The 72,089-nt window shown below is 36.0% G+C and overlaps 1 protein-coding gene across 2 annotated transcripts; it reads left to right on the top strand.

Annotated features, from left to right (window-relative positions):
* Positions 1–13,281: 13,281 nt before the first annotated feature.
* Positions 13,282–67,314, top strand: tbc1d22b (TBC1 domain family, member 22B). 2 transcript variants are annotated; one of them, XM_026269100.1, is made up of 13 exons: positions 13,491–13,546; positions 23,797–23,853; positions 24,136–24,491; positions 25,765–25,932; positions 28,515–28,585; positions 32,266–32,394; positions 34,625–34,690; positions 36,019–36,133; positions 43,081–43,187; positions 45,873–45,948; positions 48,918–49,045; positions 61,552–61,647; positions 63,421–67,314. In XM_026269100.1, the coding sequence occupies exons 1-13, from the start codon at positions 13,491–13,493 to the stop codon at positions 63,547–63,549; spliced, it is 1,554 nt and encodes a 517-aa protein (XP_026124885.1). In that variant the 3' UTR covers positions 63,550–67,314. The 2 variants fall into 2 exon arrangements, with proteins under 2 accessions (XP_026124886.1, XP_026124885.1); XM_026269101.1 differs by lacking the exon at positions 23,797–23,853 and having other exon boundaries at positions 13,282–13,546; positions 63,421–63,549.
* The last annotated feature ends 4,775 nt before the right edge of the window (positions 67,315–72,089 follow it).

Genomic DNA, 72,089 nt, shown 5'->3' with positions numbered 1-72,089 from the left:
CTGTTCCTAACAAAAAGGGCATGGATTTTGAGTGCTATAGTACATATTTTTGTAGGCCAACCCAGAAGTTCGCATCACCCTGGTTCCATTGAACCAATAGGATTTTTCAATTGGTTTTTTGATTATTACAGAAAATAATCTGTGACCAACAAAAGATTGATTTTGAAATGTTTTAAATGCTTGGTTTATCATGATAAACTTCACAAATTGTCAATTTTGAAGCCCATATACAATCACCAGAAGAAAAAATCACGATAGACTCGAACATCACCGTCAGAGTCGGGGTTAATGCATTAAAAGTAGCGCGAGTTACCTAATCAGATTACTTTTTAAAAGTTACTTTTTCAAATAAGTAATGAAAGTTACTTTTGGTTTGAAAGGGGATTCACTGTTAGCAAAAATATAACTTTTTAAAAAAAAATTGTAAATAAATAAGGAAGCCCTGCTTAGGTGACAAAACGTAATGTAATACATTTCTTTCCATAAAAAAAGAACACAATTACTTTTTTTATGGAGTAATGCAATATTGTAATGCATTACTTTTAATAGTATTTTCCCCAACACTGCTCACCACCATAAAGCTTCTGACAACTTATTTTCCCTTAATCTTTGACTTAGAATATAAATATATTTGACTTAGAACTATAAATATAAGAAGGATGCGAAAGCAGACTTGTGTGTAGATGAGTTCACCTGATTGCATGATGTTTAATGTCCACGACAGTCTCTGTAGTCCAAATTTAGATACTTGTTAGCAGCTGCCTTTTTGAAGACCAAAAAATCACTCACAGGAGCTTGAGCTTGTTTTCACCACAGACCTTATTAGTCATGCAAACCACTTTTATAGTATATTTTTATCTTTCATGTTTTTTGCTGCCATTCCCTTTAGTATATAAAATATTAGAGTTGCTTGAAGATTCATCAGAAGTTCTCCTTTGGCTTCCTTAGAACCATTAACTCAGATTTAAAATTATGTGATGTAAGTAAATGAGTAAATAATTAGGCCTACTAAATGTACATTTTGGGGCAAACTATCCTTTAAGTGGCCTTTGTGGCCCAGCTGATAAGGAAATTCATTTCAGAAGTTGGTACGCTTCAAAGTTCTCAGGCTTTGTTGAAAGATTTTTGGAATAATTTCATGTTGGCTCCAAAAAAGGTCTTCTATGCTATGGCATCAGGCTGTAAAACCCTTTTTGGTGCTAATAGGAACCTATTGTGAGAGTGAAACTCCCAGTGTGACTGTGGGAAGGCTTAGTTCCCCAGTTTGTAAGTTCGCTGAATGGAAGTCAACGGATGGCGAGAGCCTAGCATGCAAACTGGTTTTAAAATGAGAGTCAAATAGCTGCATGATATTTGCATGGTTGGAATCTATGAGCGAACATTTGACTGCTGAATCATCCCTTCTGCTGTTGCATAATCACCACAAAACAGTACAAACACGCACAAGTTTCTGAGCAAATGTTCTGTACAATATCTGAATATTTACAAATCTGGGCCAAAAATCTCCTTTCTTGACAAATCCTCAAATAAGCATACTGTATTGTATCACCGCCAGTGTTTTATGTTTGGCCTGTGATGTATTATTTATAGCATTTCTATGCAAAATCTGTCCTATTTTTGTCATTTTCCACACCCAGAGGTATATTTTATTGTTCAGAGATATAGGCCTGCATGTATGAACTTTGTTTCAGAAGTTTCTCTTTGGATTTCTTAGGAGAAGCAGATATAGCCAGAAATGATGTACAGTAAGAGTATATTGGGGTTGTGGAAATGTGGAAATCAGCTCAGACGTCTTTGTCTGGGAAGAATGTTTTTGTTCATACTGAAATCCCTGACTAGTAGACACAGTTTGAAACAATGCTTCTCAACATGCTTCTGAGAAGCTCAATTGCGGGTTTTTTGTTTTCGTGTAATTGCGAGTTTATATCTCGCAATTCTGACTTTTTTCTCACAAAAAAAACTTCTATAACTCGCAAATGCAATTCTAACTAAAGTATATTCTGAATTAAGTCAGGATTGCGAGTGAACTATGAACTTGCTATTCTGAGAAAAAAAGTATAAATTTAAATAAAAAGTTGCAATTACCTAGTTTTATTTTTCGTGGCAGAAACAGGCTTCCATAGGTACAGGACATCGTTGAGATCTTTTCTGAAACTAAAAAGGAGACAAATGTGCTATCTAAGAGCAGATTGTTTTATTTTAATTGAATTTTATTTTTGTTATTCTTTATTTTATTTTATTTTAAATCTAGCATTTGTGTACATTTCTTCTTTTACTCATTCCTTAGCCATGGGAGTCTATGGCAGTCCAAGCTCAACTTTTTTTTTGTGCAATTGCGAGTTTATATCTCGCAAATCACAAAAAACTATTTCGACTATAACTCGCAATCGCAATTTTGACTAAAGGATATTCTGAATAAAGTCAGAATTTCGATTGAACTATGAACTTGCAATTCTGAGGGAAAAAAATAAGTATGAATTTAAACAAATGTTTTTTTTTTTTATTTAGTGGCAGACACAGGCTTCCATAGATACAGGACATCGTTGAGATCTCTTCTGAAACTAAATAGGAGACAAATGTGATATCTAATTGCAGATGATCAAATCTGGCAAAATTATAAAAGTTGTTTTAAATAACAATCTGACCAAATCTGGGGTCTCTAGAACCTACTCCAGAGCACCACCACTTAACATTGAAATTACTCATGTAAAAATGTGTCAGGTAACCTAAAACATAAAAGCAAACTGGTTCTATCAGTCAAACGTTTAATATTATGGAGCACCGCATATGGCATGCAGGAAAAAATATTAGGCTGAATCGTGTTCACGATTTACTAATTCGTTCACTCAATGTGCTAAAACGTGCACACGATTACTATTGCATTCCCTCAATTTACTCTTTCATTCACTCGATTTATAAATTGTGTGCACAATTTACTAATTTGTTCCCTCGATTTGCTCAATTGTGCGCATGATTTAGCAAATCGAGGGAACGCAATAGTAAATCAAGGGAATGCAATAGTAATCGTGTGCACGTTTTACTACATTGAGGGAACGAATTAGTAAATTGTGTGCACAATTTATTTATTTTTTCTTGCATGTCAGGTTCGGGGCTCCGTATAAAATAACTCAGCTGACCTGAATAAATTGAGTTGCACCAACCAAAGTCATATACAGAGGTCAGATCAACATTATTTAAAGATTGTGGGAAATGCAAAATGTGTTTAAATATAATTTTAAAGAATTTCTTCCAACAAAATATCAGTTTGCATTTTCCAGCCTTTTGAATCTGGACGATTGGAAAAATGCATTATCGTCATAATCAAACACATGATCTCAACTGTCCCTGAACTTTCCTTCGCTCGGGTTAAGAGTTCTAGTTGTTATTCCGTTCACTCCCTCTCTTTCTCATCGCGCTCTTTCACACTGCTGGGAAATGGACAGAGAAACCCAGCTGGCTCAAAGCACACTCTCCTCCCTCTAAAAGAACCGGATCTGTTGAGTAATCTTCCCACACACACACAGTCTGAACAACACTGAAACGCTCGGCCGAAAGGAAATTGAGAGTGAGAATATTAATAAGACCATGCTGTTGTGTTCAGAAACGGCCCAGATGGTTTCAGATCTCTCCCGCACCTGCAGGTGTGTCTGTGTTTTGCTCACACTCCGTACACCTGGATAATTAGTCCCATTGAGTCAGAGTTTCTGCCACACACGGGCTCAATGATTCGGGCAAGGTCATTGTGCCCTCTGTCTGATTTAACCCTGTTTGTGATAGGCTGTTTGCTCATGTGCCCAGCTGGATCCATAATCTCATATTCAACTGAACAATAATCATGCATAATTGTATGCACAAAAGCTGCGATACTAAAGCAACATGACATTCTCTGTATCATAAGTGGCTCTTGTTAAGACAGGCATTATTGCAATTACACAAGGGATTTACACAAAATACTTAACCCTAAAGTATTAAGAAGAAAAAAAAAAAAGGATACATAGAGGGATGTAAGCCATATCTAGATATCACAATATCATAATGACTTGGGGTGGATTCTTGTACTTAGAAACTCCCCAGGAACTGCACAGCAATGTTAAACTTTAGTACTGTTAAAATTTGCATGGACAGCTCATGTTTGGCCCAAGAGATATTCTCTTTATTTGACTCAACTCTTTCTGACCTGGACCAGCAAGACACCACCAAGCAACTGAGCTTACTACAGTTTTGAATAAAAACAAATGTCTTGCCAAAACTATGACTAAAACATTATTTTATTTGATGTAGATTTAAATTAGTACAGTTTATTTCTTTCTGATAGATTCGTTTTTATAACTGTTTATGTTTATCTGTTTAATCATTTATATTTAAACAAGTACAATACATAAATAAATAAAATCAGCAATTTATATATATATATATATAGCATTTTAAGTCATCTTAATGAGGTTTGCATTATTTGTATCATTATTTTTTCCTTTTTGTCTTATTTTATTTTAATAATAGTTAGATTTCATTTTCCTGTCATATTAGATTATGTAATGTAATATATATATATATATATATATATATATATATATATATATATATATATATATATATATATATATATATATATATATATATATATATATATATATATATATATTCTTATCATTTAAAGTACCTGTAGGTAGTTTAGTGCGTTTTTGCATCTCTGGAGCCCTCTAAATTGAAGTGACTGTAATTTACTGCAATAAATATAGGCCTGCAACTGTCACAAATGCAGTGGATGGCTGTTCACATGCATTTGTTGCTGCCGTAAAGAAATCTGCTCTTTTCACAGAGTATTGCATCCATATTGTATAATTTACACACTCCCAGATCAAACGTTTAGAGAAGAGCATGGGAAAGAAACAGAAGCCGTTCACTGAATTAGAAGTCATACCCTCAGAATGATTTTGAAACTGATATTTCAATGTAAAAACATAAATAATACAGTAACACTAACTGTTTAAAACCAACTACCCGCTAGCAACCCCTCAGAACACCTTAGCATTGTTGAGACACCCGTTAAACTTTTTTTATTCTATATTACTGTAAAAAACAACAACAACAACATTATAGTCTGTTATAAAATGCTGTTGTATTTTTAATTGTGGTGATAAATGTCATTCAGCACATTAGCATGCACAGTGAGCCTCTAAAGAAGAGTGTGTGTGTATTTTAAAGAACTGTGGGAGCGCGATCAGTGTTTGCTTCCAGGCCGCTCTTCCTGTGTTTCCAGGACTCTCCGGAGCTACTCGGATAGGAATGTGCCTCTGAGAATGACCCAGACTCTTTTTCTCATCAGAATCGGTTTCTACCTGTTAAAGTTCTTTCTCCCAAGCTTTTGCGAGTGGGATCCTTTGACTATCCAGCATTCCTTTCTCTGTGACTCACTCGACTCTCAGCAATGAAGTGCAGTGCTAAAGGTCATCATCCGAGAACAAACCTCAGTAACATTCCTGTCCATCTACACTAAGAGAACACAAGAATCGATATTCTGACCTGCAACTGCAAACACGCTGATATTGACAAACCTCTTGTGATTCATCCTTTGGTAAATAGCTGTGTGGCAGCAGTCAAGTTTGGACAAATTTGAGGGCCGGGACGAGCTTATGCAGTTATGAGGAAGGTTCTGTGTGTGTCCTCCTCCCCAACAGAAGTTACTCACTGGAGTCTGAGTGACTTGAGAACTCCACTGGAGTCAGTTCTCATGGTGGAGAATGACTTGTGGTGGGTGGAATCCATGCAAGCTGGAGATATGCATTGGAATGAACGGGAATTTGAGAACTGGGAGTATTGGTGACCGTGTATTTTAAGTTCTTGTCTATTTCTCACTCAGAATGATAGATTTAAACAAACCATTATGCATTTTGCAAATTAGTTTTTCTGACATGAGGGATACCTCATAGACCAAACTTATGATTTATTTATTTCTTTTGCATGCCAGATGACAAAATATTCTAGTTTTGAATTCAGTGTATTTCCTTTTTCTCCCATGAAAGCTAATTTTATTTATTTTATCAACATCTTGATACTACTACCAGTCATAAAGGGCAATTTTTATTATTTATTTCATTATTTTATTTTATTTCACAATCAAAGAAAACATTGAAATGTTTTTGAAATTGACAAAAAATGACATTTTGAATAACAAAATCAAATAAAAAAAAACACCAATGATGTTTAAATTAACCATATGAAAAATATATAGATATTTTTTTTAAAATATATATATATATATTTAATTATGTTTGCTTTAAGAAATTAGCTAATAACTGTATTATATCAAATACTATTACATATTTTAATTATATTTAAATTCATGTTGAAATTATTAATTTAATTTAAAAAATATTTAAATTTAATTTTTTTAATGGTGTTTTTTTTTTTTTTTACAAAGTCCTCTTCATGACCTCACTCAGAAATGACAAAAACAGCATCAAAAACAACAATAATAATAGTCTTTATTATATTTATTTATATATTTATTTTATTTAGTATCTATTATACTAATGATTTTGTTTCATTTAATTATGCATGACATGAAATTATCCAACAATGGTACTAATATTGCAAAAAGTTTCAGAATTTCAAACATGTCAGCATTGTTCTAGAGGTTTCATAACAGAGTACATGATGCAACAGAAAAAAGAAAAGAAAAGAAAAACCTCAATCAGAATACACAAATACAAACAGTTTCCTTTTGCACATCTGTTGAAAGACCTCCTACACACCATGCCTTCCCATCAGCCCCCTCCTAGCAGGTTTCCCGTAAACCCTCGTATCGCTTCCTCATTCCCTAGCTTGTGATCAGTCAGATATGGACAAGTGAACACTTGCACCTTCTTCCTCTTTTCTCAGTCTGCGTCTCATGTCTCCCTCCCACATCATAGGTGGCTTCATTATACAAATTATACACTAAGTACTTTTAATGCGAAAAGCCTCACGCTACACGCCACATTTTACATTTTCACAAAATAAGGGATTAATAGCAGCTTTGTGATGCATCCGCAGTTCTCCAAGGTTCATGATGATGCAAATGTTTCTAGGAAACATGGCTCTTGTTTTTGTGTTAAACACATACACACAGTGAACTGATGTGTGAATATAGTAAAGCTGCGTGAGTTCATGTGATGGCCAGATTACAATGGCGCAAAAAAAAAAAAAAAAAAAAAATGCGTAATGGTATTAAATACTTAAATATTTTCCTGAAAAACAAACTGATTGATCAAAATTTAAAAGTAAAGTATAGTTTATAAAAGTTTTATAGCAAAGCATATTCCATCTTCACAACTTTAATAATTAATTTAATCACAATACATGTATAAAAAATCATTTCAATGTTTAATATAATGCAGTAAGTGACATTCAGGTATAGTAAGGCTTTCCAAATACTATCGTGAGCCACTGTCCATGTAGGTCATGTGGGTTTGTGGGTAAGGTACAACAAAAGGCTTGTGTAAACACTCAGGTCTGAGCGGCAGGTGATGATGTTATGAGCTCCGGCACTGAAGCTTTTGCAACAGAGCTGCTTTAAAGAGGCCACACTTCCCTTACTGGCATTATGAGGCAAAGGGCACTGGGGCACAATTTCTACTTCCTGTCATATTGTTACAACACTGGAACATTTGAAACTACACGAGGAGAGCGTATGGCACTGAATCATGGTCACGTTTAAACCCTCACAATATTGTTTAAGACCCACCATGATGAAGCACGTGAACGCTGATGATGAAGAAGCAGCAGTTGGGATCATGCAGTTGCAATAAATGGCATAATAAAACAACATCCTTTATAAAAGTAAACAGATATTTGGCAACATTGTCCTGGACTTTAGACTGCATGGGTCTTTGAGCAAGTGATGCTGTTTAGTCATGACTAAACCGTGCACACTATTAAGAAATCAGATCAGTATGTTCTTTTCATATGATGGGTGGCGTGTTTCCACATGGTGCCTGACGGATTTACACACTTGCACAATATTCTCATCCAAACTTACTTCTGATGAGGATTACTCCATAAACCACAACATAAATCACCCTGCCGGGAATAATTTTAATCAACACCTTCAGAGCACTGTTGACTGTAATGTGTGATGTAACTGAACTCTTTGTAGCAATACAATGGCATTCTTACACTGGAATGCACAGAGGGCAACGTACACTTACACACACACGCATGTATGTGTGTGTATAAACACATTACTTAAAAAAAAGAAATTACATTGCAGTTAAAGAGAAAATAAATCCATTTGTTAAATAAACAGTGTCAAATTAAAGATATTCATTTTATACTAAATATTATATATAGAAATACATAGGCTATTACAATTACAAAATAATTAAATAAAATACATTAGCAAGAGCATGTATTTATTTATTTTAAAATATAAAATTATTTAAATATAAAATGTATATAATTTGTACTACTTTTCAAAATTTTGGGGAGATTTTTTTTGTTGTTGTTGTTGCTGTGTTTTGTTTTTGAAAGAATTCTCTTTTGCTCACCAAAGCTGCATTTATTTAATTAAAAATACAATAAAAACGTTAATATTGTTAAATATCATTTCAATTTAAAATAACTGTGGTCTTTTTAAAGATATTTTAATTGAAAATGTAATTCTTTCATGTGATGCAAAGCTGAATTTTCAGTATCATTACTTCAGTGTCACATGTGCTGCTTATGTTGTTTGTAAACACTGTGATGAACCTTTTTATTTCTTATTTTTTCAAGATAATTTGATGAATAGAAACTCTTATTGACTTTTACATGTATACATTTTAACAGTAGTTTATATATGTAAACTAAAAATTAATTTAAGTTTACTTACATAAAAAGACATAATAGACATACTAAAACGTATTGGAATATTTGTGATTTACATTTTGCTTGCGGTTTTTTAAGCAGTGGCTATTTGCACTAAGTATTAATAGCGATAAAGGCTATTTACATTAAGTGCAAATACTGTAGCAATATATGCTATTTACACTAAGTGTTAACAGCACTTAGTGTAGGCTAAGTGCTGTTTACATTAAGTGTAAATATCAATTAGATGCTATTTACACTTAGTAAAAAAATTGTATATTTTCTTAGCGATATATGCTATTTACACTAAGTGCAAATAACAATAGATGCTATTTACACTAAGTGTAAACACTAAGTGTAAATATCACTAAGTGTAGGCTACTAAGTGCCATTTACATTTAGTGTAAATAGCAATAAGATTCTATTCACACAAAGTAAAAAATAGCATATTTTCTTAACGATAGGTTTACACTAAGTGGCTGTTTACAATAAGTGCAAATAGTGATGAATGCTATTTATACTAAGTGCAAAAAGCGATGGACTCAATTGACGCTAAGTGAAAATAACAGTATTTTTATCTGCACCTCAGTATTTTAGTAGGCTACATTATAAAATAGTATGCAGTAATAACGTATTGAGTGTTAATTATAATTTTAATTCAAATTATTAAATGGATCTCACCTTATTGGGACAATAAAGCCCTCCCTACACATACCCTAACCGATACTTTATTTTCATTTTATTTTTTGATGATTTCTTTCATTTTTATTGAAAATAAATGCCTTTCTGATTCAATATGAGTTTGAAAAGTTATAAAAGAAGTTTGGTAAAAGGACGATTCGAACCCGGGTCGATCTCGTTATAAAGATTATAATACTCGATTAACCATCTACGCCACCAAAACTAGCGGTAGTCCATGATTTTTTATGTTCTTGACCATCAATATCACACATCTAGGGGTGGAGCTAGTGTACATGGCTGCTTTTTAATGTCCATCAATGGAGGAAGATGCTTTTTGCCTTTCTCTCAGGAGAAAAAATCAGAAAAGTAGGACACTTCAAAGTCTCCATTTGTTGTGCTTTTAATCTTTGCTGCCTAGAAGAAATGACTTATATATTACAATGACCTCGTTTGTGTTTCTTCTTTTTTGATTCATTCACTCATATGATTGTTTTAAAAATAGCACATCTCAGAAGAGGAGGTGGAGGATGCTTCGGTTTTTCCTCAGTTCCTCTGCTGTTCCAGTCAGTGCTCTGCCGTTGTGACCTAGGTTTCCTCTCTTCTCTCACCCTCTTCTTGCACTTCCACTTTGACCTTGCGCTTGCTTCTGCTGGCGGTGACAGTCTCAACCAGGCCTCTTGTATAACATGGCGCCTGTGAGCGGCGTTCAGTCTTATGATGACACACACACACACACACACAAACATACACACACTTTGAGTCGGATGGAGTCAATGACTAAACTGTCTCCTCAGTCTGTGGGTGGCGCAGACGGAGACTATGTCCTTGGCATGGAGCTATTGTGTTCACACTCCTTCTGGAAGGCGATAGCAAAGTGTCAGGCAGGCCTTGGGACAGAACAAGAAGTACTCATTGAGGAGAAAAGAATCTGCTTTAGTTCAGATTATTTTATTAAACTGATGAAATGAGTACAGTGAAGGTTATTCATTGATTCCAGACGTGTAATAATTGGATTTTATAAATGCATGTACATGACTTCTGAATGAATTACAAGAACTGGATGAAAGATGCAATAATGTAAGATTGTATCTGTAAATGGCCAGGGTAGGAATAACATAAATTAAATCCCTTTAAGAGTTGTTACATTACCATTTTATGCATCTGGCAGATGTCTTTATCCACATGCATTCACAGTTTTAATAGGGATATTGCTGGACATTGATATTTTTGAAATTATTCTATTTAACATGATTGACATTTTTATTATTTTTAAATTGCTAATATTTAATTGTTATATATTTTACAATTATTATTATTTTTTCTCCTGGATAGTATTGAGATTAAAATGGAGAGCAAACTAAGACTATTTACAATAAGTGCAAATACTGTAGCAATATATGCACTAAGTATAAACAGCACTAAGTGTAGGCTGCTAAGTGCTGTTTACATGAAGTGTAAATGAAACTTATAAAAATGATAAAAATGATAAAAGCACTGAAATCTGAAAACATAAAAATTAAAAAGAACAAATTCAATAATAATAATAATACGAAATACTGTAAAAGCATGTGTAAATAATACTAAAATAACTCAATGCCAATATACTCAAAGTTTACACACACACACACACACTAAAAAAAGAACTCTCATTTCTCAAAACTGTACATTTGTACGTTACATTAACTACACCAATACTGGAACTGAGGAAATGGTTAGTTTTTTTATTTGTCATCAGTTTTCACTCAGCTTTTCTGTTAATCGGAGTCAAATCCATATATCATGTGACAGATTATACGTGTTCATGATTTTTACTAAACATGAACATGTATAAACATGTTTTAATTTTGTAGGGCAGTGTGCCTTCCACAATCATTTTAAAGCTCAATAATATCACTACATGTCAACAATTGTCTCATTTGCATCTTTTATTTCTTTAATTATATCTCAATTAAGTCCATGAAAGAGCAACCTCTGAGTAACAGCATTCTCCTGTGGGTGGACGTTGAAGTGCTTGTGTGGTGTTTTTTCCTCATAATTTCCCTTTGGAGAAGAGTGACATACATGCTTTAGAAGCAGGATATCGTCTTTCACGACTTCCTGTCTCAGTCTGCTGACCAACGAAACAGAAACACCAAGTGCATGCACTCGATAACCCGTATCTGGGAATGTGCGGCGCTGAAGAACCAACAAAACACACACACACACACAAAACCCAAAACACAGGGCAATTAGGAGGAAAATAAAGCAGCATTCCACAGATGCCATGGCTTCCTGAAGGACGCAGGCAACGTGACCTTTCATCTGTTTGTTTCATGTGTGTGGCATGCGTGAATGAACTCAGAGGAAGAGCTTTAACAAGGGGGCAATTCTTCAAGCAGGAGGATCTCAAACACAGACTCGAGAGGAGGGAACTCATTCACACCGTTTAGCGCTCATTTCCACATCCATTACAGACACAAACATAATACTTTGCTATCAGCTTTTTGTAAACGAACCCTGATAAATGCAGTGTGTTGAGAGTAGTGTTACTGTGACTGTTGAGGAAGTTCTACTCTTTTAAGGGCCCTTTTAGAATAACAATAGCAAAAGTTATTTGAGGCCACAGGAAGTATCATGTCCAACTTTCCACTAAGGATGTTTGTGTAATTGTATAATTGCTTTACTTTTTTTTTTCATCTGCAGCCGTTTTTTTTTTTTTTTTTTTTTACTTTTTATTTTAACAATCATTCTAATATAGAAACCCTCAATACTGCAATCAACTTTAATATTACTTTTAATATATACTTATTATTTAATTTACTACAATATACATAACAATAGTATGAATTATGAAGCTGCGATCTAATTATTAGAATTTTTTTTATTTTTAGAAAACGTGTTATTTCAAAATAATCAGAGTGCACAGGCCAAGTCCATGGCAATTTTGTGATTTAACAGAGGTATAAAGCTTTAGAAATATCAGTTTTTCAATATATTTAAAGGTTAATACTAAAAGTTAGCCTATGTTTTTAACGCATGCTTTGAAACGAATCAAGAATTCAGCTGATGATAATATAAGAAAAATATGAATATTGCTGCAATTACAGGCTTCAGTATAACAGGTGAACATCTTTCGATTTCATTCAAATCTAAGAGGAGCGCATTACATTTATGTGTAACTATTTCCATCTAGTGTTCAAATTGGGGAACTGCGAATCGACTATTTTCATCAATGCATTAAATGCATAATGATTTAAAATATAATTAATCACGTTTTTTTTTCGGGGGGTGGGCGGGTAAATAATGACATCATTTTTAAAGCATTCATCATTGCATTTGTTTTACTGCTTTTAATTTATACTGATTTAAAACGAACAAACTATTTTTCCAAGTAGGATGATTTATCATATCTGTATTGCAGCAATCTAATGAGACTATAACGAGAATATTAATTTGCAATAACGAGTAATACAAACAAACCTCGAAGGAGGGGCGATGTTAAGTTTAGGAAATTTAGTAGCAGGATTTTGTGGAACTTTTGGAACGCACAATTATGTTACGCACTAATTATGCAACAATGCTTTTTTTCTGTATCTTCTGTATTGCACCTTTATGTTCCAAAGGTTACTGTACTGTTCTGTACATTATAGTAAACATGGTTTCAAAGAATGTAGGTGCTGTAGAGATCAAAGTAAAGCTAAAATACGAGTCTCCGACTAATAAAACTCAAATCCCATTGGTCCGCTCCCATGCACCTGTTCGTCATTTCAACCAATCACAGAGCGACCTCATGCACCTCAAAGATGGCGACGTCCATTCAGAACCGCTGTAGGTACATTCTGTGTTGGCAAAATACCCGCAGTAACTAATCAAAACAAAGTAAGACATATGCGGCAATACAGTTAATAACATCGTTTTCGCCGTTGGATATCTGCCAGTGTCGGTTGACGGCGTGGGGTTCGCTTTCATGGCTGTTTGAGAGTGAAATTGGGCGTCCTTTCGCCATGGCCACCGACAACAGGATTCATTTCTGGAGGAGAAACCCAAAGGTTCCCGGGAGGTGAGTTTAATCATTAATTTCCTCTTTGAACTAGTTTAAGTGTGTTCTTATGTACTCTGAAGTCATTTTATATCAAGATATCGACTCTGACCAGCTGCTTTGTTTACTAGACACCGAGGCTGTGTGCCAAAACATAGTGAGCTGTCTGTTTTGACAGCATGGCTATTCTGGACGTGTGTTGCGTTTTTGCTCATGTTGTAAAGATCAAAATTAGGATTATTTGTGCATATTACGAAACCGCTGGTGTGATCTCCACTTGTGGCCATATGGTAGCGAAGTTAGTGTTGGTTTATATCAGTCCTTACTGAAGTTCGACATGGTGACCATAGCTATCACCAAAATACCTTATTTTTACTACTATTAAACTATGCTAACTTGCCTTTTAGCTTCCATTTTAATCTAAAACAAAGTTTCTTACACTGTATGATTTCATAATAATTTGTTATGATGTTACAGTAACTGGATTAACTATGCAATGCTATCTATGTACTAATAAGTACTTGCCATGGCAGTTTTTTATTTATTTTATTTTTATAAAGGAAGCAAATCTAACTTCATATGCTTTACTCCGGTTGTTTTCTAAACAGTATTTAATTAAATGGATTTGAACCTCTTAAAGCAGACATGTAGGTTGGTCTAATTTGGCCTTTTCTTTATTCTGGGCAGATAGTTTGCTGAGTGTGCTTCATATTGCGGGTTGTTAGGATTTTCATGGTTACAGACAGAATCAGTTCATCTTACTGCGAACGCTACCTTGTGATGACTGGACAGTTTCCTCTAGATAAGATTTTATATCAGGCCTTGCATAATCCTGCAAAAGAGGAACTCTCATGCTGTTAGTGTGGCAGATGTGCTGCTACTGAAATTCACTGTTTTCTTCAAGAGGTAATATTTGCACATGATGGAATCGATTTTCAGGGCTATTTTTATTTTTTATTGGGGCATATTGAATTGAATATATACATAAACACACACACACACACACACACTCACATACTTTTCAAAGACTGAATTTATATATATATATATATATATATATATATATATATATATATTAGGGGTGCAACGGTTCAACTTACTGTTCGGTTTGTATCAGTTTTAGAGTCACTGTTTTGGTACGGATTGGTATGTGCTGTGTTTAGGGTAAAATTATACTTTTAAATAAAAATAAAGAAAATAACAACAAATAATCATTAGTTTTTAGGTACATAAATTGAATAAAGTAATCAAATGTCAAATATAATTGTGTATTTGACTGTGTAAATTAAAAATACGTGTTTAGTTACAAAAAGTTACAAAAGCTATTCAACCAAGAGCAGTGAGTGATTTCTTTGTTGCTGTTTGATTAATATTAAGAAAGTGCTGTCAATTCAAGAGAATGCACTGATACAGTATGTTCAGTCGGCTGCTAGGATACTTGCCAGGACGGGCATTTTTACATAATTTTTTGTGTGTGAATTTGTCCACAAACACAGTACTCAGAGCTTATGTATGTGTGTGTGTTTTTATATATATATATATATATATATATATATATATATATATATATATATATATACATATACACAGTACGGACCAAAAGTTTGGACACCCATTCTCATTCAAAGAGTTTTCTTTATTTTTATGACTATGAAAATTGTAGAGTCACACATGAAAGCATTAAAATTGTGAATTAACACATGTGGAATTATATATATATATAACAAAAAAGTGTGAAACAACTGAAAATATGCCATATTGTAGGTTCTTCAAAGTAGCCACATTTTGCTCTGATTATTGCTTTGCACACTCTTGGCATTCTCTTGATGAGCTTCAAGAGGTAGTCACCTGAAATGGTTTTCACTTCACAGGTGTGCCCTGTCAGGTTTAATAAGTGTGTTTTCTTGCCTTATAAATGGGGTTGGGACCGTCAGTTGTGTTGTGCAGAAGTCAGGTGGATACACAGCTGATAGTCCTACTGAATAGACTGTTAGAATTTGTATTATGCCAAGAAAAAAGCAGGAAAACGAGTGGCCATCATTACTTGAAGAAATTAAGGTCAGTCAGTCCGAAAAATTGGGAAAACTTTGAAAGTGTCCCCAAGTGCAGTCACAAAAACCATCAAGCGCTACAAAGAAACTGGCTCACATGCGGACCGCCCCGGGAAATTAAGACCAAGAGTCTCCTCTGCTGCGGAGGATAAGTTCATCCGAGTCACCAGTCTCATAAATCGCAGGTTAACAGCAGCTCAGATTAGAGACCAGGTCAAAGGTACACATAGTTCTAGCAGCAGACACATCTCAGAACAACTGTTAAGAGGAGACTGTGTGAATCAGGCCTTCATGGTAGAAAATCTGCTAGGAAACCACTGCTAAAGAAAGGCAACAAGCAGAAGAGACTTGTTTGGGCTAAAGAACACAAGGAATGGACATTAGATCAGTGGAAATCTGTGCTTTGGTCTGATGAGTCCAAATTTGAGATCTTTGTTTTTTTTCATTTAGCAGACACTTTTATCCAAAGCGACTTACAGATGAGGACAGTGGAAGCAATCAAAAACAACAAAAAGAGCAATGAAATATAAGTGCTATAACAAGTCTCAGTTGGGTTAACACAGTACACGTAGCATGGGCTTTGAAATAATATAATAAATAAAAACAAAACAGATAGAATAAAATAAGAATAGACCAAGCTAGCGTTAGAGGTCTTTATACACACACACACACACACACACACACACACACTCATACACAATTGCATAATAAATGAAAAGAAAACAGAATACAAAAAGATTAGAAAGTAGGGGTGCTCCGATCACGATCGGCCGATCGTTATGCGCATCTCGTCAGTAAAGCCTGTTCTCTAATCAGCGGTTAATTCCATCAGGTGCGTGATTTCACATAGAGTAGCTGTTAATACACAGAGCCGTTGTTAATAGAGAAGATGCGCAAATCACGTTAATTTTCAGCGTTTTTTGACGCATCTTCTCAGTTAACAACGGCTCTGTGTAGTAACAGCTGCTCTATGTGAAATCACGCACCTGATGGAATTAACCGCTGATTAGAAAACCGGCTTTACTGACAAAATGCGCATTAACGATCGGCCGATCGTGATCGGAGCACCCCTATTAGAAAGGTAGTTAGATTTTTTTAAGAATAGAATTAGAATAGTGAGTGTTAAAGTTAGAGGGTCAAATAAAGATGGAAGAGATGTGTTTTAAGCCGATTCTTGAAGATGGCTAAGGACCCAGGTGCCCGGATTGTGTTGGGGAGGTCAATCCACCAGGAGGGAACATTTAATTTAAAGTCCTTGGGATGGCACAGTCAAGTGATGTTCACTTGCAGAACGCAGCTTCTAGAGGGCACATAAGTCTGAAGTAACAAATTTAGGTAAATGGGTGCAGAGCCATTGTCTTGAATTTTATGCGAGCAGCTATTGGAAGCCAGTGCAAATTTATAAACAAAGGTGTGACGTGCATTCTTTTTGGCTCATTAAAAATTAATCTTGCTGCCGCGTTCTGGATATATAACGTATTTATTTCACTAATTTCTGAACTGTAATGGCTTGTTCATTTACAAAGTTTCCTGCTGTTTTTGGAAATAGTTTTCTTGTTTGTTTGTTTTTCAGTTCTTTGTCTCTTAAAATTGATATGTTTGATAGATTTGATACATTCTACTACAGTGTTGATGGTATCATATCTTCAGAAAATTGAGCAGAACACAATGAAGACGTTAGAAACGGACGGGATTCCGCTCTGTGATGGGAACGATGAACATGTTATAGTTTGGGTGTGGTTGTGATTCTAGATTGTTTGAGTTGCTAGTTCAGGTGAATCGGCAGCAGTTGGAGGACGCGCAGTGGGTGTGATCCGGCTGTAACATGAGTGGACGAGAGGTGTGGCCACTTTCCCACCATTGACCTCATTTAACAGAAGGGACCGAGCATGCAAAAGTAATACTAGATGCTTCCAGACGACTTTGGTGTCATCCTAGTAAAATGACATGTCCTATAATTGTAGAGAGGCACACAAAAAGTTGTTCATCCACAGAATATGTCTTGTTAGTTGATAACTGAATTATTATCTTGTTTAATTCATTATAATAGCATGTTAATGCAATTCTCAATGGAAATTATTAATTACACTGACAGTTTTCCCACTCTGTTAGCTTTTGTATGTATATTGTAGTGTGGAAAAGTGTGTGTGTATGTGTGTTTAGCAGACATTTAAGATAAGGCTGCCCTCTGGCAAACTCAAACACACTCCTCGCTCACAGCCCAATATTTAATGCAAATGTGAGCAGCTTGCCTACATATCTGGAAGTAATTTGGGTGATTCTCACGAAATCGTAGTTTCAAAGGTTTCATATATGACATTTTAAAAAATGTTTGTATCAACCAATTTTCTTTTTAAGCATTAAGAGCCAGGTCTGAAGTGTCGGTGACCATAAATTTAAATAAGTTTTACTGACAATTTAACAATTTTTTGAACATATTTTCCAAAACATGTCTTTAAAAATCTCATTACCGTAACACTCTGAAAAGTCCAGTGCCATGGGGAAAAATAATACATTTTCACATTTTTAAAAATGGTATATTAACAGTCATGCACAGTTAATTGAAACTTTGGCATAAAATATATTTTTATAATAACATTTTTATGTGTTTTTCAATTATTTCTCTCATTACCGCAACACCTTCTGTATTTTGCAAACCATTTTTATAATTTTTTTCATTAAAAACTGAAATATTTTCAAAATGATGTGGCAAACCTGAAAGAACATCATGTATAGATTCTGCACATACATTTAAAAGCAGACTACTATTTTTCAATTTCTTAAATAAAATCTTAAAAGAATGCATGTAGCGGTAATGATACATAGGTTACGGAAATGAGGTTCATGATTTCGGTAATGATAATAGGCATATTAAGTATGTGGTATAGTCAAACAAATAATATTTAATGTAGAAAATAAATTAGATAATATTGGCATAAATTATTTTGCAGTGCTTCATAACTAGATAACATAGGGTAAAAACACCAGGGGCCATTTTCACAAAATATTTTAAGTGAAACTAAATGTTGCTCCTAACTCCTAACTTTAGGACTCTTTGACTCTTCTTCAAGTACTTCATAAAGTGTTTTTATGTAAAAATCAGCTCTTAAATCTGTGAAAAGTTAGTAGTAGTCAAGAGGACAGCTAAATCACAAAGACCAAATCATACACAATCCTAAAATGGCTGTTTCCACAGCAATCCAGTTTGGATTTATTTTACCTTTGTACTAAATCTTACTGTCATATCAGCCATAATAATTCTAGTCTGTTAATTAAAAGGCTGCTTATACATATAACAATTATTTATAAGATGCAGACATGTAGAGGCTGACAATTAGCTGAACATATGCTTGTTTAATTAGTGACACTCTAGTTCAAACTTTATTAGAATATTGCAACTTTTTTATTTTGAAATCTTTATTTGATTATGGCAACATGATATATCATTCTACAATATTTCTATTATAAAATAACTGACAGATACCCATCCCTTATCAGCCAATCACTGTGGGTGTAGTTAGTAATCATGCTGACATCATCCATACCAAAAAGGTCGTCCTCACTCTTTTTCTTAGCTTAAGATTTCTCCCCATTCCTTAGTAAAATTCTGTCACAGCTGCTTTATGAATAAGTTTTAAGAGAAGCTGTTTAAAGGGGACCCTGTGGTTTTCCACAAAAATAAATACTTAATAGTGCAATGTTAGAAAACAAACAAGACTAATATTAGTTTTGTAATTTTAGTTTTATTATTAAAAAAATATTCACAATACATTATTACAAAATAATGTTTCTTATTTTATTTTATATTTTATGTAATAATCATATAATTATGTAATAACTATTTATTAATTGTCATTGACAGTGGGAATGTAGTCTATGATAACTCAAGTTTATTTTTTTATTTCTACTGAAAGAGTTGGTTCTGGTAAAGAGTACACCCAAGTGTTTACCTAAAGTTTTTCCAAAATCGCTCATTCCTAAAAAGATGGTTCACAATATATTTTTCTTTTTTCCATAAAGATGTTCTCCTTCAATTTAACCCTAACCATTCTTTAATAATTGTTTTTGAATTAGAATTTAAAACTGCTGCATTTTGTCATATCTAAATACACTGCCATTCAAAAGTTTAGCATCAATAATAAAAAAAATAATAAAAGTTTTTTAAAGCCTCTTCTGCTCATCAAGGCTGCATTTATTTGATCAGAACTACAGTAAAAACAGTAATATTATGATAAAGTGATGGTTATCTTTTTAATATACTTTAAACCAGAATTTTATTTCTGTGGTGACAAAGCTGAATTTTCAGCATCATTACTCCAGGTTTCAGTGTCAAATGATCCTTTAGAAATTATTCCAATATGACATACAGCCAAGTATGGTGACCCATACTCAGAATTTGTGCTCTGCATTTAACCCATCCAAAGTGCACACACACAGCAGTGCGCACACACACACACACACACACAAAGTTCTGTTGCTCAGTATAAAAATCATTACACTTATAGAAAGTCCTCATAATGATAGATGCACCAACATTTGTGTAGGCTTCCCAACAATTTTTGATAACTACTCCTGCTGTAACCCACAATGTCTCTCTCCTTCCTGGGGTTTGGTGGGTTGGTATAAACGTTTTCTCTGAAATTGGTCACCCTAGCCTTTGCTTAGGCTTTTTTGTTTTGTTATTAAATAATATTTAATTTAATAACTAATTTTATACATTTAAAAATAGTCTGTATGATTAAATTCTCATTACCGAAAAAGAGGTTCTCTCTACCGCAACTGGCCTTAAATTGTTGCGGTGAGTGAAAATGGTGTTGCGGAGGATGAGGTGTCTTAGCATGTTTTGCTAACAACAGAGAAACCATGATGATTTAGCTAATTTTTTACTCAGTAGATATAAACAGGCATTAATGAAGTATATTTTCATAGAAAATTTGTAATCTAATATTTTTCTAAATGTGGAAAACTACCCGTTTCGGTGATGATAATCCATTTGTCGCGTAGACGTTCTGACAAGAGAATTTTACACTTTTAACTGGAACAATATGAAGATATCTGCCTACCTTGTTGGTATTTTGAAGGTTCTGCCTCATGTGTTGCTTAATTTAAAATCAAGATTTATATTTAAAAAAAATTTGTGTGCATAAATGACCCTCAAAAAATATTGCGGAGGATGAGAACATTAGTCATGGACACTTTATATTTCCACTTTTGTATCATTATTATTGTACATGAATATTCAATCTGTCATTTTTCTGTCATGTGAAAAATTATAGAAGAATATCCATTTACTTTTTTCAGAATATTTTTATTGTAATTTGTTTAAATTACAACATAACATAAGTTAAGATACAGCTGGACGCATTGCGGTAATGAGAATTTCAGCAGAAAACGCAATAAAATGCACAAATAATTAATTCCTATGTTGAAATTACTCTTTGTGCAAGGTAGAGAACAGTATTGTCTTCATTATGGTGTTTTTATATATTACTAAATTGCATGTTTAATATCTAAAATCACTAGTGACATGACGTTTCAACAGTTTCGTGAGAATGACCCATTTACCTTTCATTTTCTACTCGCATGAAAATTGATGAACCATATTTCAGCTGCATTGTGCTTTTGCCAACTATTCTGTGGTCCCATTTGCACATAATGCCTTTATTATTGTGTTGACTTCACCAGAAAAAGGCCTTGTAACAACCATATTACAACCATACCATAATAGCCATGTTAATTTTCCTTTCAACAGTATAACTACACCTATGGCCCTGTGTTGCCCGTAAAAATTCTGCTTAGCATTGCAATGTTTGGACTTCTCTCACCATTACGCAGGATATTGCACAGTAACTCACAATAGACTGTGATATTGTACAGATTTATATTTATATGTTGTAGTAATGTGGAGGACCCAGTCGTGTGCTTCGCTTTTAATTTGAGATGTTTTTTCAGATGTTTTCACTGCATTTCCAGATATTAGTTTTTCGCTGTGTGTTTCTGGGGTATATTTAAAGAATATTCAGAGTGTATTTACAGTTTACAGTTAAGCAGCATTATGAAAGTGATTTTAATGCAACTTTTATTTAATCTAAAGGCTGTTTAGAATAGCATAGTTTAATACTATACTTACTGTTTCTATGTATTATGTTCTCTTCATACTATGCAACTTTTATGTATGCATTGCATACCTTGATGACAGATTATTTGCCATATATCGAAAATACATCAAGGCACTATGTATCTCAAAATGCATTGTATTTAACTTTAATTAAATACAAAATAAATACAAAATAAAGTTAACTTTATTGTTTGTCTGCTGTGATTTGTGATCAGTTTCATTAAATGTCTACACCGCAGATTTGAACTTAACCCTAACTACTGTTCAGATGTTTTGGATCCGCAATATTTATTTTTTAATTTTAAGAAAGAAGTCTCTAGGCCTAATGCTTCCCAAAGCTACCAAAAATACAGTTTAAAGAAGAAGTGAAATTGTGAATCATTGTTACTATTATTATTATTAAAATGTTAAAAATATTTGAATATATTTTCAAATGTAACATTTGTTTATGTACTATTTCTATCCTTAATATATAATAATATTTCTTTCCAAAAAAAAAAAAAACATACCTATCGAATTTTTGGTATGAATGTAATGTAGTGTCTGAAACTGTTGCGTGGTTTATATCCTGTGGAATGCAGTAAGCTAGTATTCCATTATGAACTTAGTTTCACTGTCCTTCCTTGTCTTGTGACTCTGAAGTATGAGGGCACAGAAATGTTTTGATAGCATCTCTTGTTTAAAGCTTTTATACTTTTAGTTTTATGGTGCCTTTTATCACATTTTAAAGGTTGCTGTTCCCATTCAGCCTTTCATTAAATGGAAAAGTGACCAGGATATTACTTAGAAGTTTACTTTTGTTTTTTATTCCATAGAAGAGGCAAAGTCGTGTGGTTTTGGAACAGCATGAGATTGTAACTATGTAAATTATTGAGATTATATCAGTTGCTCTCATATGATCATGAGGCTGAGGGGTGGACGATATACTGGTAGACACGATTAACTGGTAGAAATGTATCAACCGGCAGAGATTTTCACCTATCATGGTTAACATACACACTCACGTGACGTTTCTGTGCTACGTGGTCACTAAAACTTATCGTTTGAACGTTTTTAAGCATTGCGGTTTAAAAACAAGAGCTTTTAAACCATTTAAATGCAATCATCAGATTTGCTGTATGAGCTCGTTGTCTATAGAACGCAGGAGTACTGAACGGAGTTAGGCGTATTTATTTAGTACTAAGGCCGATTTATAGGCCATGAAAGGTTAAATACACTAGTGTCAAAATGGCCATCTTTGCAAGTATCCTCCTAAACACAGTAGCTCTAGTCTTAAAGGAACACTCCACTTTTTTTTGAAAATAGGCTCCTTTTCCAACTCCCCTAGAGTTAAACAGTGGAGTTAATTTTCCAATCCTTTCAGCCGATCTCCGGGTCTGGCGGTAGCACTTTTAGCTGTAGCTAATCATAGATCATTGAATCTGATTAGACCGTTAGCATCTCGCTCAAAAATGACCAAAGAGTTTCAATATTATTCCTTTTTAAAACTTGACTCTTCTGTTGTTACATCGTGTACTAAGACCGACTGAAAATGAAAAGTTGGGATTTTCTTGACTGATATGGCTAGGAACTATACTCTCATTCCTGCGTAATAATCAAGGAATTTTGCTGCTGTACCATGGATGCAGCAGGCACAATGATAATAGTCCACCAGTTCAATAGCAGAGTTGCTGGGGACTATTTTCAGGCGCTGCGTAATATTATTGCGCCTGCTGCATCTCTGGTACAGCAGCAAAATTCCTTGGTTATTATGATTTTACTCAGTGAAGAATATGCCGTTTTGGTTACACAATGCATGTAGCATTTCTTGTTTATTTGTTCTACTAGGTTTTTTTTTCCTCCTATTGCTTGTAATTAGTTTCTTATTCTTATTTATTCGCTGACCATTTACTTGTCTTCAATGCACTTGAGTGTAAAAAAAAAAAAAAGTAATAATAAAGATCTTATTTAAAGCAAAAAAAATTACAATATTGTGATATAGATCATTACCGTGAAATAAAATTACTCATGTTGTGATATAACATTTTGGTCATATCGCCCACCCCTACCCAGTCCTGTTTCTGCTTCTCTTTAAAGCACACATCAGCTTTTCTTTCTCTTAGCTTACAGCCAGTATATGGAGCACAGCACCCTCCTCTGGACCCATGCAGACATCGTCTGTAAGTGCTGCTGCTAGCTGTCTACTGTCTGCATGCACACCAGCCATTTGTTTCTCCAGTTATTTGTGCCTTTACTCTTTTCATTCATGTCTTCTGACTTTCAGTTGTGGTTTGAATCCATCATAAGTCCATCCAAATAAGTGCAAGATTTGCATAAACCCTTTGAAACCTTAGTTTTTTTTTTTTTGTCTTGCGTTATCCTTTCTACTGTAACCAGTTCATATGTTATAGTGTGTGCAATATTACCATTTGCGAAAAACCTCTTTACTTGTTTGCCTACAGATTAAAAGATGCTCCAAAGGTTAACAGTCTGAACACCAAATCCAAAAAACCTTCCACTTTCCACGAATTTGCTCGGAGCACCAATGATGCATGGGACATTGATGATGAAGAGGATGATGGTATTTTTAGTCTTAAACAGCTCTCATCTTCACCTGTCCAATCACGATCCATGCCTCAAACACCCTGCCTCAAAATCATCAAAACCCCAGAAGACACCGAGGCACTGCCCCCCTCACTGGACAGGCAGGAACCAATCAGCACAAACCCCATTCAAGATCGACTGGATATGGAAAGCGGTCCAGCCAATGGCAGGGTGGTAAAGTCCAGTAGCGAAGCCCAGCTCAATGTTAATGCAGGTATCCGGTCGTTGTTGTTTTTAAGCTTGTAAAAAGATAGAAAGTCATCAGTCAAATCTGGGTTTTTTCAGCCTACCTTTAATCTAAAAAGTCCCGTCATTACCTAATTACTGTTTGTTATATGGCTGGTATGATGTTTTTGAATGTCCAATCACAGACTGTATGTTAGTAGATATGTCCAACTAGCCTTTTCAGTTAAGGATTAGAAAAACAAGTAACAATTTGGCTGTCTATCCTTTTAAAAAAAAAAAGCTAACTTGAGTATATACAATTTTGTTGTAAAAAAAAAAACGTATTTTGTAAGATATTATTTACATTTTTAATATCGGTTTTCTGTTTTAGTATACTGTAAGATATAATTTATTCCTGTGATCAAAGCATATGCTGATTTATTATCAATGCTGGAAACAATTGTGCTCATTCATGTTTTTGGAACCTGTGATACTTTTTTCAGGATTCTAATCTGAATATAAAATAAAATGAAAATCGGCATTTATTCAAAATGGAAAGACTGTGTTACAATATACACTACCTTTCAAAAGTTTGGAGTCAGTCATTTATTTTTTATTTTTGAAAAGAATAAATACTTATGTTATGTTATGTATGGGTCAAATGGACAAAAAGTGATAGTAAAGACTCGTATTGTTAGAAAAGATTTTAATTTTAAATAAATACTGTTCTATAACTTTTTATTCATAAAAGAATTCAGAAAGTATCAGTTTAAAAAAAGAAAAAGAAAAAGAAGCAGCAGCACAACAGTTTCCAACACTGATAATAAATCAGCATATTAGACTGATTTCTGAAGGATCATGTGAACATTCAGACAGAAATGACTTACATTTTAAAGTATATTAAAACAGAAAACCAATATTAGAAATTGAAAAAATATTTCACTATAATTGTTTTTCAGTAAAAAATAAAGCCTTTATGAGCACAAGATACTCCATAAAAAAAAAAAAAAACATTAAAAATCTTACTGATCAGAAACTTTTGAACGGCAATGTATATAATTAATAAATAAATAAATAAAATTCATTAACATGACAAAATATGTAATTATATTTTGTTAAAACAACCAAATGTGTAAAAAAAAAAAAAAAAAAAAAAGGTGTGTGTAAAATATATATATCCATGTTAAATAATATTTATTTATTTATTTAATAGTACCTTAATTAAAAAATATATTGATGTTATTTAAAAAAATATATATATTTTTTTAATGATATATATTTTAATATTAATGTTAAATGTTTTTATTTTTTGTCCTGTTTAGCTCGTAATACCCTGCAAAAACAGCAGTCACTTCCTGTGCGGCCCGTTATCCCATTGGTTGCCCGCATTTCGGACCAAAATGCCTCAGGAGCTCCGCCCATGATGGTGAGAGAGAAGACTCGATTGGATAAATTCAAGCAGCTACTTGCCAGTCCCAACACAGATTTGGGTAAGCTTTAAAATGAACAATTAGAGATTTGTGCAAGCATTACAAGAAAAACAAGGGATAAGGTCTGTTTTCAGCAGGATTATAAAAGTGGCCACTTGTGGGTTATCTGTGTAAGATATTAAAACCCATCCATCAGAGACCATCTCAAAACAGAAACCCTCACATGTGTTCACACCTCATTCTCTCGCCTGCTTTACCGCCTCTAGCTGAATCTCTTTGCCAGGTGAGACAGTGTGGGATGGCAGAATGCATGAAAACAGTCCATGATGTTATCCTAGTCTTCCTGAATTCACGCTGAGAGGCCCTTCTGTTCTCTCCACGTCCTCCAGCCAATCATCTCTTCGAGAGCACCTGCAAGCTAGCAGAACAAAAACAAGTTCTGTGTCTGCCTGCGCTCATTTGTGCAGCTGATGCTATAAAGATGCTATCAAAGAGACTCACTCTTCTTTGCTTTATAACTAAGTTTCAGCCTCTGCAGGCTCTGAGCTTTCTGAGCGACAGGATGAAATCACGGGGGAATGAGAACCATCAGTCATTCGGGGGGGGGAAATAATGCGTAAGCACTTATGAAAAATGCACTTGTGATATAGTTGGAGGGGCTTCCCTGCACAGTGTTCTGAGTTCATAATAGCTTCTGAGATCTTTCATCATTCTGCTGTCATATGACGGTTGGCAGGTGTCCAGTGCCATTAGTATTTTAGGAGCGCTTGGATAGCGGTTTCGTGTTTGTTCTAACTCAAGAACGACCCAGGAGCGATCTCACCAGATGTTTCTCAGCAAGTCCTTAAGTTTCCATGGACGTTTTAACATTCACGGATCACAATGACCCAGAGGGCTTGGCGGGAGTCCACAAAAACAATCCTTAAAAAGCGGTTTAGACTTCAGCACCTGGACGGATCGATGATATCTGGTCTAATGGCATCCACCTGTGATGTAATGTTTACTTCATAACAATGACCAAAATAAGTAATTGAGAGCAGTGGAGTTGAATCGAAGCTCCATTCGATTAAAAACTAAAAGGACCAGACGGAGAGAATGGTTCATATTTACTGTGATTCATCTGGTTGATTTGACAACAGTTATCTTTGCTCTTTAATGTAAGACTTGAAAAGAACAATGCAATGGACTTTTTTTTTGTGTGTGATTATTGCAAAGGCAGGAATCATAATTGTGATCAGTCGCACTATCATGTAACTCGTCTTGATTTGTTTACTGATACTTTGCATGTTAAGGAGACATCTGCTTTTGTAAGTAATTGGAGCCTTGGGGCTATTTTGGCTTGGTGCTGGTATGAAAACCGCCTAGCAACCACACAGAATGCCCTAGCAACTGCATGGCAAGTTTTGCAAGGACACATTTTTTGAAGAAATCGGACTGTAACATGAAACAAATAATAATACTCTATTGTGGAATTTAGGAGTTTTCTTTGTGACATTTTAATTGTCTGTTTTCAATTGTCCAAAGTATTTAAATTCAGTAGCTCCTAAATCTCTTTGTTTTGTTAAATTAATTTATTTTTATTCAGAGACATAATAAAAAAGAAAATAAACTGCCAAAATCATCTTCTTAATCAGTATTTGTCTTGTTTTCCAGTCAAACATACTTAAAGCAAAAATATTCACTCGAGAAGCAAAACTGTGTAAGATATAAACCTTATTCATAATATATTATTATTGAACTTAATAATATGTCTTGAATTAAGTTTCTTTTTCCTTACCCATTATCAAATATTTTCTCTCGTTTTAAACCTAAATCGATCGTAATTTGAGATTCAGAATTCAAACAAGAAACAGCCAGTGTGATAAGAAATGTAAACTTATTTTAGGATACTTTCTCTGAACAAATCTTGATTTGCAATTTTCCTTTTCAAATAAATGTATTTTCTTGTAAGTGTGTTTAGATATTTTACTGGAAATTAAGACAAATACTGATTAAAAAAATAATTTTAATGGTGCATTCGGATAATAACAGAATTGTGAAATAAGGGAAACCAAGCTCAAATAGTGTAGTTCAGATGAGCCGTATGGAAAAACAGGACAGCAGGCCACGACACAGATGCTTTTTAAGCTGTTTGCCTAAATGTGCTCTCCAGACATCATGCTGACATCCCAAGCCATTGCTCCATCACCTGTGAATCGTCAACTTCCCAGCCATTACTTTAAAATCAATCTGCAGTTATGGCTCGCTGTCTTATTGGAGTTACCATAATTCAAGGTGGCATGGTTGTGAAAACTCTGAGTGTGTTTGCTAATTAAAAAAATAATAGTTTATTGATTATGTTGATTGAACTATAAGTTAGTGTCACCAGTCCTGTGAAGGCAGACGAATGTTGATTTAAAGCATGATTTTCTCTCACCGCATATGAACAAACTCTTAATACATGTTTTAACTGCTGATGTACTTTAATTCCACCCTCCTGCTCCTGCAACTTTACTTTGACATTGTGGCTCCACGTCCAAACTGCAGTATGATGTGTCCTCAAAGCATATGTTCACCTCTTTAGCTATGAAACAACACAGCAGTTGTGCTACTGAAGTATTTGTCATTTTGGATTAACTTTGCAACGTGTTTTGTTCATACAGAGGAGTTACGGAAGCATAGTTGGTCGGGAATCCCTCGTGAAGTTCGGCCAGTCACCTGGAGACTCTTATCTGTAAGTATTTACCACTACTGTTTATTTCATGTTCATTTTAGCTTGCTATTCAAACAAACAGCAGTGCGATGACAAGAAAAGATGTGGAAGGAAAGGACTGAAATATGTTGTGAGATGTATTTTAGCTTACATTGTTATCATGGACACATAACCACTAGACCTTGGTTTCAATGCCTAATTATTACTAATATATCTTAATATATGTTTTCTTTTCTTGGTGTTGGGTTTGTTAAATATGTTTTGAGCTTCTTTTTTGAAATTACTTGTACGAAATGCAGCCAAATGAATATTCAATCGAATGAATAATACAAAAATGGCGTAATAAACTATAGTTTATAAAGGAAAATATTTGTATTTTTTTTTTTTATTATTATAAGCCAGCATAACAAACCTGCAAGCATTTTAGTTCTGCATAGGCTGCACAGAGAGTATAAAACTTCCACACCACTTTCAGTTTAATGTGCATTATTGATTTGTTTTGTAATATTGGTTTTGCTGAGCACTTAATGTCAGCAGAATTGAGACTGTCATCATCGGAGGGGTAGAGTGGGCCGCTGTGTAGTGGCTTTATGTGGGCGGATGTTCGGAGAATGCTTTACAAGCCTCATTTGCGTTTCTGGCGAATGCTTACACAGTCAATAACACACACCTCTGGGCTAAGCTGTACAAGCAAATCCCAACCCAGCTCCTCCAAGCTTTTACTGCTTCATGCATTGTTTGCTAGGGGGATTAAATGGAATAATTCCATATTTATACAATTACAGAGGTTGACGCATGCCAAACGTATGCTAATGTGACAAACACACCCCAAAAAACATTTTAACTTTTTTTCATATTCAAATTGTGATCGTAAAGAGCAGCAGTTGCATTTTGTTGATTTACATCACGTTTGTGTTACGGCACCAAATGTAAACGTTTCCAACGTCGATCCTTGATTTACAGCACACAAACCTCGTCAAGACCTCCTCGGAATCGCATTGGAAAGCCGTTTTAAGATCATTTAGATTTTCAGCATGGAATTTAATAGCCGTTATTAAAGTTTTGAAGGGCCGATGATGGGGCGAATCCAAACGAGCAGAGTTTGTGCACTTATTATTCGCCTGAAGCAACAGACGTGAGCTGCATCGAGTCGGATTCTGAATGTACGTTATCATTTATGTGTTCAAGCGCTCTGCAGCTCTGTGTGTGCTCATTAAAACAAGAGTTGAGAAACAATGGGAGGGGAAGGCACTTTTAAAAACACCATTTTCTGAAACATGATGGAGAGTCATGACAACGATCTAACTGACAGTTCCACGCCTCCACGTCTGCTCTACAAATAGCCTGCACTTGTTGTCTGCTCTTTAGGGAATGATCTGTAGCTAGTAAGTATGTACTAGCACAGTTGCATCCTGTCTGTGTGTTAGTTTAGTAGCTACATGATTAGAAGTTTCTCCCAGAGTTGTGGCTTTTTTTTTTTTCTTGACTTTTGGGATCAGAGGCTTGTGTTCTGTTTTTTTCAAGTGTGTTTTTTAGTTAGGCAAGCATCACTATTATTATTGCTCATACTATACAATTACAGTGGCATGCGGAATTTTAGGAACCCCTTGCAGCATCTGTGAAAATGTGAATAATTTCCAAACAATAAGAGAGATCACACTAAATTAATGTTATTTTTTTATTTAGTACTGTCCTGAGTAAGATATTTTACATAAAAGATGTTTGCATATGGTTCACAAGACAAAAAAAAAAAAAGATAATAATGCTGAAATTATTAAAATAACCCCATTCAAAAGTTTGGGAACCCTTAGTTTTTTTTTTATGGTTCTCAGTTTAACTGTTCAGAACAAACAAGGGACTCATGCACAACCATCACAAAACAGAAAGACAGTCGTGGATCATTCAGGTAACCACACACAGTATTAAGAACCTTTTTGGAAGTTTTGAGCTGGTTCGCAAATCATTTGAGTCAGTTTGGGGTTCGCGAATCATAGCTATATATGGATAGGCATTTTTAACTAATTTAGTAGCTAGTTCTAATTACGTTTTCTTAGGGTGTTTAGGTGTGATATATGAACTCGTATTTTTTGTTTCAATGATGTGACTTTTAGCAGTATCAAGTATATTCAAAAACTAAACAAATCGTGCCTAAAAAGTGCACACATTTTTATTTATTTAATTTAATGTGTTTAATGTTTAATGTGCATCTCAGAAAATGCTTTATTTAAAACCCCAATTGAATGGCACTTAAATGCACTTAATTCATCTGTCAACTTTATTGTCATTGTTCACAGTCTCAGACAGAGAAACAATGGGTAATAATTAGTGTTTATTTTTGATGTATGCATTGCATTCTATGCATTTAAAAAATAACAATATTTTGATTTCCTTTTTCTAAAAAAGGAAACTAAGTTGTTAATTTTAAGATGAGTCTTATTTTTCTCTTGCATAATTAATATTGCAGGATCGCGAATCATTTGAGTCAGTTCGGGAGTTCGGAGCGAGTTCACGAATCATTTGAGTCAGTTCGGGAGTTCGGAGGGGGATCGCAAATCATTTGAATCGGTTCGGGAGTTCGTAGCGGGATCGCAAATCATTTGAGTCAGTTCGGGAGTTCGTAGCGGGTTCGCGAATCATTTGAGTCAGTTTGGGGATCGCGAATCATTTGAGGCAGATTGGGAGTTCGCAGCGGGATCGCGAATCATTTGAGTCAGTTCGGGAGTTCAAAGCGCGTTCCCGAATCATTTGAGTCAGTTTGGGAGTTCGGAGCGGAATCGCGAATCATTTGAGTCAGTTCGGGAGTTCAAATCGGGTTCGTGAATCATTTGAATCAGTTCGGGAGTTCATTTTTTTGTGTGTGTTGTGGACTAAATGTAAACATCTTTTATGTACAATATCTTACTCAAGACAGTACTAAATAAAAAATAACAATAATGAGAATAATTTCTGAAGAATTATGTGAGTAATGATGCTAAAATTTTTTAGCTTTGCATCACAAGAATAAATTACATTTTAAAATGCATTAAACTAGAAAAGTTATTTTAAATGGTAATGATATGTCACAATGTAATTGTATATATGATTTTTTGTATTTTAATCAAATAAGCATTAAGCAGCTACTCAGAACATCTTGGCAACTGCCTGGCAATGCTTTAAAAAGCATCCGGACACCTCTGAACCACCCTAGCATCTAAATAATAATGCAGTTTATGAACTTTATTTTTCATTAAGGCACTTTGGAAGGAAAGCATTTGCTAAGAACTTAAATGAAATGCAATATGTCTGATTTGCTTCTCTTATATGAAGCCTTTTAAAAAGTGCCGTTTGTATGAGCAGCACAAAAAAGCCAGTAGCATAAAATCAGTTGGATCGTATTCTGAAAGACATTCACTAAACATCTGACTTCAGCATGACAAAGAAGGTTGTCTCACTGAAATGATACAATATGTAGATAAAAAAAAGAAAAACAAGATCAAAAGCTTATTTATTTACAACATTTTTTTTTCTTTCATGGGACTACAGTATTGAACTGAATTTACATACTGCTGTTTTTAATATCTTTTAGTTTGCATTATTTATAGGTTATATTTTGGTTACAGGGCAAGATACACTTGGAAGACATGAAGAATGTGGGTGTACAAGAGTTCTGTTCTGAACACTATTAAATTAGCATTTTCTTCTTTCCATGTGCTTTCTCTCAGGGCTATCTTCCAGCCAATAGAGAGCGAAGGGAACTGGTTCTCCAGAGGAAGAGGGAGGAGTATTTTGGCTTCATTGAACAGTATTACCACTCCAGAACAGATGAGAATCACAGAGACACATACAGACAGGTAAATCTCAACCCAGCCTGCTTCTGAATATGTTCCCAAAAAAGAACCTGATTCTGATTCTCCATGATTTCCAGGAGTAAGAGAGCACCTTTATCAGTCCACAAGTGTTCAATGATAATTTTAGTTAAGGATGTTTTAGGTAATGTTTTGCCGAAACACTTTGGAGTTTACTGTGTACGTTAATATATGTAGTGTCGATGTACCATACCATGGTTTCTGTTATTACAGACTGCGTGTAAACAGAAAATGCATTGTCTGATCTAATGGACAGGATGTCACGAATGCCAACCATAGATATTATGTTGAAAGCAACCCAGAATATTTGTTCAAATGCAGGTTGAGTTAGTTGGAAAACATTATAATATGCAAACCTGTTTTCTGTAATGGCATGAATCCAGATAATGCATGGGGGAATTTCAGTGGAAAAGGATCTGATAAGATCGTTTCCAAGATTACAGATCTTTTTTTTTTTTTTTCAATTCTAAATATTATTTGTTGTAATATCTGTCCATTTTGCTGTTAAAGGGCTGAATTTAGTGTTCATACTGCACATCCCTCAAAACTTTCAGATTTTTGTGAACATGACAGTAAACGTGCTTTATTTGATAGGGCTTCTTTAAAACTTCAGTTTGGGGTCGGTGAAAATCTTATGCTCACCAAGGTTACATTTAATTGGTAAGAAATACTGTGATATATTATTCTAGTTTAAAACAACTCTTTTCTATATGAATATATTTTAAAATGTAATTTATTCCTCTGATGCAAAGCTGAATTTTCAGCAGACATTACTACAATCTTCAGTGTCACATGATCCTTCAGAAATCATTCCTTTTGTTTTTGATTCTTTGAATAATAGAAAGTGCAAAAGAACAGCATTTATTTGAACTAAAAATCTTTAATTAAAACATTATTAATGTCACTTCTGTTCAATTCAATGCATCCATGCTAAATAAAAGTATTCATTTCATTACAGAAGAAAAAACCTTCTAAACTGAACTTGAGATTGTCACATATCTACTGCTAATTACTTCTGATTTGTGGTTTGGCAGACACTTCAATCCATTAAGAGCAATCCCTCTGGAGCAGCCTGAGGTTAAGTGTTTTACTCCGAGGATCAACGGTTAAAATTCACAAATCGATCCTTGTGGAGTTTGAACCGACAACCTTTAGCCCAGGGGCCTTTTGTAAAACACTTGCATAGATTTCATCCTAGAGGATGATTCTTTCATGAATGGAACTAATCTGATTCTGTAGTTCAAGTGAGTCAGTGATTCATTTGCAGAGATTGTCAGTGAATACTGTTGTAAAAATCAGTCTGCTCCTCACACAAACCTCATAGTATGAAGAAGACTCGTAAACTTTAGATTTTTGGGTGAACCATTCTTTTAACCACTAGGCTACAGACGCAGTGATTTAGTCAAGGTTACACCTGCTTCTAGAAAGCTATTGTAGTAAAACACCCAGATTTTGTCCTGTGTGTTATTAATGCGGGCGGAGTGGGGCGGGATCAATATTCTTATGGGCTGTAAAACTCAGGTTAATGGTGCAGGACTGGTAGTCGATTGCTATGCGCTGCCTTCTCTCCTCTCTTGTCCGGTTCCTCGGGGCTTGCTGGCTCCCAGCCCCTCATTTTGTCTACTGCAATACAAATCGGACACAGACCTTTAAAAGGATTTATATGGTCGTACAGAACCGTTGGACTGGCCCCTGGCTGTCTGGGCAGAAACACTAAATGACCTTTTAGTGTGGTCACAGTCTGAGAGGGCGAGGAATGGCGGTGAATACGCGCGAACCGCACTTCGGTGGCCTTCGAGTGACCTGCATTACTACAAAGCCATTTCGTCAAGCATGTGATGGAAGTAGAAATCGAGAGAGAGAAGAAAATAAGAGAGAACCGGATGAAAGCGAAGGGTCGCCACCTGTATGTGCGGCTGGACGCTGCGCTGGTCGCTTTCCAAGTGAATTCATGCAGGTTTTGTGTGTAGCTTGTTACGAAACCAGATCGATAGCGTGTGCAGTTTGGGCCCTGATGGGTTTCCTCCATTTAGTGGAAGGGAAAAGGCACATGTAACTCAATTTAGTGCTCTTGGGCCATATTGATTTAATCTCTTATTTTTTCCCCCGGTCACCTGTGTTCCTGACGTGCTGATTCAGTAACTGGTTTGTGTTTGTGGGGGTGTATATTTGAGCTTACCTGTGTACACCTGTGTGTGTGTGTCTCTCTCCATAGATTCACATTGATATCCCGAGGACGAACCCTTTGATTCCTTTGTTCCAGCAGCCGCTGGTGCAGGAGGTAGGTGATCGTCTGAGGCACCAACACCTGAGTCTGGCTGCACAGCGCACCTGTGACAGACCCACCGGCGTCATACAGACGTCTGATCTCACACAGCAGGCATTACACACTTCATGTAATCATAAAGATAAGATAAGAGAGTGAATCACACACAGCCATGTCCAGGTCACTTTACACCCTGAAATCAAAAGAGAATAAAAAAGCTGAATTTTAGGATTATTTTTTATTGTTTTTATTATTATCATTATTTGCATTGTTACAGTTGTTTGCTAGACAAACACATTTTGTCATAAATTATCACTACCTTTATGCATTCATTTTGAACTTCCTTTTTTTCCCAGTTGTGATTGAGGACATATCATTTAAAATATAAAATAGCATGAAATATGATAAAGACACATTCTTGAAATATTTCATGAGATTCGTTTAAGAAAAGAGCTTACTATTCATAGTTTTTGCTTTTAGAGACAATCACATTTTGCTCCCATAATCATTATCATTATGCTACAGAGATGGTTTGAGTTTCCATGTTCATTTTTCTCAGCGGTGATTGTCAATAGATTCTAATTAGCTGTAATATGGTGTTTTGTTTTGGGTTTTTTTTTTTTTTTGGTTTAAAACGAGCATAAATAATTATGCACAATGAATTTGAAGCAAATTATTCTTCCAGTTCTCGTGTAAATGATGATTTAATGCTAAACAATTTGTATTTCTTCTGTTTTGGGGTGAAGTATGACCAGGGAATATTCTTGAAAGGTTTCATGAGATTCACTCAAGAAAGAGCTTACTATTCCATATCAGTGTTTATTTTTTATTTTTATTTTTTTCTTGTCAACATAGTGAAGCAGTTTAGTTTACCAGTGTTCAGTTGTTTCAGCTACATTTTTTTCCCTTGTCATATTTGTCAACAGCATGTTTTAATTAAAATGTAATTATTGTCCTGAGCATTTTTCTCTTATTGTCTTTTCGTCTCATTTGTGTCTTTTGGTTCGGTTGATAAAAAAAAGGCAATCAAAAACCTTTCACCACTGAACAATTGTGTCTGTAATTTCGTTGATGTTCTGGAAAGATGTTGCCAGCATGCCTTGGTTTAACTGAGCTCACCAGCAGGGGGTGCTGTGGTGTTTTTAACTTCTAGAGGACTGTGCAACACTTGTAAACCAGAAACCAGAAGGAACAGAGCACTTGAAATGCAGCTGCATTTGGAAAAACGAGTATCCGAATGAGTGTCAAGAATGAATTAAGCAACATCAATTGTCAAAGGTTTTCACAACAATCATACTTGTGTTGAGAAATGAATCATTAAGAGCTATTATCTTGTTTTTCAGGTGTTTGAGCGGATCCTGTTCATCTGGGCCATCCGTCACCCCGCTAGTGGATACGTGCAGGGCATTAATGATCTGGTCACTCCCTTTTTTGTGGTCTTCCTCTCTGAATTCGTGGGTAAGTGTTTAATAAACTTCCGCGTGGATCAGTTGGTCCGTCTGACTGATTCTTCACCTTTCACCTTTCTTTCGGTTGAGCACATCAGATGTGTTTGCTCCACTAATAGCGCATTGACGTGTGTGATATGCCAGCAGAGTCCGAGAGATGCAGACGGGCCGGCATCTGACAGATGATGTCGGAAAATGGTTGTGTAAATGTAAACAAGCTGACAAAATCCTGTGAAAATGTCAGACACAAAAATACAGAATATCAATTATCGTTGAAAGAAACTCTGAAGGGTAGACCGTGAGAGATGGAGAAAGAGACAAATGGTGAAAGAGGCAGACCGATGGAAAGAGTGACAGACAGAAACAAAGGGAGATGGGAAGAAGATGGGCAGAGAGCGAGTAGAGTACCCTTCTGTCCATGTGATGGACAGAAGGGTAGACGGAAGAGAGGGAGACAGTGATTGTTACATCCATCTGTCTATCGTTCTAGCATTATCTTTCTATTATTCTTTCTGTTGTTTTAGCACTCTGTTCATCTTTTTGTTGTTCTATCTATCATGCTGTCTGCTCTATCAATTGTTCTGTCCATCTATTGCTCTATCATTCTATCTGTCTGTCTATCAATGGATGGTTGGATAGAGGGAGAGATGAAGAGGGACAGAAAAAGACTGGTCCTCATTGCTATTCTCCCTCCACCCGGCGGCCTTCCCCTCCCTTCCATATTTATTTCCTGTCCTCTCATGTGAAGGTTAATTACTTATGGATAGTTAAGGATTACAGAAGAACAATAGGAGGCTCATTGATCTCTCCGGTGTGCCGCTGCTGCAATGTCACCAGTGCAAACACCGGGACATACCCACAGATTACCTGGATCACCAATCGATTTCTCTATTTCTCCCGTGTCTGTCTCTCCCTCTCTCTCTCTCTCTCTCTCTGGCTGTCTGCCTCGCCCAGCGCCCTCTCTGTCTTTTCCTCATCCCTCTGTTCTTCCACAAAGCTCATTTAGCGAAAAGCAGATTTTTCATACCGGCGCTTTCGTGTCAGTCTGCAGGGCCTTTCTATCTCTAATTTGTTTTTTGGCTCTGTGTGTGTGTGTGTGTGTGAGTGAGCGACTCAATGCCGCAGGTTGAATGAGCCACATTGATCGGCTGGATTTAAGTGTTTACAGAGGTTTGCGAGGGTGCCGAGCACACGGTGAGGGGCTCGACCCCGCCGGTCGATACATCTGAACGAACTTCATGATCCCAACACGCTGCCAGCGGGAGATAAAAGAGCGAGGTTAGCGCTCTCCCTGTGACGCGGGTTACACCCCCGTCGTCGAGGCCTCGGGGCGAACGCAGGCTGTAACGGCTTCGCCTGCTCTCATACGCAGCGTTTTGCCAACTTTCGCTGCGCTGTTTCTCTTGGCTGGCACGCCTCACTGGCTTTCTAGGGCTCCTCTGCAAGCTTTTTAACTTTCTGCTGAGACCGTCCTCCGAGAGAGACGGTGTAGGAGAGTATTGGCGCTTCGCATTTAGCTCAATATCAGCGAGTAGCGTTTTAAAGAGTAGCCGGCAGGAAGGAGAGTCACGGCGCCCTTCGGTTTAAAGTGTTGGTATTGATGCGCCGACGAATTTGAAGTGGAGAGAGAGACGTGGCCGACAGTGAGGGAATATTCTCAAAGGGTAAATCATCACATTTATCCTGACAGACAAAGAGGACAGCGGGGAAATCTCCTCTGTAAAGCATCAATGCCCTGTCTCCGTCTCTCAACTCTCACTCACACACACACTTTTTTTTATTACTGAAGAGGGTGTGTGATATTCTCACCTTATTATTTATTGGCTTCCTGGTTTTATGGACTGTTATTTGCGCCATTGAGGTGCAGTTTTAGTGTTAGATGGATGGTCTGGGTGAGACAAGTTTGTGGTTTGGTGGTGGTGGTGGTGTTGAACAATAAGCCACAAGAGAATAAAATCACAAAAGCACTGCTTTTGTGGCTTGGAAATGTAAAAAAAAAAGTAAAAATGTTCATATAACAACAGTATATCGTAAACTGTAGTTTTTTTTTATAGTTGTCAAGTGACATGGCTATTTAAAGGAATTGTTTATTCAAAAAAATCACTCACATGTAAATCCAAACCTATATGACTTTCTCCTGTAGAAGAAAACCGAATCAGTGAAAAATTAATGGGTCACTCTTTTCCATATTGGCAGCTGGAGCATTTCAATCTAGCAAAAAGCACCATAGAGGTAGTCCATGCTACTTGTGGACTATATTCCAAGTCATTTAATAGCTTTGTGAGATTGAAATATCAACTGAAAATATTCTCCTTCAGTTGTTGCGACTGGACCATTAAATCAGTGAGTTAAGCTTAAAACCTCAAGGCCAAGTTTGGTCTGAATTTGTGATTTTGTGAATGACTCATTCAGAGCAGCTTTGTGAACTGAATTTGTGGTTTCTTGGTCCTTGCACACAGAGTCTGAAATTTTCGTATGTATTTTCTCGTATTCGTCATCATAAACGTTTGTCACACATGGAAACCTTACACACTGAATCAGATGCATATTGATTAATCCGTTGCGAAAATATTAGCAATAAAATAGGCTACTAAATGGAGTCTTCGAGCAGTGAGGGTGATTTTGTTCTTCTCGCTGCTTAAAAAGAGAAAAAAGGAAATATTTGGTACATCAATTTATAAAATATAAAGAGAAAGGGGAGTTCCATCTCCTTATAAAGGACTGCGATTATCACGGGCAATTCAACATTTATTTCAGGATGTCAGTGGCTCACTTTGATGCATTGCTAGAGATACTAGAGCCACATATAAAAACATACCACTAATTTCTTTACCGTGCTTTTTGCTGTGAGACAAAGTGGTTGAACTGGACAATCGTCAATCTGGATTTTGGCATTACCTTATTTGGTGGCTCTGAATTGTCAAAACACATCTCAAAATGCTTGCTATGGATGTGAAAAATGCAGAAAATTTAATCCGATCCAAAAAAAAATTATGACGGACGATCGTTTTGGAGATAATGTGTAAAAATTGACACAACGTGCAAAAGTTTCGAACGAAAAATTCGGACTCATTGTGCAATGGCCTTTAGTGTTAAATCTGAGCAATATGACATGAGGGTAAAATCACATTTTAATCCAAATCTGTATGACTGACTGACTTCTATGAAAAAGATTAAAGAATGAATCTGGCACTCTTTTCCAAACATTTGGCAACTGGAGCTTTAAGTTTGAAAAAAACACCTTAAAATTTGGCTTGTGCACTATATTCCAAGTTATCTGGTTTTTGAGTTTGAAATTTATGTTATTCAATGAAAGTGAAAAGTGAAAGTGAAGTGACATTCAGCCAAGTATGGTGACCCATACTCAGAATTTGTGCTCTGCCTTTAACCCATCCGAAATGCACACACACAGAGCAGTGAACACACACACACACTGTGAGCACACACCCGGAGCAGTGGGCAGCCATTTATGCTGCGGCGCCCGGGGAGCAGTTGGGGGTTCAGTGCCTTGCTCAAGGGCACCTAAGTCATGGTATTGAAGGTGGAGAGAGAGCTGTTCATGCACTCCCCCCACCCACAATGAAAATCTTCTTTTCCAGTGGTTGTGACTTGATCATTAAATCAGTTTGTTGAGCACAAGGGTTGAACCAGATTGGTCTGAATTTGTGATTTGTTGACCATTTAAGGCCAAAGTACACTTTGGTTATTACACATACATGAGGGTCTATGTACCGTGCACGTGATGCAATTTTCATCATCAGAATAGTGTACTGTACATGCAACATCCAATTGTGTATTTTGTACACACAGATCGCCCATGCGCATTGACTTGGTTTTGCACTTTCTCTAATCAGTTGTACCAAAACGATGGCCCCTGACTGATGGTTCATAGTAGAAAACAAATTTAAAGAGACGGAACAAAAGAAAGTAGCAGAGACAAAAATAAAGTATACTTTGGGCTTTTTTCAGAGCAGTTTTGTGAACTGAATTCTGAACTGATTCATCAATGTAATTGGTTTTGAATCAGACATGGCTACTTCCCCTAATGAACATGGCAAGTAGAGCTAGGGTGAATGCCAAGATTATTTTTGTTTATTATGGTCTATTTGTCCACACAAAAATGTTATATGGCTTGAAAGATTTGAAATAAAGTGCACGAGTCCTATTAACCTCATTTTTTGAAATGTCTGAAAGCTCTAGTCCCTGTTTATTGCAATTTTATGCAACATGGCAACCTGTTCAACTCAAATTGCTCGTGTTGTTTACCACAGAAGTCATCGTATGAGTTTGGAATGAGAAAATCATGGATTTTGGGTGAACTACTCCTTTCATAAAGAATTCAATTGATGTGCAGTCTCCAGGTGTGCGCCTGTCGGCATATTTTATAAACGGCTTTGAACATGGCTCATCCAATCCGCTTTTAGAGTTTGAGCTCTATAATACGGATCATTTAATTCTCATCCTGAGACATGGAGGAGCAACTTAAATAAGCAGTAAATTGTTTCACGAGTTGCAGACTTGACTCATGATTATTGAATGATCTCTCAGGTCGCTTATAATCACACATGGCACAATAACACCCTTTTCTCCATGGGGTCAGAGAACAGGGTGGCAAAGCCTTTCTTTGTGCCACAAACAGGATTTCTCCTGCATTCTCTAAAGCCGCTTTATGCAGCAGCTCTCTGTGTGTGTGTGTGTGTGTGTGTGTGTGTGTGTGTGTCCGAAGCTTTGGAGTGATGTGGAAATGTGGAGAGCTAAATGGATCAGGAATCTCTCCAGTGCTGTAGCCAGTGACATATGGCTCGGCCCATGACCGGCAGGGCACTGCATGCTTCATTTGTGGTCAAAGAGGGCTATTTACTTTTCTTTTCCAGTTTTTTTCCCCTGCCAGCCCTTTCCTGTCATTCTCCATCCATCTTTTTTTTACTTGAGTCCCGTCCGGGCTCTCACTCGGCCCCACATCAGCTGTTCTTCCTGCTGCAATGCAGAGGTTTACTGACAGTTTGAGCAGAGAGGTTTTGCCGGTTTTTACCTGCTACCAGTATGGTTCACATTTGTGTGCCACATTTAGTAAATACAGATTTTTTCTGTAAATTGTTTATAAAAAGTGACTTGATTAATTAAAGGTTTTCTTAATTAACAGACTCCATGATTCACTTCTAGTTCTAATTTTAGATTTTTTTTTGTCAGAAATAATATGCTTGAATTTTATAATTATAATATATATAAATTATAATTATTATAAAATTCAAGCATATTATTTCTGACAAAAAAAATAAAAATATTCTAAATAAATCTAAATATGTTCAAAATGTTTTTAGATATTAAACAATTTAATTTTTAATTTGCATCCTCATCTTTGTTATCTAGCTAGATAATGTTCTCTTGATGACATTTCAATCAGCAAAATGTTCAACAGCAATGTTTATCACAGAAAACCAAATGCATTAGTTTGCAAGGCATAAAAATGTGCATGTGATCAACAAACACAAGAGGAAGTTTATTTTTGCACTTTTGCATTTTCATTTGGTGTAATTACTTGCATAGAAAATATACATAACTCAAAAATCTAAATTCAGACAACATTTACTCACCTTTATTTCATTCCAAACCTGTATGACTTGCTTTTGGGGGTTTTCAGAAGAAAGTATGCTACCATTCAAAGGTATTGGATATGATTTATAAGCTGTTTTGGAAAGTTACTTCTACTCATAAAGGCTGTATTTATTTGATCAAAAATACAGTAAATCAGTAATATTGTAAAGTATTATTATAATAAAAAAAAAAAAAAAAAAAAAAAAAAATATATATATATATATATATATATATATATATATATTTTTTTTTTTTTTTTTTTTTTTTTTTTTTTAATATATTTAAAATGTGATTCCTGTGATGCAAAGCTGAATTTTCAGGAGTCATTCAGTCTTCATTGTTACACGATCCTTCGGAAATTTCTTGCTCAAGAAACATTTCTTATTGTAATCAGTGTTGAAAACCGTTCAAGTGCTGCCTAATATTTTTGTGCAAACCATGATACATTGTTTTCAGGATTCTTTGATTAAAAAGAACAGTATTTCAAACAGAAATCTTTTGAAGCATTACGAAACAAATGTCTTTGTCACTTTCACTAATTAAGTATTCATTTATTTTGGGGGGAAAACGTACTAATGTAGAGTATGGAGTACTGTTTACAGTCAGTTTGATTTTGTCTCTGACCACAGACCTCAGCAGAGATTGTCAGCATGGTCTTCAGTTGAGTATCTACGCTCGTTCGAGAGCATGTATTCTTCATTGTGTATTTGACCTTGGATCTGACCTCCTTCTTATCTATATTTCAGCTCTCATGTACCGCAGTAACAGTCGCGTGATTGACTGAATTGCTTTGGCGATGCGCAAGCTGCATGCAAACATGCCTAGAGCTCTCTCTCTCTCTCTCTCTTTCTCTCTTTTTCTCTTTACTCAGTGCTTCATCAAAATATATCCTTGTCCTTCCTTCCCCTTCCCAATCCCTCCATCCTTATTAAGAAAAGAGCAAGAAAGAAAGATCAAGATATGGAGGACTACATTAGTTTTGCGGTGGGTGAGTGGAGTGTCACACAGAAGTCTCTTGCAGCCAGGTCTGGCTCTCTGGGGCATAATGTGTGTATCAGCATCATTTAGCACATACTGTTTAAAGAGTCGGGAAAGGTCATAGCTGCGAGGGGAAGCCTGCGGTGGGAGGGAGAGGGACGAGGAAGTGGGCTGATGAATGTGTTGAATAAAGAATGCAGTTTGCCAGCTAATGATCTAATGGCTTCATGGTGTCTGTGCATACGATGCACGTCACACACCAGAGCTGCTGTCGCCTGCAAGAAAACACAGACTGCTGAGAACGCCTGCAGCATGTGTGTTGGTTTGGTCTGCTGGTGACCGAACATGAATGTATGTGTGTTTTGTGTGTCTTTTTTCCCTTAGAGGAAGACGTGGAAAACTTTGAAATGGCAAGCTTGCCTCTGGATACACAACGAAACATTGAGGCCGACAGCTTTTGGTGCATGAGCAAATTGTTGGATGGGATACAGGTATTTGTTCCACTTGTTTCCATTCAAAAGTAGCCATTCATTCTAATCGTTTTTTTTTTTTATTGATTTTTTTTATTTATTTATATATTATACTATTTTATTTTAGTTTGAACAAGCAGTTTATAAATCCTAACCATTTAATTTCAGAATTTTTTTTTTTTATTGCTACTGTTAATATTTTTTATAATTTTCTAAGAACATTTATAAATATGTTAATAAATGTATACTTGGGTTTAATTTAATTCATGTCATTCATGTCTGTTACTTTCTTATCTTACTTTCTTATTCTAATCCCTTTTATTTTATTTAAAGGAAGCAAAATCAAAAATTTCTGTTTCCTTCTCCTCCTATAATAGTAGTATTCAAAATAATTTGATATTTTTTTGTTGGTGTACTGTTACAAAATGTTTTAATAATTTTCATATTTAAATTTGTAGGTGCTCCGATTGATCGGCTGACAATCGCAATCGGCCGAAAATCGCAAACTTTAACCTTGTTTAAACCATTCAATGCTCACATGTTTTCCTGAAGACTGTGCGCACTCGCAGCGCACACACACAAAATAATGCCAGGTTCACATTACTCTTGTTTGAGGTGCATATTTTTTCCGCGCTCATGTTAATGGATTAAAGTGTTCACACTGTACACACGGTTGTGGTCTGGCAGTGCGTTTAGGAGCGGTGCGTCTGCAGCAGTGCAGTGATAGTTTTCACACATAGTCTATTTTATGCTGTGCTACACGCGGTAAAAACCTTGCGTTGTTTGCGGTAAATATAAAAATGCATTGACACAAAAATGTAGTAATTACGCCATAACTGCATACAATTAAAGTCTACTGTGCTTTACAGTGCATGATCAAACATTTAGGTGAGATAAATATATATTTTTGAAAAAAAGGCCCCCCTCCACCCCTCAGATTAAAAAAAAAAAAAATCCTCACAAGAGTCGCCTAAGAGAGGAATTAATTTTCAAAAATGAAATTCAGGGCCTGAATATATGTCTAATAATCTTGATTGGATCATCACTTTAAATAATTCTACCTGATATAAAGAAGTCCTTAAAAAGCTTTCTGTGATCGGTGATCAGCCTCAAAAATCCTGATTCCAAAAATCCACATTTCTTTTGATTTGAATGTCATCATCATCTTATTTTTATTTCTCTTCTTTTAGTTCTTAATAATAATTATCCCATTCTTCACAAAATTCAATTAAAATACATTATGCTCCAGCAGAGCTACTGCCATTAAGACAGTAATGGTAATAGTTTTCTCCAGGCATTAGACCTTCTTGGTCCATCTGCAGTTCCCTGAGGACAGTATCTATTCGGTGTCTTTTTATTAAAACTAAACCCTGTAGTGGTCATCCTATCCTTTCGTTCTTTTCCAAACGCCAGTGACAAGTTGAATACAATGCAATAAAAGAGACTCTCTGACGGACAGAAAAAAGGCACTGTGCTTAAGCCCTAGAGGATAAGACACTTACCCGCATAGGGGAGAGAGAGAGACAAATAAAACTTGGAGAGAAATCTTAAGCTAGGGGGTTTCAGATCTTTGGCTGTGTTCCCTTGAGAAGGGCCCTCTGTTAGAGCGAGGCGAGCATGTGAGGGCACTCGTCTGCAGGCGGGAGTAAGGGTCAGATGCAGGCCGCAGTCAGGTTGTCCCGTGGGCTGCTCTGTGTTGTGCTCATTGGCTGAGTGGAGCCGAGCTGAAGGGCAGAACACATGCACGGATCAGAACACAGAATGTGTCTTCCTATGCAGTCGTCCCCCAGGGCTAAAACATGAACCGCAGCACAGCAGACGGCCACTGGCCCTTAATGACCCACAAGGGATGAGGAACAGAGATAGAGAGACGGAACAACATTAGTTACGAAACAACGATGAATGTGACAATATTGTGCCCACAGTTCCTACAGTTAATCACCTGATACCAAGCCATGCATCAGAGGTGTCCTTCAGTAACTTGCTTTTTATTTCATTTTATTTTATTTTTTATTTTACCATTGTTGTTACTGTTTTTTCTTCCTTTATTTTATTTTATTTCTCTCGATTTTATTTTATTTTACCGTTGTTGTTTCGGTTTTCTTTTCTTTTCTTTTTTTTCTTTTCTTTTCTTTTATTTGACCATTGGTGGTACTGCTTTTTTCTTTAACTTATTATTATTTTATTTTACATTTGTTGCTACTGTTTTCTCTTACATTTTATTTAATTATTTTATTTAGGTTTTTTTTATTTTTCCACAAGCAGTTAATAAATCCTAACTAATTGATTTCACCCTTGTCATTACTGTTTTATTTTTCTTTTATTTTCTTATTTATTTAATTTTATTAGTTTTTATTTAATACAATTATTTAATACAATTTACAATAAAACTCTGCTTCTTTTCAACCTTGCAACTCACAGCCAACATTTTTTTTTATACGCAGTCTATAAATATTAACATTTATTGTTTATTTGAGGGCTCTTAAAAGCATTTTTACAGGTTTAGTTTTCATAACTACCACATAGAATAAAAATTGCCCTTCCATAACACTAATTGCACAGCTTTTCATGTCATGTAGGTCAAAGTGGTGCATGATGCTAATATTGAGCTATTGAAGCTCTTATATAAGTCCTGTGAAAGAGCCTTAGTGAGTTGACAGAATAATTATTCATGTTCTAAATTCTGCCTTTGTTTTTCTCTATCAGGACAACTATACATTTGCCCAGCCTGGGATTCAGAATAAAGTGAAGGCGCTGGAAGAGCTCGTTAGCAGAATAGATGGTAAGATCATGTTGACAAACACATCAATTCCTTTCACGCTTCATGGAATTAAAGTAATTGTACAAAAATAAGAATTTTGGTAATTTGCTTCCTCTCAGCAAAAATCTCGGAACTGCCGTTCCAACTTAAGGCTTTTCATAATTGGGTTGACCCTCAGTCTCAAGTTTCATAGAGAGTGATTGAACCTGACAAGGTTAAGCCAAACAGACTTCAAGATGTTTTATTTGCTGGCACCGAGAAAAAAAGATGATAATTACAAGTTTGGCCCGGTTATAGCTTATTCTATTAGAATCTGGAAAACAGTTAACGTCTAATCTAACGTCTAATAGGAGGACCCTTCAAATTCTTTTACAGTACACCGTTATGGCACAATGTTTTTTTTTTTTTACCAGCATCATCATATTTTGTCTTTTTTCAGTTACGTTCTGCTCTCAAAGCATATGGATTTCCTTGGGCAGCTCCTATTTCCTTTCATCCTAGTCTGGTCAACCAACTGTTTCTGTAATATATAGTATAAATATTGATCGCATTTCAAAACTTCTAACTATCAGATCAATTGGGAATTGGGTACTATCTGACCTTAGTTTATCGGTCGACTGGGAGGGGCTGTGGTCTAACCTCAGTTTAACCTCTAAAAACTTGGCTCACCGTCTTATGCTGGGTACACACCAAAAGATAATCGGGCAGGTTTTGGGCCGATTTCCCCCGTTCTGACAATCCTAGCTATGTGCCTATGTGCCCTTTTTCTCTCTCGAAATAAGTTGAATAAGAGTGAACTTCTTCAAATTAAATTGTGTTTTGGAGTAGAACAGACACTAGTCACTGTATGTTTTCATTGTGACAAAAGAGCAGCGTAAACATTCTTTCAAGTTTCTCATTTTACGTTCCTACATAAAACAATTAGCAACAACATCAAAATGAGTAAATGATTGCAAAATCTTTGAAGTGAAACGTATATTTAAAATGTTTGGGGTAGGTAGTCCTGTTCACCAAGCAAGTTACCTTTGAAGCTTCTTAAAACAAAACAGTTTCTTTTTGCACTTTGTTTCTGCTATTTCAACAAAGCTGTTCTCGTAGATGTATTTATTTCTTTTTTTTCACTTGTTGTAGCTGTTGTTCTTTTTAGGAGTATAACAGTTTTGACGGGTTTCTATGAATAGTTCAAATGCAGTCGTCAAAGCTTCTTTGGGCAAAACATATGCCACTTTTTGCGACACATTTTTTTACACCCTCAGAAGCTTCAGCCCAAATAACACATCATGCCTGCCAGAATGAAATGACAAAGTCTGGAGTCCCTCGAATAATCTTATCTATTTTGCCCTTTGCCCTCCAGAATGGTGTGCACTAGTTGTATCAAACCATAAATAGCAGTGCAAAATGTTTTTCTGCCAGGGTGTGATCTTGTTCGTCGCCTCGGAAAAGACTTGTTTTCCCATGGTGTCGGCCGTTTCTGTGTCTTGGAATCACACGTTTCCATTATGCCACTAGTCCGCCTCTGTTTTTTTCTGTTTTCTGTCCTCCCCTTTTCGAAGTGCTTGGTGTGATAAGCCGAACAGCCCACACTGAAACTCTCAGTGAGAGCCGCCGCGCGCCTCTTTCCCATCCATCAGCATCCACCAGCACCGTGAGCAATAGCAGACCCCACAGTCTCGCCGGGGAGCACAGGAGAGAAATCAATTCCCCATAAGCCCCTGCGATTAGGGTGTGAAGCCAAATGGAAGTGAGCTGAGAGGAGAGACGAATGGAGTGAAGGGAGAACAAATCGCTCTTTCAGAAGACTAATCAGGAAAATACACTAGCGAGCATCTTGTAGATCTACCAAATGGTGCTTTTTATGTATTTTTATAATTAAATGTTGAAACGTGTAAAATGACCGGCGTTTAGCTTGAAATATATAAGCTTAGCTGTGGATAAGTAGTCTTGTGTTAATAATAAAGCACTGGCTTTAAATCGATGTTAAAGGGATACTCCACCCCAGAATTCAAATTTGGTCATTAATCACAAGCCTCCCGGTTTTCATCCAAAATATCTTAAATTGTATTCCAAAGACGAACAAAGCTTTTATGGGTTTGGAACGACATGGTGGTAAGTGATTAATGACTACATTTACATTTTTTGGGGGGGGTGGAGTATCCCTTTAACTTTTCGCCTTCCCTGTTTAACATTTGATACCACAAACCCAAAAATAAATTAAGATATTTTCCAGAAAATGACAATGGTTTCAATTTTATAACACAAGTAATATTTTATGCTTTTATTTTGTTTGCCTGAATCAGAATCATTATGAGCAAAACCTTTTGTTGTTGTTTTTTTTTTAAAGAAGTGGGATTGTGAAAAAAGTGAATTTGTGATATTCAATCTTCACACCAATGAGTTGCTCCATTAGTTGAATCCATTATGATGCAACCCCTATGTAACATCTCGAAGATCGTTGATTATTAAAACCTTATTTTTTATGTTATTCTTGCTTTTATACGTCGCAGTAAGAGTATCCATTTTCCTTCTGATAGGTCCGACTTCAGTTCTCAGTACTTTTAGAGACCCGTCACATTTTCTCCATCAATGTCTATCAGGCTTCTAGTCAATACAGCTGCTTTCGAAAGCCATTCTTATTCCGTTCAAAGGCCGAATGAGAGCTTATCAGAAAAATCCCTCTCTCAATGAGCTAAGCACAAGGCCTACTTTTCCTTTCCACCCCAACCTTCTCTCTCTCTCTCTCTCTCTCTCTCTCTCTCTCTCCATTCAATCGAATATAATTACACACACGTTAGGGGTCTATAATGTTAATTCAGTGAAACAGGTGTGGAGAGAATTCAACAATAGCTGGTGATCTTAGTTCAGGGCCAGAGTGCTTCTTTAAACAATGGGAGTCCATACATGGTTCACAAAAGCTACTCCCAGTGCAGCACTTTGTCAAAACTAGAGCAAATAGATATAACCCCCCTGTGCTTTCTTCTGTACACCCACAGAGGATGTCCACCTGCACTTTCTAAAGTGTGAGGTGGAGTATCTGCAGTTTGCTTTCCGCTGGATGAATAATCTGCTGATGCGGGAGCTACCGCTGCGCTGTACCATTCGCCTTTGGGACACCTACCAGGTACTGCTGCACCAATACCATCCAAAACATGTCCGAAAATGTGCTTCTATGTCAAATTTGTCAATTGGCCTGGGGTTAAGTGTCTTGATTAAGAACAGTGGTGCTGGTTCATGGATCAGCTGAGTGTTCGAACCTACAAACTTTTGGTTACTAGCTCAGAACTTGGTAAGTGTAATTAATTGTGCTTAGAATTTGCTTTTTTTTAGTTCGGTTACCTTAGTGCACTTCATAATTATTTTTGAAATATGCCGACTGCACAATTCACCTGTAATGAATAGGGGTGTAACGATACGCGTATTCGTATTGAACCGTTCGGTACGACGCTTTCGGTTCGGTACGCGGCACGCATTATGTATACCGAACGGTTCGTTGGAGTAATTAATTATATTTGAAAAAAAAAAAAAAAGAGAGAGAAAGAAATATAATGATATGCGTTCAACAAGGTAGCCCAATAACCCAAACAACGTAACAGGCAACGCCCCTGACACTCCCGAAGAAGAAAAAAACACCATCTTATATGTTTATGTTAGGCTACTCAGCAGGCGCTCGCTCACTCAGTACACGCTGAAGGCTCGTTGCAAAATAGCCAATGCGTTTAACAGACTAGAAATGAGAAGATCCTCCAATAACCAACAGGTCTGGTGTTTGGGTGCACTTTGGATTCCCTTTAAGCTATAATGGTGATGGCAAGAGAGTGGTGGATAAATAAACAACGGTATGTCGCATCTGCAACATGACAGGGTACACCAGCGGGATTACAAAAAAAAAACAAAAAAAACAAAAACAGCGGGAATATCTGGGATATATGCGTCAGTACTATCTGGGAAAAGACGAAAAAAAGGAGAAACATGCACGCAGCAAACTATCCCTGCAGCATTTAGACACTATAGCTTACAGGGAATCCAACCCAAACACCAGATCTTATATTTCTGGTCTGTTAAATGCATTAGACATTTTGCAACGAGCCTTCAGCGCGTGCTGAGTGAGCGAGCGCCTTAGGGGCCGTTCACATATCGTGCCTAAAAACGCATGGAAAACGCTAAGCGCGTCTTTCTCCTGAGGCGTCTGTCTTTGCTAAGCAACAATGACGTGCTCTCTCCATGAGACGCGGAAATTTCAGCGAAGGATAAATGGATTTGCAGCTCTAAAAATCGCTTGCAGTAGCTCTGCTACTGAATTTATTTCAAAATTGCAATCCATATACAACTATGATCAGCTGTTCCTTCATCTTGGCTGAGCTCTCAACGTTGTTACGGGAAAGGATGAAGCTGATTGGTTGGTTCTTGTCACATGACCCGCGGTGCGCTTGCGGCATTCTGAAAAGTTTAGATGTTTTTACATTTTGCTGTATCTAAAACGTATCGAACCGAACCGAACCGAACCGTGACATCAGTGTATCGTATCGAACCGAACCGTGAATTTTGTGAACCGTTACACCCCTAGTAATGAAGTAAGGGTATAGTAATTGTTGTTGCTAATTTCTAAGTTTACGGTTCCCCAGCTTTTTAGGAAAATAATCATACCACCTAATTAATATTAGGAGACATACTTGAATGTAGGCATAGAAGAAGAAAATTATTATATAAAAATATCATAATTATTTAATAAAGAAATAATATATAATTCAACTTTAAAGTTGTGCTTTCATTCTTATTTGTTGATAAATAATATTAAATAAATAATAATTTTGTTAATTAATAGTAATAGTAAGTATTGAAGTTTCTGCATACATAGAAATCTGATTTAATATCTATAGCAACAATATTTTTCAGAACATGTTTTTCTATAGCTTCTGATTAATAATAATAGATACACTTAGATATTATACACATACACACGTTTAGGTCCAAATACTTTTACGTTTTTATTTAGTATACTTTAATTTTGGTAATTAGAGTATAATTGATTATTAAATTCCATAATTGATGCCTTTTTACATCCCTTTGTCACCTCCCATTGTGTGGTTTCCAGGAAGAATGCAGATTTCCTTGAATGATAGCTGATCTTCAAAGAATTGTTCAAACGCTTGAGAGGTTATGGGTGACGCGTCCTTGAAGACCACCGTACATTTTTTTTCTTGTTAAAATGGCAAAAAGCGGTGAACTGCTCGTATTCCTGTCATTCATTAATATTCTTTTGAAGAGTTTCCTTCCACTGATTTCCTTTCGTGTCCCATCTGCATGTCCTTTCTCAGACTTGCTTTTGATATATCTCCTTGCTCATTTCTTTGTCCTTTACATCTGCCTCCGTCTATCTGCTGCTCCATCTCTCATGCATGGCGTTTTGACGTGGATCCGTTTCCACAAGGTGGGTTTTATTGGATAAAGGGGAATAGTTGTCAGGTGACAAGTGCAATCCGTGAGAGGAAATGGGGAGCGGTGAACCATTATGCTCGCTTGCATGTCATTTGCTTCTGTTCGTTTTGAATCAGTGATGTTGCCAAACATTATTGATGGGCATTTTGGATCATCAGCCCCTTAAAGGAAACATATAAAACACTTTTGACCGATTTTGACAGTTTTTCTTATACATATTTGTAAATTTTGTACATAAAAAAATTACTGAATGTACCTCTTATGCTCTGCTTGACAAGCACAGTTTTTCTCCAGGTTATTTTCCATCTGTTCTAATTTCACAGAACCAGATTTTTTTTTTTGGCTTTTGGCTTTTATTTCCTAAGGCGTTTTTCACAGCAGGGTCAGGGTCGGGGCGAGCAGGAAAGGTGGCATTCACCCACCTCACTGAGGTAGAGGCAGGAGATGTGTCAGCGAGGCCAACTTAACACACAGGAAGAAACTGAGCCATGATGTATGCGTTTTCAATCTCTTGTGACCTGCCCTGCTTCCTTCACACACACAAATGTATGCAAATGTAATGATAGATCAAAGAGAAACATGCAGATCAATTGTTTAATAAAAAATATGATGTTTCACCTCAGAACAAATCCTTGGAAAGGGCCTAAACCTTGTTTATTCACAATGCATTTAACTTGTGTAATGTGATGTTTGTCAAATTACAAAATATGTGAACCTGGAGCACAAATCACTGGGGTATATTTTTAGCAATAGCCAAAAAAAACATTGTATGGGTCAAAATTATCCATTTTTTCTTTTATGCCAAAAATCATTAGGATATTAACTAAATATCATGTTCTATGAAGATATTTTGTAAATGTCCTACTGTAAATATATCAAAACTTCATTTTTGTTTAGTGATATGCATTGCTTAGAATTCATTTGGACACTTTCAAGGGCAATTTTCTCAGTATTAAGATTTTTTTTTTTTGCACCCTCAAATTCCAGATTTTAAAATAATTGTATCTCGACCATATATTGTGAATCCTAATAACGATGGAAAGCTTATTTATTCAGCTTTCAGATTATGTATAAATCTAAATTTCTAAAAAAATTTACACTTAAGTATAGTTTTGTGCTCCAGGGTCACATATAACGGAATATTCGGTGAGGAATAATGTTGTTTGGTAGTTAATATTACTATATAGATTTTTATAGTTATTATATTTATACATTTATATTTATTATAAATATTATATATATATATAATTTTTTTACAGTAACAATATTACTGTTTTTCTTGTTTATTTTTAATCAAATAAATGCAGCCTTGGTGAGTTATTATAGCCTTCTTTCAAAAATATTTAAAAAATCTTAATTATTTCAAATTTTAGACCAATAGTGTACATTCTATCTTTCGCTAGATACACATTCTCGCTTGCATCAGTGTTGGCATCACATTTTATTTGTGATGTTAAATTCTAGACATTACAGATTTGACTCATAAAACAACAAATACTATAAACTTTATCTTCATTTCAATATACCTTGGAGATTTGTTTAAGAATGTTAAACAAAATGGTAAAAAGTCATGTAAAATATAAAGTAGCTCGATGCTGTGTTGGCAAGAGGTGCATATGAAGCAAAACTGAGAATAGAACTCATGAATATTCATTACATCACATGAGTGGGCAGGTCCATTATGAGGCTACATCTGCATAATCCAGTTAATATTCATGAGCTCAGCCATAACTTATTGTGACGTCGTAATGAGCTTCAAAACTTTTTTGTATTTTTAATCTTTTCATTATGATAACACGGACTGATGAAGCGTGCACAGGAAGGCAAGCAGATTGGGAACATTTTGATTTCATGTTGCCATCTAGCATTAATTTCAGTCCTATTTGTTGTCATTTTGTATTAAACTACCATTGTTCAAATGACACTTTAGGCTTTTCTGATAACACTGAATAATATGTTCCTGATTAATTGTTAATGAATACATTCATTGGTATTATCCAGTGAGCAGACACATGTTGCATGTTCGGCGGACCAGCGCAAGTTGATTAGATGAGGGCGTTTTGTGTAAAAAGGCAGAGAAAAGAGCCTCAACTTCTCCTGGGCTTCTTTATCAGGTCCCTCCTGTAATTGCACGTTTGGCACAAAGACTCGCTCCTCAAGATCAATTAGAGGCGCACAAAGAGCCCAGGCCAGAAAGAAAGAGATGTGAGTGAAAGAAATGAAGAATGAGAGAGAGAGAGAGCTGTAAAGACAAAAAGGAAAGTCATGTTAATGTCTGACTGATGTTCTGAAGAATCTGCATCTCACGTCCCCTCCATTAGTGAGATGACTTCTGTTGAGAGCTGGAGCAGGGAACGCTTGGCTGTGAATAACCCCATCTCCAATGTGTTCTTATGGGAAAGAGGACTTAATCATGAATGCTTCTTTCTTCTGCTTTCGTTTGCTTGGTCTTCAATCCTCTTAAGGCTTCCTATCTCTTCTTTCTTTTTAGCAGTCCTTTCCTTTTTCTTATTCAGTACCATAGTGCAGAAATTATGTCATACATGTCAATACTACGGTACTTGCAGTATACTTAGTCCACTATATATTGAAAAAGGAAAAACGTGTATTTGTTGAAAGAATTGAGATTTATTCAGCAAGGATATATTCAATTCATTAAAAGTGACTGTAAGGGCATTTGTAATGTTACAAAAGAGTTGTATTTACTATTCAACTTTCTATTCATCAAAGAATCCTTTTTTATAAAAAAAAAAAAAAAAACGTATGTCGACCTATTCAACATTGACTAATAAGAATAATAAAAAAATTTTGATCAGCAGATCAACACATTAGAATGCTTTCTGAAGGATCATGTGACACTGAAGACTGGTGTAATTCCCTGTAAACCCTAGAGAGTGTTGTGTGTGGAAATCCCAGTAGATCAGCAGTTTTTGAAACAGTCAGACCAGCCCGTCTGGCACCAACAACCATTCCACTTTCAAAGTCACTTAAATCCCCTTTCTTCCCCATTCTGATGCTCGTTGTGAACTTCAGCGAGTCGTCTTCACCACATCTAGATGCCTAAATACATCGAGTCACTGCCATGTGATCGAATGATTAGCAATTTGTGTTGCCAAGAAATTGGACAGGTGTACCTTATAAAGTAGCCTGTGTCTTATTTTTTCCTTTTTTAGAAACATCTTAACAGTGTCACTCTTGCTATTTTCACACAGAAGTGCTCTTTAGTTCCTCATACACAGTGTATCTACTGGCAGTATTAATAAGTTGTTACTTTCAGAAAGATTAATTGTCAAGTAAGCTTTGAACCCTGCGACTCTTCACTCTTCATGCAAGAAACATCTCTGGACTAACACATTTCATGATTTGAGAAGCGATAAACTCTACTTCTAGATTCGCTCCTGCTTCTTGCAATTTCTTTGTGCTTTCATAAAAATCAAACTTTTTCCTCCTTTTCCCCCCTCTTTTCTCACTTCAAGAGGGACCGAGGGAAACAAAGTAAACAAAGCTATTAATAACCGCTTGCTGCTTCTCAAGTGGCTGAATGTACAACACTGTACACAGCACAAGTAGAGGGGGATGCTGGGGAGAGAGAGGAGGAATGAGGTGGTGGGTGGTGTCTTCTCTAGATACGATGGGAATAACTAACACAACCTAATTCCCAATCCAATATATTAGATAGATAGTAAAACTACATTAGGAGCTCTGTGTGCAGGCGCTCGACTGTAGCTGAATAATTTAACGAATAGTATGTGCCGTCTTAAAACTCTTATTACTCATGATGGAAGTAAACCGTTGTTTTTATTTCTGGCTGAGGGAATGTTGGAGCCATGGCAAAGCCAACAGAATCTAAAGGTATATCCCAGCTTTTACTGGGAGATGGGTTCAAATCCAGCCCACACTGTAAAAAGTAATTCAGTGGCTTAGTAAATTTCACAAAAATAAAGAGCTATATTTACTTAATAAAATCTTTTGAAATCATTTAAGTGATATTTTGAGTGGGTCAGGTTAAAAATAATAATTAAAAATCCAACAAATAATTTCTCTAAAATTTACATATATTATTTAAGTTTATGTAATGAAAATAAATAAGTATTTAACTAACTAATTATATTTTTAATATACCCTCAATATTTCTGGGGAATTCTAATATAAATATTTGATAATTATTTACTTGTACTGATCTGTTTTAGAAACTAAAATTATTAAGTATTTCCTACCAATTTTCCTAAATTAATAAATGACGGTTTAAATAAATTGAGTAAATTTCGCGGCTAAAGTGATCACGTGTGCAGCTCCGCAGGAAAAAAAATCTGCGTGCTTTCCTCAGCAGAGACGTCGACTAGCCATACTCCTCACAACTCCTGGTAAGTAAAGTTAGTCAGCTAATCCTACTTACGTTTGTAACACTTTATTATAAAGTTAATAATTATTAAGCATTTCCTAACAATTGTCTTTGTATTTTACGTCATCTTCAACAAGTTTCGTAGCTTAATCGAAGTCACCTGAAGGACGGCTTTCCTGAATTTCCTCAGCAACGGCAAGACTCCTCTCATATCGTGGTACGTTATGTAATTTAGCCAGCTAAAACTAAATATGTTTGTGATGTTTAATTCAGAAGTTAATTATTAAGGATTTCCTAACAATTGTGTTTCATCTTAAGAAGTTTAACGAGTTTCGCGGCTCAAGCAAGAGGCACCTGTCACTGAAGGACTGCTTTTCTCAGCAACGACGTGAACAGCATTACTCGAATTTCCTGTAAGTAACGTTAGTCATTTTATAACGATGTATATTTGCGATACTTTATTCAAAAGTTGATTAAACATTGACCGTGTGTACGTGTACATAACAGTGTAGTTTTCTAAGTTAGTTAGTGGGGCAGCTATATGTATGTTAGGGTTTTTTTTTCCTTTTTTTTTTGGAGTGGATTAACTTTCGTACTATTTGGATCACCGTTAATTTCAACCGCCATTTGAAAGTCTAACGATAAGTGAGTGTACCGTGGTCCAGCAACTATAACTATACATGCCCAATGGAAAACGATTTTGTACAGGTTCCCCTTTGGGGTCAGTGGCTTGTCAAAAGGGAACACATCATTTATGAACTTTCAAATGACATTCTGTCTTGTATAAAGCTGTCACGTTGTTGTAAAACATCATAATTACTACATGAACTCAATTATGAGCTCTTTAATAACCACTACAAATACGCCATGCAAAAGTATTTAAAATGGCGTGGACATAACATAGACTGGTGCGTTTTAATCAGCTCCCACTATAGGGAGTCAGCCAGTTTAAGGCCTGCTCCGTTGTAAAATCATTCTAGTGCACTGAAACCTAGATCACATACAATATCGGTCAAATGTTTGAAAACAGTAAGCTTTTTAATGTTTCTAAAATAAGTTTCTTAAGCTCATTAAGCTTGCATTTATTTAAAAAATAAAAAAAAAAAAATGCAGAAAAAACAACCTTCTATCCCCCCTTACCCTCTATCACTATTTGGCTGGTAATTTTTTTAGGGTTACTCGCCAGACTGATATAATATTTATACACACACACACACACACACACACACACACATATATATATATATATATATATATATATATATATATATATATATATATATATATATACATTAAAGCCGAATTTTCATTCCATTACTCCAGTCACCGCAGCTGTTTCACAACAAATTCAGACCTGGTGGGTATTGAAGGACAGCGGAGGCTGGGGGAGGGGTACATTGCATTTCAAGAAACATTTACAATTTTATAATATTCAGAAATTTTATTAAGTTCATAAAGTTAAATATTATTGTAATATTTACTAAGCCACATAATTATTTAGAGGGTTAAGGGTTGAGTGTGAGGGTTAATGCAATGCATATTTTTTTTCAAGTAGTGCAATTAAACAAGCTTTTTTGTTTCAAAACCATTAGTCATTTTACTTAAATATTAAACATGTTTATAAAGAAATTGGTTGAAATAATGCGGACCTCAATAAAAGCCTATAGCATTGATTTAAAGCATAGAAGCTCGCAGTTGGTCTCTTTTCATTTTTCTTTTAGGTTTATTGTTAAAAATAAATGTCCCCATGTAAAAAATTAACCTGTCCTCTTGTTAAGAAGAATGCTGTTAATTTTTGCAACTCCTCCCCCTAGTAAACTTTGTTTGAGATTTTACCTATAATATGATCCAACAGAATGTTTGCTTCTTCAGGTGCTATTTGTTGCTTTCTTGTAACATTCAGGTTTGAATGTTAGCTCTAACCAGTTATCTTTAAAATTTGCCTGTAGGGTTCAGCTGATCTACCGGTCTTCGTACAAGCAGAGTTGGCAGAGGAGGTCATAAAAGTCTACATCCTTCGGGACAATGATGGGGCAGTCAGCGATGTAAGAGTTGTGATTGAGGGCATCACTGTCCTCCGAAGTCTTGGGAATCTCAGCAGAGTCTGCTGCTATCTTTTGGGAGTCACGTATGCATTGGATTTGAGATATTCCAAGACCCACAAATACAGGTCCTTCTCAAAAAATTAACTTATTGTGATAAAGTTCATTATTTTCCATAATGTAATGATAAAAATTAAACTTTCATATATTTTAGATTCATTGCACACCAACTGAAATATTTCAGGTCTTTTATTGTTTTAATACTGATGATTTTGGCATACAGCTCATGAAAAACCCAAATTCTCAAAAAATTTGCATATTTCATCCGACCAATAAAAGAAAAGTGTTTTTAATACAAAAAAGCTCATCCAGAGTGTTGGGTCTTGCGTCTCTCAACTTTCTCTTCACAATATCCCACAGATTCTCTATGGGGTTCAGGTCAGGAGAGCTGGCAGGCAAATTGAGCACAGTAATACCATGGTCAGTAAACCATTTACCAGTGGTTTTGGCACTGTGAGCAGGTGCCAGGTCGTGCTGAAAAACGAAATCTTCATCTCCATAAAGTTTTCCAGCAGATTGAAGCATGAAGTGCTCCAAAATCTCCTGATAGCTAGCTGCATTGACCCTGCCCTTGATAAAACCAGTGGACCAACACCCGCAGCTGACATGGCACCCCAGACCATCACTGACTGTGGGTACTTGACACTGGACTTCAGGCATTTTGGCATTTCCTTCTCCCCAGTCTTCCTCCAGACTCTGGCACCTTGATTTCCGAATGACATCCAAAATTTGCTTTCATCCGAAAAAAGTACTTTGGACCACTGAGCAACAGTCCAGTGCTGCTTCTCTGTAGCCCATTTCCTGCACACGCCGGTGCACGGTGGCTCTGGATCTTTCTACTCCAGACTCAGTCCACTGCTTCTGCAGGTCGCCCAAGGTCTGTAATCGGTCCTTCTCCACAATCTTCCTCAGGGTCCGGTCACCTCTTCTCGTTGTGCAGCGTTTTTTTCCCACACTTTTTCCTTCCCACAGACTTCCCACTGAGGTGCCTTGATACAGCACTCTGGGAACAGCCCAGAATTTCTTTCTGTGTCTTACCCTCTCGTTGAGGGTGTCAATGATGGCCTTCTGGACAGCAGTCAGGTCGGCAGTCTTACCCATGATTGCGATTTTGAGTAATGAACCAGGCTGGGAGTTTTTAAAAGCCTGAGGAATCTTTTGCAGGTGTTTAGAGTTAATTAGTTGATTCAGATGATTAGGTTAATAGCTCGTTTAGAGAACCTTTTCATGATATACTCATTTTTTGAGATAGGAATTTTGGGTTTTAATGAGCTATATGCCAAAATCATCACTATTAAAACAATAAAAGACCTGAAATATTTCATTTGTTGTGTAATGAATCAAAAATATATGAAAGTTTAATTTTTATCAATACATTATGGAAAATAATGAACTTTTAGCATAATATAAATTTTTTTTGAGAAAGACCTGTACTCACTTGAGTTGTTCCAAAAACTGTTTCTTGAGCTGGATCCTCCAAAACTCTCTGTTAATGTTCAGAGGTTAAAAAATTATCTTCTTGCACAGTAGTGGTTCATGATCATCCCACAGAATGGGTATTCCTGATGGAAGTGTTTCTGTTAACGGATTAATTCTGTTGAAGGGATAGTTCACTCAAAAAGATGATGTTGTAATAATTTACTCTCCCTCAATTTGTCCCAAGCCTGTACGAGTTTCTTTCTTCTGTTGAACACAAAATATATTTTAAGTGAAGTGACGTGACATTCAGCCAAGTATCAAAGAGTGTTGGTTAACGCATTTAAAGGTTGCCATTGACTTTGCATAGTAGCCTTTTTTTTTTTTTTTTTTCTACCATGGAAGTCAATGGCAACTTTCAACTGTCTGTTAACCAACATTCATTAAAATATCTTTTGTGTTCAACAGAAGAAAGAAACTCGTACAGGTTTGGGACAACTTGAGGGCGAGTACATTATGACAACATCATCTTTTTGGGTGAACTATCCCTTTAATATTTTTTGATGTAAGTGTTGCTTTTTTATGGTTTAATGAGTGGTAATGAGTGTGACTGCAAATGGCTGGTATGCACCAGGAACAAAGTAAGATGTCATTTCTCTTACGGCTATCGTATTTTACATGTAATCTACTTGAATACTAAGATGGATGAAATGTTTCATAAGGTTTAATCATTTCCCTTATGGCTGCTTTACAGTTTTTAATTTTTGCAATCTACTGGAATATTAAAATGGATAAAATGTTTCAAAGGTTGATTTTAGACTTTGTCTGATGTTGAATTGATAAATAAATGTTTAATAAAAAATGTGTTTCTTTCTTTATTTGGTTTTATTATATTAATTGTAAAGGGTAAATGGTGTAAAAAAAAAAGTGAATGCAACATTTTGATCATTTATAGTCCAATATTAAGTTAAATTCACTTTTACATGTAGTAAATATAGCACATTTGTTTGTTTAAATTTCATCCAATATTTCAATTATATCTACTCAATATTTTTGTTTATTTTACATAGAATTTCAGTTGTGGTATTTTATAATTTTGATTATATCTAATTAATTTTATTTCTCATATAAAGTTATTCAGTTATTCAGATTTACTTAATTTTTTTACTTACAATTACTCAATTTAAACAGTATATTTCATTGATTTCACAGCTTTAAAATTTACTCAATTTTTTTGAGTGTAAAAATGTTTCACCAAAAAAATTGAGTAAATAATAGTTAAACTTTTTACAGTGCATGCTTTGACCTGATACATTTTATCCAGTTCTTCATAATGTCTTTTGTATTTGCTCTGCTTGGCTTTACAGCAGCGATTCATATTGACAAGTCTTCTGAAGTCATAAGATACCTTTGTGGGAGAAACAGTGTTATTTTAATATTATTTATGGAATGTTATAGTGTTTATTAATGTTCTGAATTAGCTTTAACATTTTAAGTTTTCATTTTACATCAGTTTATATATTTTAGCCAATATTCAGCTTTGTTATTTTTTTTAATTATTATTATTATTCATTTTAGTACTTCAACTTCATCTTAATTGCCAAAGTAACTTTTCTAATTTTGTAAGTTTTTCATATATCAAGTTTATTTAATTAAGAATTTTTTTTTAACAGTTTTAGTTAACAGCAGCACTGGTGAGGAACAGAGTGAAATTATAATCATTGTTTATAATTATTGTTCCTTTTTTTTTCAGCTCCCAAATCTTTGTTCATGTTAGTGTTTAAAAATTACCAGAGTTTTTTTGTCTGAATTTCTTCTAAGCTGTGATATTCAGCAGACTCTAAATATGGCACATATGGTACATGCTTTTGACACTTTCAAGTTGTTTTTCATAAACTGATATTGAATGGAAAATAAAAGTGTGAAAATGTAAAAAAATAAGCTAACAGACAATCATTAATTATGAGCGGTCAGCAAGCCAAAGATGACTGTGGTGAGGAAAAAACATGAAATGCTTTAACAAGAAGCTCACATATCTACTTGCATGGGTGTGGAGCATCGCAAGGGCGATTAAATAATGACAGAATTTTTCATTTTGGGTGAACTATTGCTTTAGAGCAAACTACTGGTAACTGAAAGGTTGCTGGTTCAGTCGCTGCCAGGAGCAAACCTCAAAGCCATCATCATTTCGCCCTTTGAGAAAGGCACTTAACCCCAGGGGCTGAGTCACTAATAAGTGTTCTGTATGTCACTTTGGATAATCATCTGCTTAATGACTACTTCCTAATGCAAGCATGCGTGTTCTGCTCTGTGTCTGCTCTTGATCTTCAGGCGGAGTCAGAGGGATTCTCCCATTTTCACCTCTACGTGTGCTCTGCCTTCCTCATCAAATGGCGCAAAGAGATCCTATCCATGGTGGACTTTCAGGTACCCACAATATCTCGCATGTCTCGTGTGTCACGGCCGCTGGGCTCTGTGAAGAAGCGTGTTTCATTTACATGTGACCGTCTGCGCTTCCCACACATGCATGCATCACTGGAAAGCGTCCCAGCCGTCACTTACCCCGAGACTATTGGAGTAATTGGCCCTCCATTGGAGCAGCCTCTGCTGTAACCGAATTTCACAGGCCAGCGGATTCACCACACCTCAGCGCCCACGAAACGAGAGCATTCTGTTACTCACCCCCCATTCTCGCTATTCCAAAGATCTCCACGCCTCGGCCCCATCTCTGAATCTCTCGTTTATTATTTGCCTCATTGTCAGGCTTGGTAGAGAAGGCTTAGATGAACAGCCATTTGAGCATGTGTTTATACTTGGGCTGTCAGTGGGTTAAAATAATCACATTTAATCATTTATGGACTGATGATCATGTTCACATTTTGCTTTTATGTGATTTTTACAATTGTTAAAATTAGAATTTTCACATGATCATAGATTTTCTATTCTATTAAAAAATAAAATAAAATAATATATATATATATATATATATATATATATATATATATATATATATATATATATATATATAATAAAATACTATACATTTATTATTATTACTATTAAGAATTTTTTATTATTTTAATTTTTAAATATTAATTAAATATTTGATCTATTTTAATGTTTTATTGGTTTTGAGTATTCGGCATCCTAAAGCATTTTTGGGTTATTTTTTGTCTTGTATTTAAATTAGATTTTACATCCCACATTTTAGTGTCGTCTTCGTTTTTGGACCCCAACTCTTATGTTGTTGTTTTTTTTTTCGCTCTCAAAATCCCGTCAGTTTCTCACCAGACATCAAAGTAATTTTGTTGATGTCGCGACAGTCTTCTGGTGCTTTAACAGTACAAAAGATAGCATGTTGACTGAGTTTCATTTGTAGGTGATAATTCACACTTGTTGAGCTTTGATAGTAATTAATTTACTGCATACAAAGACTGCAAATGTCCCATCTGGATTTGATTTATAAATAAATTAGCCGCTACTGATGTGTTTCTCCATTATTTACTGATAAACGAGCTTCTATTTACAGAATTGCTGTTCCTGAGAATCGAACAAAGACACCTGTGCTTTTGACAATTCAGACTATAATCAATCAAAACACAGCCATAGTGATGTAGAATTAGGTTAATGCCATAATGGTTTAAAGTTAAACATCCTTAATTAGTCGGTTTATATTCTTGCACACACATGTGATGTCACGCCAGACTTTTCGGTCGATTTATATATAGGCTGTAATGATGAGCTCCATTTTTTTTAACCCAAAGCTCAAAGGTACTCTGGTTTGCAACTTGAAAATCAATGATTTTCAGCTTCATGCTACTGCGCTAAAACTCCCAGACCGAAGAACCTGAGATCTGATCTTACACAGAGTGAAGCTGATTACGATAGATCTGCTCTTGTGCACTTATAGCAGCTGTAGGTGGTGGAAAGCCTACTCACACACTCACACACACACACACACACACACACACACACACACTTACACGTGCTAAATACACAAGCAGCGACCTACGAGCTCAATCATGAATCACATTATCCTAACATTGTAATCATGCCGTGATTACAAGCCTTTCCAGTTGAGAACAGTAAAAATGCATTTCAGAGAACAGATAATTTTTGCAGTTGAAGGCTGCTACCAGCAGCTGTATTAAAGCCACTAAATGATCCAGTTTTATGAAATGCGTGTTTATGTATTTTCAGAGCTTGCTAATGCTCCTGCAGAACCTTCCCACAATACACTGGGGCAACGAAGAGGTGGGTTTGCTACTGGCGGAGGCCTACAGACTCAAATACATGTTCGCTGACGCTCCAAGCCACTACAAGAGATGAGAACCCGCAAGCGGACCGTGGCGCAACCCTGCAAAGTCCAAACCGCTCTTCTTCACTCCATTTAATTTGCACTGCGAAGACAGAGCTCGCCTATGACGTCAAATTTGTGTCATCGTCTGTTACAATTCACCATCAAGAATGAGACGGCTTAAACAACCACTGACAAAACGGATATTTTGGAAGAACCTCCCAGAGATCTTGATGGCTGACAGTTCAGTTTGCCCGCAGATGACTCCAGAAGATAACTGACAGTGAGATGCCGAGGAACAGAAAGCAGTTATCAAACTGAAAACAGAAGGACATGGAATCCTAGGCTTCCCCGCATCTTCCTGTATTTGTTACCTCAGATGTGGAGCAGCCACCTCTCGTTTTTATTTCTTGACAGATCCTCATTTTTTTCGTCCGCTCTCGCCACCGTTCTCGTGTTTTGTGTTATTGGACTGTAATGTGATCTCCTTGGCCCTTTTGCTCATTGCCACATTGATTGTACCACACGCAGGTACACGGGTCGATTCCCGTCCGTAATCACTCTGCGTTATTGAAACTCTGCAATACATGAAACTATGGCAGCCGTAAAGGGTCATTTCTCAAGAGGCGCAGCTGAGCGTTTCAGATTTGAAGAATCAATATGCAACCGCCTGAGCAATGTGTTTGGGTTTTTATGTTGTTGTTTTTTTTTAAACAAGGCAAGGCTGTGAATTTTAACAATCCTTTAACCAGTGGCTTTGTATGCGCATGAAGCACAATTATTTCTTAGAAAACGAGTACTTTTAGAGCTTTAGTATTAGCATTCGACTACTACTGAGGTGTACGTGAAATATTAATATGGCTTTATAAAGAATGAATCGGTGTGATGTGAGGTCAGCCTCTGAGACCACAGGACTGGAGTCGTGTTGAAAGGAAACTACTGACTTGGAGGCAGACTGAAGGGTTTTGGTTTTCACTCTGTGGTACTGTACATAAACAAATCCTAATCTCAAATACCGCTGGAGAACAGCAGATGAAATCTCAAAGCACTGTGAAAAGGCATCTACCACTCGCACGTCCATTCGATCTCCCAGGCCAATCAAATTATGCAGATGTTTATGCTAATCAGATGTAGATGATCTGATTATCACCCTTTTCCCTTTGAACCCTTGTTTCACCTTTCGGTGTATTTATTAACTCCAAGCTCATCTGTTTCGATTGGTGATAAATTGTTCACCTTCTGAATCTTTCCAAACCAGATGTGTGAGCTTTATAAATCGCCGTGTAATGCGAAATGAATGACTCGACTTATCAATAGCAAACGTTTTCATCAAAATCACTAATTATTTCGTATAACTCGGACCAAAGCCTTGCATGGATAATCTGAATAATAAATTAAAGAAGTGTCTTTCTGCTTTAATTATTGAAGCAAGTGGAGTGTATCGATTAGATGGAGGTGTCAGAATCTGTTAAAAGTGATGCAGTTGAACTTCAAGTTCAGCGCTGTGGAGTTTGCTGATGTTAAACGCTTGAATAATGTACATTTTGTCAGCTTGCTGTCCTTATTCATCCATCAGTGACATTTGAAACCACCTGCGCTGCACCTGTCTCGCTGTTACAATCTATTTTTGATGAAGCGTTTGCGGTGCTGCACTCTTATTTTGAAAGTGAACTGGAATGTATTTTGTTTTCTTTCTGTGTTATGTCTTTGTCTTTGCATATATTAATGAGCTGATATTCACTCCAGAGATAATTAGTTTGCTCGTAACCCTTTTAAAGTGCGCTAATGAAGCGGTGACTTATTGTCGAGGGTTGAGATGGCTGACCCTGGTGAGGAAATGGAGCAGTAATTATTCATGAGACGCATTGAGTAAACTTCCAGATTAGCTCCCGGATTTAGTCTTTTGATCGATCTTTTCTTTTTTCCGGATGTCAGTTAGGCTGTTGAATAACGTTAACCAGTAAGATGCTCTTAAGGGTGAACATCCATGTCTGGCTCTCAAAATATGGGTTTTTGTGCAGACCTGTCCCCCTTTCTCAACGCAAAAGTCAAAAGTGTAACATGTTGTATCTTTATAACAGTCAAGCTGTTTGTTTCCTAACCGAACTGGAAATATTTAATTGAACAATTTTTAGATTCACTAATATAATGTGATATTTATTTAAGAATAAATACACTACCTTTCAAAAGTTTGGCCTTCTAATGCTCACCAAGGCTGCATTTATCTGGTCAAAAATAGTGGTATTGTGAAATATTGTTAAAATGTAAAGTTTTAGTTTTCTATTTGAATATATTTTAAAATGTAATTTATTTCTTTGGATTTTCAGCATCATTACTCCAGTCTTCACTGTCACATGATCCTTCAGAAACCTTTTTAATATGCTAATTTGCTGCTTTAGAAACAATTCTTTTGATTATCAGTGTTGATAACAGAACAGCATTTATTTATTCTAGATTTTTACTGTCACTTTTGAACAATTTAACGCATCCTTGTTGCATAAAAGTATTCATTTGCTTCCAAAATTGTTTTTGAATGGTAGCGTACACTTAAAAAGCAATCCTCTATCATTTCTTTTAGAGCACCCATACATCTGTCTCGGCCAATAGAATGGCTTTGAGGAAAGAGGATAGGATTCTGCAGCAGTGTCAGATCAGATGGTGTTTCAGGAAAACAGGCCTTTACACTCCATTCATTCTCTCTCACTTTCCATCATCCAATCAATTCCTAATGGATGAAATATTAACAACCAACCCTGCGTTTTGTTCTGGAATATTCTGTTCCACTTGGTTGCACATGCTGTTTCATGTTGACTTGAACTCTTCTGGGCATCTTTCATCATGAATGTTTGAAAAGTCGGGATTTCTCAAACACATCTGATTGTATTACATCTATTGCCTACATGTGCATTCATACCTTGTTTTTGCAAATACACATTAAACCACAGGTTTTTGATCTGCATACGGTACAATGAGTATTACCATATTGTGAATCTTACTGATGTTATTCATGAATTCGTGTTATTTTGTTAAGTTTTTTTTACTTGGTTCTGCCCTTTTGATTTTGAGCGAGTCAGTTGTGGTTGGTAGACTTGATGTTTTTTTTTTTTCCTTTTTTCTTTGTTTGTTTCCATTGCTTTTCTTTTTTTAAGAAAGAAAAGAAAAAGTGAGCGCCCTGCCGGTACGGCCGCCATGTCTATTTATAGACATGTCCTCTACGTCTTAAGTTATTTGTCTCCTTCCACTGACTTGTCCTGGGATTTCCTGCTTTCTTCCTTCTCTCCACTTTGGGCTCCCCGCTTGGCATTATTCCCCCCTTCATTTATCCATATTTGATCCATTGGGCCTGTGTTTAAAAGATAAGCTTGCTTTCTATTTTGATTCATTCAAAATCTACTCTATAATTTTAGGATCAAATATTTGCCTTGGGTCTGCAAATAGAATAGATATAGATAGCCATTCTACTTGTAGAGAGAGTAATTTTTGTGCAGTTTTATGATAATGTAGATGTGAAAGAACAGTACTGTGGTTTATGCGGCTCATAGCGTCATGATTGCCTTCACAGTTTGCAATGCAAATGAGTCTCTATAGCAGCTTCATGGCGCGTCCTAATGCCAGATCTCTTTTGTTTGTGTTTTCCTCTCTGCATAAAATGCCAAAATCCTCGAGTCATTGGGTTCTTCTTGCTTAATCAGTGCTTTTGTAGTCCATGCTGCTTTTAGCCTTAAAGAAAAGAGGAAATGTGGGAGTTTTCTGCTGTATATTTGATTTTTGGGTTCTATTAAACTGTTGGTACTCTGTTTTAATTTCATTATTGTGTGTGTGTGTGTGTGTGAAGAATGACCGTGTCCTCTTGATGAGTCCAGGCAGCTGACGCTCGGAAGCGCCCTGTGGAAATGTCAGCTGTAATTAGCGCTTGTTAAGCAAATGGCAGGGTTAATGACCTCGTCGTCTCCCTGCCCACAGCCACAGTCTGTTGACTGTTGACTGACTGCGACCCAACCGGCATTAAACATTTATTATTCAATTTGACCGCTACATCCAAGGTGTTGATGGGCACCCCTGGATGCTGCGAATTTTCAGGGGGGGGGGATTATGGGACATTATAACAGCTAATTGTGCAGCTCGGTGCTTATTTTTAGCCGTCCTGTCAAACATCAGGACACTTTCGGAGGGAAGAGAGCGAAGGACAAAAGGTGATTTCACAGACACTCCGATATTGGGTGACAAGTAAGTCCGTGGAGAGAGTGAACTGAGAGAGAGTCTGCTGACGGACTGACAGGGAAAGTGTTTTGGGCCTCTGCGGTACAGTGTCCTCATGAGTAATGACGAAGGAAGATTTTTAAATGAGTCATTTTGAATTATGTGAAATGTTTGGCCTTTACATGTCAGCAGCTTTCTGCTTTAGGGGGCTCAGTGTTGAAGAGGACCGAAGGTAACGGCATGCAACCCAACACAAACTCACTGAATAACACAAACTGTGATCATTGACCCCTTTAGCTGTAGTAAAAACACTTGTGCTCAACCTTGAATGGCTCATTGATTTTAATTGTAGAATAAAATAAGAAAAAAACACTTGTTCAATAAATTAAATTTATTATTTATAACCACAACCATTTTTTTCAGTAAGTAAATGTGTGTCATCCTCACTGCTGTTTACAGCAATGTAACCTATTTGAATGAGAGAGAAACAATATTCTGATTAATAATAGTCTAAATTAATGTTTTTGTGACCTATCAGGACAGAACTCTGTATAATGACATGGGTTTGACACAGGTATAACAAGGAGAGGGTGACTTATGAGGACATAACCCATGTCCCCATTTTCAAAATGCTTATAAATCATACAGAATGAGTTTTTTTGAGAAAGTAAAAATGCATAAAGTTTCCTGTGAGGGTTAGGTTTAGGGGTAGGGTTGGTGAATGGCGATAGAAGTTTGTACAGTATAAAACCATTACGCCTATGGAATGTCCCCACTTTTCACAAAAACAAACGTGTGTGTCTGTGTATTAGTTTTGTATATTATAATTTCATTTTGTAATAATATAAGTATTATATAATATTATAATGTAATAAAAATAATGTGTGTGTGTATATACAGTTTTGGTCAAGTTATTGGCACCCTTGGTAAATATGATCAAAGAAGGCTGTGAAAAGAAATTTGCATTGTTAGTAATTTTGATCTTTCATTTAAAAAATCAAAACTTTCATTGGAGTATAAGAATTTAAAATGGGGGGAATTTCATTATTCTAATACACATTGGACACAATTAAACGCGCAGTATGTAATTTTTGACCACCAGAATCAAAATAATAACATAAGACGTGCTTTGATGACGTCGGGAAAGAGCGTAAGGCTCATGGGAGTTGTTGTTCATTGGAACACGCGCTCTGTCGCTCCCTATCATTCCTCACTCATTCTAACTTAGTATTTTGACAATCACGTCTTTTCGAAAGGAGAATTATGAGAACCCTATCAAATCAATATTCCATCTAGCTAGTAGTAATATATGTTAAAAAACACGGCCGCCTTTCGTTAATAATTATAATTACGTTATACTATGATATCGAACAAGTTAGAGAACTGCATTTGAAGCTACTTTATTCAGCTAGATATAGAACAAATGTAGATTTACATGAGAGCTAGTCCGTCTGCGTTTTACACAAGACATCATATCGTTTCACAAAATATACGGATAGATACAGTTAGCTGAATGGATGCATACCTGTTTATCAGAGTGCAAGCGAGTTCAGCATCTCTCTGTAGTTTCAGCTTGTCACGAAGCTCTCTCTATCTTGGAAATGCAACTCCATTATTTACCCGTGTCTTGTTGCTTCTCTTGTCCCAAAACCATCTCGGGTCATTTATTTCACCCGTGCGTTTGCGCTTCACAGAACGTGCAGGCAAAGCATAATCATGATCCATAACTAAGTTATTGATTGAGGTTTAAATACGAATATAAATATAAAATATAATAGTCTCAATCAAGGCTACTACTTTTTCTTCTTCGTCTCGTCTTTGTTTCTGTTCACCTTTGTATTTGGCGGTTCCGCAGGAAGTTAGATAAACTAGAGGGGTCAAAGTTTATATGACGCCATAGACGGGCAACAAAACGGAAATAAAGAAACGTGCCATGTCTTAATTAAACTATAATTTTCTCAGGATTTGAAAGTTCGTGGAAAACTGTCGGGATGATGTAAGTGCACAACTAAAAAATATATATAACATAGATATAGTGATTTCTGCTATTTTTAAAGCAGAAAAATTACATATTGCGCCTTTAACGGCACCTTTTTATGCAAGGATTTCTGAAACCTCCATTTGTGAAAATATCAGCTCTGAGTTTTCTCTTATAATGCCTGATGAGATCAGAAGACCATTCCTTCATCCAGAATCTCTCCAGACCCTTTAGATTCCCAGCTTCTCCTCTTCAGTTCACCACACTCATTTGCTACAGGGTTCAGGTCAGGGGACTTAAATGGCCATAGCAGAAACTTGGTTTTGTGCCCAGTGACCCATTTTTGTGTTGTTTTTAAGGTTTGTTTTTGGATTATTTTCCATTTGGAAGTTCCAAACATGGCCCATTATAAGATTTCTAACAGAGTCAGTAACTTTTTCAGGGTTTTTTGACCCTGAGACAACTATTTTCTGCAATTCTCAAGCTGTGGTCCTTGTAGAGTCTTTAGCGACTCCAACTCTCTTCCTCACCGCACATTAGGACGATATAGACACATGTCCTCTTCCAGGCAGATTTGTAATATTTTCTGTTGATTGTAATTCCTTAATTATTGCCCTGATGGTGGAAATGGGAATTTTCACTGCTCTAGCTCTTTTCTTAAAGTCACTTTTAATTTGTGAAGCTCAATTATCTTTTGCTGCACATCAGAAATCTGTTCTTTGTTTTTTCTCATTGTGATGGAAGATTAAAGGAATTTGGCCTTTGTTTGCCCTCCTATTTATATTCCTTTATCTTATTTATTTTACTCATAAGACTTTCTAGGGGTACCAATAATTGTGTATACTGTGTATATATACTGTGTATATATATATATATAAAAAAAAAAAAAATATATATATATATATATATATATATATATATATATATATATATATATATATATATATATATATATATATATATATATATATATATGTGTGTGTGTGTGTGTGTGTGTGTGTGTGTGTGTGTCTTCAGTATGTAATAATTTATTCAGTTTTATAATAACAATAATGCACTCTTGATATAAACTTTATTTGTGACCATGTTAACAGTATAACACAGCTGTTTCGTTTTCCATTCCAAGCCCACTTTCTACTTCCTGTCACTCTCCATTTCTCTGTCTTTCCGCTTGGTTTGCTCTCATCCACAACCCTATTTGCAGGTGGACCATTGTGATCTGTCTAAATATTACCTCTCCCTCGTCCCCTGCGCTCCACAGCCCCTGGAGCTCCCATCCGTCAGGAGGCAGGAACGGCTCTCCCATGCAGAAGGCCTCGGTCTGTGGCTGAAATATTGATCACACCGGCTCATGGAAGAGCTGCCACCCAAAGCCCGTTGTGACAAAGACAGAGGTGAGTGATTTTCTGTGATTAGGAATAGCCAGAGGCACTCGTGACATTTTCAGTCTCTGGCGTGCTGAAAGCGATGGAAGCGAAGCGCGCAGTGGGGATAAGAAAGAGAGAGTGAGAGATAGAGGAAGAGAACCTACTTCTAGATCCTTTCAACTGAAGTGGCATTACTCAGGGAAGCTGATTCAGGAATTCAATAATGGATGGAGTGAGTTTTCTCTTTCTCTGTGGAAGAGTAAAAGCTGCTGCTGAAAGGTCATTGATGCTTCTCTCTCTCTCTCTCTCTCTCTCTCTCTCTCTCTCTCTCTCTCTCTCTCTCTCTCTCTCTCACCATTTCCCTCTGTCCTTATTTCCTCCTGGTTCCCATCCAGTAGCTAATCAGTGACTGACAGCTCAACCCACGTTTTCTCTCTCTCCACCTGTGTCTCTCGCTCTGTTTGTCTCTTATCTGCAGATGGAGGGATAATGGTTTGATTTTTGGCTTTGAGTAGTCACTGAACATGTCTAAAGGAACATAGCATTAAGACTATGTGCCATTAACCAAATACTGTCCTCTGTCTTTACACAACATGAACAGAAGATCAATAAGTCGGAGTCATCATCATGTTCTATGTGACCGTGTTCTCACTCACGAACACAGAGATCTGGTTTTTGGCGAGAGCTGACTGAAATCTGCAGTTCAGAAAGTGGTAGGGCTGGGTGTCCGGTTTTTATTTTTATTTTTTTTATTTTTTTATTTTTTGTGAAGGAAGTTCAAATCTGAGTTTTTTTTTTTTTTTTTTTTACAAAAAATGCATTAAAAACTGTAATTTGGAATTGTTATTTGAACAGGGAAATATTATTAGAATTTAATAATGGTATAAAACCATTTTTGCTGCTTAATATTTTTTTAGAAAACAGGATTCTTTGATGAATAGAAAACTTAAAAGAACAGCATGTACTTTTTAATAATATTATAAATGTTTTTATCATACTTAACTCAAACCTCTGAACGGTAATATAT

The sequence above is a fragment of the Carassius auratus genome, chromosome 8, assembly GCF_003368295.1.
Source record: "Carassius auratus strain Wakin chromosome 8, ASM336829v1, whole genome shotgun sequence".
NCBI lineage: Eukaryota > Metazoa > Chordata > Actinopteri > Cypriniformes > Cyprinidae > Carassius > Carassius auratus.
This window is presented reverse-complemented; position numbering and strand designations above follow the sequence as displayed.

Excerpts from the sequence above, each read along its gene's own strand:
- tbc1d22b (XM_026269100.1), top strand. The coding sequence starts at position 13,491 with ATGGCCACCGACAACAGGATTCATTTCTGGAGGAGAAACCCAAAGGTT. Across the intron at positions 25,933-28,514 it reads CAGTCCCAACACAGATTTGG|AGGAGTTACGGAAGCATAGT; the intron begins GTAAGCTTTAAA and ends TTGTTCATACAG. Across the intron at positions 28,586-32,265 it reads TCACCTGGAGACTCTTATCT|GGCTATCTTCCAGCCAATAG; the intron begins GTAAGTATTTAC and ends GCTTTCTCTCAG.